The sequence below is a fragment of the Ostrinia nubilalis genome, chromosome 16, assembly GCF_963855985.1.
Source record: "Ostrinia nubilalis chromosome 16, ilOstNubi1.1, whole genome shotgun sequence".
Classification (NCBI taxonomy): domain Eukaryota; kingdom Metazoa; phylum Arthropoda; class Insecta; order Lepidoptera; family Crambidae; genus Ostrinia; species Ostrinia nubilalis.
Window position 1 is genome coordinate 11,949,785 of NC_087103.1, and position 72,089 is coordinate 12,021,873.

Consider the following 72,089-nt stretch of genomic DNA (forward strand, 5'->3'; position numbering starts at 1 on the left):
CTGATGAGTCATGTAGGCCACTTTTCAAAGAACTCCAACTTCTGCCACTTCCATCACTCTACATATACGAAGTTGCCGTTTTTGTCCACAAAAATACAGAACTTTTTAAAAAATCTGGTAATCTCCGATTAAGATGTCCTCAAAGACTAATACATAAAGACATACCGAGATCCACTAAATACGGAAATAGCTGTCTTTGCATGGGGATCCGTATTTATAACAAAATCCCTAAAGAAATAAAAGATCTTAATATAAATATGTTTAAAAATCGACTACACAGGTGGCTTATGAACCATAGTTTTTATGAAATAAAGGATTTCTTGACATTCAAATATGTATAAATGTAATTTTTGACATAGCTGACATAATTAATTTATTGGACATTTTATTATTGTAAAACTGTACTGTACTGTTGAAAATTGATATAATTATAATGACATTGTTTCTTTTTTATGTATTAATATTCAAACTTGCATGCTTCTTGATGTAGCAAAACATGTGGACTTATTTTATAGCTGTAACAACTGTATACCATGTTTTATGCAAATAAACAATTATTCTATTCTATTCTATTCTATTTTATTATTAAATACACATTTTTCACATACTGTGATCCATTGGGTCTCTATTTATCATCTCTATCAAGTTAGAATATGTAAAGTCTGGAAATCATTGGAGGAGGCCTATGTTCAGCAGGAGACGTCCAATGCCTAAAATGATGATGATGTTAATTAGCTAATGTTTTCAGTATGTTTAAGTATTGACGCAATTTTGTATACCCATTCTTATAAGATACATCATACAAGAATGCGTGGTAAATTCAGTGAACTGCTCCTGAATCAAATGTACCTACTACTGCTTTTTCTATTTATTTATATTAACCGGCAGACAGTGGTGACTGAGTTTGTTGCGGCGCTTCTTCTCAGCACTTGCCAAATTTTGGTCTCGAAGCGCTGGTAGGGTAAAAAGATTATGAGACATGTAGAGGCTCCTTAAGAGCAAAATGACGATTTGTAAGAACTATTTATTAGTCTAAACAAATAAAGAAATTTTGACTTGACTATTTCAGGACTTATTTACACAAGCTAAAGGCATAATTTACCCCCTTACTAATAAAAATTACACACTCGTTGAACAGTGTTTTAAAATGACGTTTAGTATGGAAATGTCAATTTAAAACAGTGTTCAACAAGCTTGCAACTTTTTATTAGTAAGGGGGTAAGCGTAAGAGAGAGAGAGAAACTATCTCTCTCTCTCTCTCTCTCTCTCTCTCTCTCTCTCTCAAAAACAATCAATAAATCGAAATGATTTTGTAGTCGACCCCTAATAGTGATTACTCGATTATAGGTCACGGCAGTTACCAAGTTTTTATCTACTGATAGATGGTGTACCATGATAATAACAGTTCATCATTTGCACCCTTTCGTGTAAGGTTGGTGAGACACGCAAGCCTAGTAATAAAGTCTATAGCATGTTGGATATTGATTCACTGGCCTTTCTTGATAACTACCTACCTTGCTTGTTAAAATAGAGTAAGATTTTATATAGACCTACTGATATAATAGGTGAATGATAGATGGCCTACTATAGAACTAGTTTTTTTTTTAATTTGTTGGACGCATGAATTGGACGTCAGTCTAAACGAAAATAAGTTTTTTTACGGAGAATCTCTTGGCTCGCATCTTATTTGATGGAAAATGCTGATCAGGCCGAAGGTGAATACAAGCTTCACCTGAAATCCCCAACCACGTCCCCAACATCGTTTACCTCCTGTCCCGTAAATAACATAACCCTCCTTCTGGTGCAGTCGGGTAAAAAACCACAGAGGAACTTGCTATCTAACCTTCAACTGCCGAAACACAACAATGATCAATATTGTTATTGATTGATTGAGGTTGAAAGCGATAGACTAGGGCTCTTCCACACGGAGACGACCCATTTTTTTGCAGGAACTCTTTTTTACAGGATTCCGTTTAGTAGTAGGTACCTACGTGTTCTACATCCCTTTTGCAATATCCCGCTAAAACCGATCCGTTCAAAACTTCAAATTTCAATTCAATAAACACTAATTGCTTGTTCACACGACAGTTTTACGGAATCCTGCATTACTGGGTCCCGCAAAACTGGACTGCCGTGGTTAAGGTCCTTTTTTTTTCGGTGGTAAAATGCATTGAGTCGCATACCCGCCACTGTGGTCAGGCGGCGGGTTATGTGGGACTCTCCCCTCCAGAAGGGAGGGGCCTACCCACTAAAAATCCATCATCTCCGTCTCGCTAAGCATAGGTGGGAGCCGGTGTAGCGAGGCCTTTCCCGACATGTTCCACCTATGCGCAGACCGTCTGCTATGCGTGCAGACTCCAACTTCGACCACGCCATCTTTTATTTTTACAGTGACAGTTTGTTGTACTGCAACTGACCACTCGGAGATATACAACTATATGTATACAAATGTACAAAGTGCTTTAAGGTAAGTTAATCAGTAAATAAACAAACGACTAAGTAAGTTATTATAACGAACAATAAAATGATTGAACATGATTAATGACTGTAAAATGGTACCGATTTGTATTCGTTATTGATGGATGCTACAATGGGTGCTACGGTCGAAAGGTGAAGGACTTATCTTAGGCTTTGACGTAGGTTTAGGTTCGATGACTTGTAATAGTACCTACCTACCTAAAGGTATGTAGGTGGTAATCAGTCTTGGTTTGCTCTAGACCAGTACCAATCGTACCTACCTACCGTACAGTTGATGTGATTCCTGAAAATACTTTTATTTGAATTTGTTTGACATGGAAAAACTCCAGTCAAAAGTCTGTTGCACATAACAACAAACACCATGTAATGATCTCTCTTAGAATATAAAACATTTTGTAATGAAGACATTTGAATCTGTAAAAAGATTCGTCATGCAATAAAATTTAGTGCGGTTTCGTATGAAATTTGGAATTCGAATGATTCAAAAATACGTATCCGAAATAGTTTAGGCCGCTATCTTATTATTATTGTTTAATATTTTATACAGGATATAGCTCTTATTTACGATCTAGTTACTATGCACATTAAGAATCTAAATATTATCTAAAGGTCAAGTATAGGCAATGTTATTCACCTAGGCCATGTGATAAGATAAAAGGTCATAACAAGATTATAATTATACCAGCTTAGGCTGATTTAGCTAATAATACGGTACTTCATGGTTCCTTGCAAATGTTTCCAAATTCCAATCACATCGATTGAATGGGGCCTAAATCTATGCAGAACGCGTACCTAGTAGGTAGATACCATTGGTAGAGTCTGTAAAAGTTGTAAATAATTACGCGCGAGCGATAAGGTTATGTAGCTTGGGGTCATTGGACAAAATTCTACGTGCTCGGCGACCAGACTATAGATAACCTACTTTATGACTAGGTACTGTCACTGCGACAACGTCAACAAAAGCTGCTTACCTAACCCAGGGAAAGACGAAAGGCTAAAATGAAGGCAGGTACAATAAAATTTTGTCTTAAACTATAGATTCGTTTTAAGTTAAATTAAAAAGTCCATTGAAGTACTTTAAAAGTAAAAAAACAATAATATTCCTAAAAAAGTTACATCTTAAATACCCAGCACCTTTTCAAAGTGTTTATATTCTTAAGCGACTTCTAAATAACATATTTGGGATTTCATAATGTTTATTTTCGAGCACGGTGCGCGTAAACAAAAAATATTGCTAGGGTTCGAGAGAAATTAAAAAGTTTTAATTGAATATTAGCCATCTGAGTGGGAAGCAACTTCGTCAAACTTGCGGGATTGAAGACTACCCGAAAACAGAGAAAAAATTATATTAAATTTTGATTCTTTAGAAGTTTCGGATACTTTGTTGCTTTACGCGCTGTTGTGTTTGAAATTACAAAAATATTTGAAGTTCATAAACAAAATTTTCTCTGAATTTTAATAAACAGTTTTTTTTTTTTTGGAAAAAAAAGTTAAATTGTTAATGTATCTACGTATTAACGGGACTTTTTAGAATGAATTTTTCTTTTGACGAAACTGATATTTAGACGCAGATTAGATACCTACCTAATTAACTAAAAATAAGTTACCTGCTGACTATGAAAGTAAGTAGGCCTGCTATAGTCTTAAAGGCCTAGTAGTTTCAGGACCAAATCAACTTATTTTTTTTGTGTGATCTCTAACGACGAATTTATGGATCGCTAGATTAGTGAATGTAGCTCTCAGGTCTCAGGTTCAATTTTACTTGTCAGATTAATTAACACATTGAACGCCGAGGCGTCTTTCCGTTCTATACATAGCCAGAACGCAAGGGTGTGCAACTAATCGAGTATAGTTTAGAAATGACTTTATTTACTAAGCTCCTCCAAACTAATTTCTTGGCCAATTATCTTACTCCAAAATATACATCGCCAGTACGCATACGGACTTATCATGTATGTATTGTAATAAGTGCGTGATTACAATTTATACGCGAGTAGTTGCATGCTAGTCATTTTGACTTATTGACCTCTCTTTCTATTACATATTAATTCATATCTGCGTGTCTACTTCAAACATTGAATCATCTTTCGACACGTGCCATTGTTTTGATAAAGGATTTTTTGGTGTTTCTTATTCTGCCATAGAAAAGATATTTGTTTTGGGGCTGATATTTCACCAATTGTCGTAGGTATGGAAATATGTCAAAATGATTTTATTCTTGAGATAAAAGTTAATAAATAAAATAAATAATAAATAAATAAATATCCTTAGACATTTTACACTGCGCTTCTAGTCCCAAACTAAGCAAAGCTTGTACTATGGGTACTAGACAACGGATATAAACATACTTAAATACTTTTTTTTGTAAATACATACATATTATACATAGAAAACACCCAGTCCAATACAAACAAATATGTTCATGCACACAAATGTTTGTACTGTGCGGGAATCGAACCCGCTACCTCCGGAATAGTAGTCCGTTTCGAACCACTACACCAAACGGCCGACAATACAAACCTAGCATTTAAAGTCTCGCATAATATTGTATTTAATGCACGTTGAACTTTCTTCTCTCACTCTCTCTCTCATTTTAATTAAATTGTTATTTAATTTGAAATCTACCTAATCAATTTAATTTCAAAAACCACTTACAATAGTGTTAAAAATCTAGATTTATTATAGATTCAGTAAAATAATAATATTTTATGTAAAATAATATCAAATAAATGTAATTTTAAATATAGTTCCATTTTTTACTGAATTTTACTAAATCAATATCAACTAAACACACTCTAGTCAAGTGTAAGTGGTGTAGTTGAAACTAATCGAGTATAGTTTGGAGATGACTTTTTTTACTAAGCTCCTCCAAACTATACACGATCAGTACGCAAAATTCGTGTATAGTTTGGAGTCACAGATTTACAAACAGGCACTACAAAATATACACGAGCAGTTTTCTATGGGTGCGTTCTGGCCATGTATAGAACGGAAAGACGCAACGCCGAGATGCTAGACACAATGGAAATTGTATTGTTCGCGGCTCACCGGTAAGCCGCGTGGCGTCCAACGTGTTAAGAATTGAATATATCTAAAACCTAAACAAACCTTTCCAAATGAATTCTAAATAGAAAATGCTACCGGAAATACCTACTTAATCAATTTTGGAGAATAATAAAATTTGCTATAGTCTATCCAATATAGCTTGATTAGAATGACAGCTGCCATCAAAAGTAACGACATAACTTTGTAGTAGCGATCAATGAGAGCTAAATATTGGCGGACAAGAAATAATTCACGTCTGACCTACAAACAATATTTTCGACGACAGTGCTTCCAATAAAAATGATAATTTCGTGTAAATGCAGCGTTAAATTACACCAATAAGTAGTAATTCGAAATTATAAAAATCAAGCTAGAGTATTAACGACGTCTCTACAAGGTTATCTCGAGTTACAAAAATGTTAGTGTTGGGACATATCGACAAATGTCATATTAAATTAAAACTATTTTTTTAACATATTTAACAAAAAATTTTTCTAACTAATTTTTTAACATATTTAAGTCAAGTTATACGTTTTTCTAAATGTTCACTATTAAAAACCAAAAAACATTTCATTCTTAAATAATCAAACATCGGAAATCAATCACCGGTAATTTTTTGGGTATTCATAGCACCGTTGCTCTAGAAGAGATGCCCACCGCCCTCTAGCGAGAGGAAAAAACCACTGAAGAACACTGATGATAATGACTACGACTTAGGTTGTACACCCTTGACATGAATTTTAAATTTTACTGACTTTAAATTTAAATCATAATTGTCATTTTTATGAATAAAGATATGAAGAAAAATTGGGTGCATTTTTTTATATCATTTTTTCGAAAACTTATCGATATATCTATGTGAACCGTACGAAACATACCCATCACTAGTCACATTCGTTTGACAGCCGTCATTCTAATCAAGCTATATTGGATAGACTATAGTAATCATTGTAACTAATTAGGTAGGTACCTAAGTGAAATATGTAGGTAACATTGTTTTGAATATAAATTGTTTTGATAACATTATGCTTAATTATTCTCACGCCAGACATTGTTTTCAACCTACAAATCTTATCATGGCTCTCCACATCGAAACCGCATCGCTCCAATTTACGTATCTGATAAAAAGCATTGATAAAATGCATATAAAAGTCATTTCCCTGACATCAAGGCAAGTGTGCACGGTGCCTCATACATAAAACATGTAAGTTTGATTATAATTACTAATGCTATTATATTATTGTGGTCATTATGTTATTTTAACGCGATCGCGGGGGGTAAGTAGAGTGCGATAGCAAAATGATAAGGTGATCTGCAATACTGTATAAAACTTAGAACACATTATTAAAAAGCACTTTTTTTAATAACTTACCTGTGACTTGAGTCACAATTTAAGCCGACTTCAAGTCAGCGTGGTAGGATAGTGCTGCAGTGTACTTTAGGTACCTACTGATTCTGCACTGAGATGACGAGATTCGAGAAGTCATCATCAGTCATTTAGGTACCTAATAGGTATCCAATTTATCAAAGGCAAACGAAGGACTTGACCTGCACTCCCCATGAAGCCTAGATGGGACGGTGGGCAGCATAGAGTATAATATTATATTGGTGGGCAGCCTTTTCCTTTTCCTTTTAATAGTCCAACTGTTTAAATATATATTTTAAAATTCGTGCGTTATCTAACATTGCCTGCCAAAAAAATCATGCCTATCTACATACTCTACTATAATTTTTAGCTTCTGGTTAATTCTAAATGATTGGAATTTACGTAATTATTTATTGTACTCACGCCTTAAAATGACGTCTTTGAAACAAGATGTTGTTATTGCATATCTCTACGCTAATTACTGTTGTGTCGAAACATTGACACTGGACATCGGGATAACCTCCGCGTCACAACCGCGCCCACTTACGCGCGCTCACGCAGAAGAGGCGTGATTTTACTACTCTAGTACGTGGTGGCGCACATTTTCCATCATATAATATTCTAGATTTTAATTCCTGATCTTCAACCGTAAAAACGAAGAATATGTAACTGTTTATTCTACCAGCATTCGTGTTGCAGAATTGATGCTTAGAGCAGCAGAATCAACCCTTTGTGGTTGACGTAATCACGTTATTGGAATAATTATTTCACGTAGAACTACGTATTAATTGTTTATTTGGAGTAAATTACGGAATCTCCGTCATTTTCACAAATTATTACGAGGAATTCCTACGAAAAACTATTTAAATTTTGCTAAGAAACAAAACGCAACACGCATGCGCTTCACGCACCACCTTTCTAACACCTGTCAAAACCCAAAACGTCAAAAAAGTTTACGTCGCGAGGTTAGAAGTTGTGAAATAGTTTAATATATTTATTTATTGTATAAAAATAATCGTAAAATTACATTAAAATTACTAAAACGTAAAGAGAAACTTATTATTTGTGATAATATTAAAAGTTACTCTTCAACAAACCAAAATACGTAAGTAATTTAAAGTAACCTTACACCTATGAGATTTTTGCTATTATAAAAAAATTGTTCGCAATAGGCTGACGAAAACTGTTTCTTAGTAACAGATATACAAATATTTAAATTTAAACACACGTACATGATAATACGTAGAACTTGATAACGATTAATTAAAAATAACTTAGGAATAAAACAAGTAGTCAACTACGTCAATTTAGGCTCAATATGACGAAATAATTACGAGAAAAACAATAAAATATTGCCGCGAAAACTTCTAGATGTTACTCTTTGTTGTTTGGTGCAAATAAGGATGTTTTTACTGTCGTTTGAAACACATTGGTCGATGATTTCCTGTGATTACCTATATCCTTCGAACAAAGACTGAGGCCTAGCACCTATACAATGCACATTCACTGTGTGAAAGTGCTCCGATACAGTTCATAGAGAGACATTTTTGTTTCGGTGCCAACTTTATCTTCTTTAGATTTTAACGCAGACTACGTTAGTAGTGTAATTTGACATTCTTTTTCTTTAAATTTTTACTGTCGAATACTTGTAAACAAAATCTAATTTCAGTATTATTAGGTTAAAATATTATTATAAAAAAGAAATTAAGAAGGTATGTATTTATATTCACTTATTTGAGCCAGACTAAAAATGTTATTGATCAATATTGGTAATGAGTAAAAACAAGTAAAGAACTTATTTACACATTCTTTTATTTCTTACACATTATGAGATATTTAAAACTGGAAATAACCAGTGAAAGACTCTTTTATCACGTTTTACACTGGTTAAAAGCAGATGGTACCTTCACCTATGTTGATATAGTTTGAACCTATAACCCTATTAAATATGTCATTTTAAGCCAATTAAAAGCAATATGAACCAGACATTTACTGCAAAAAATTACTCCATGCTGTTATCAAATGTTTAAAATGAGTTGTTTGTCTTGCGTGACCTAATGAACTATGTACGTCAACAGTAGGCGATGAGGCAAATCCTTTGCCAGTATGTATTCAGTTCGTTTCTGAAATCCACGATGAGAAGTCACACGTACATTGATTCCTTGGGCTCGGCCAGGTAAATTAATAAAAAGACGTGATTTGTACGCTTACCTATTGTGGCTGATTATTATTAGATGTGTGATTTATTTGTTTTTCTAATCGCACCTGTTGTATATTTTGACACTTTTTATTTTTAATGTGTTTCAATGTTGTGGTTTTGGCTACACCAAAGCTTTTGTTTGTGTAGTAACTGTGTTTTCTCAGTTGTAAATATTTTTGTAAACACCTAGCTTTATAAAATCAATTCAAATAGTTAATGCCTTAATTTTTGTTGTCAGGATAATGGCCCAGATCCTGGATGGGAAGGCCCTGGCCAAAGATGTGAAGGATGAGTTGAAAACAAAAATCGAAAACTGGGTGAATCTTGGCCACCGGGCACCAAGTCTGCGCTGCATAATAGTTGGAGACGACCCGGCCAGCCACACCTACGTCCGAAACAAAGTAGCAGCGGCAAAGTATGTTGGCATTGACGCTGCAACTATCAAGTATGAAGAAACTATGTCTGAAGCAGCGTTGATTGAAGCGATTCAAGCGCTAAACGCTGATGAAGCCATAGATGGTATATTGGTCCAACTACCTGTGCCTCAGTCTATGGATGAAAGGAAGGTTTGCAATACCGTGGCTCCGGAGAAGGATGTTGACGGCTTCCATATCATCAACGTTGGACAACTGAGCTTGGATATGCCGACTATTGTGCCCGCTACTGCCCTTGCTGTTATTGAGATGCTCAAAAGGTAATTTACTTTTTGTCTCACCTTATTGTTTATTCAATGTCATCCTTCGTTTAAAATTCATTAAACTAACATTTTTAAAATTGCATGCTTATCAGTAAGAAGTAATTAATGGACTCATTAAAAACGTATAAATTAATTATAAAAGGTTTTCGTTTCTAAATAAAATGTAAAGAAAACTTAGGTACAAAAATAAACCAAAGACTAAGTAGCTACAGTGGAAACAATAGTTTTTTACCTATTTTATTTACAGATTCAAAATTGAGACATTCGGCCGCAACGCTGTCGTCGTTGGTCGGTCAAAGAATGTTGGGATGCCGATTGCCATGATGCTGCATTCTGACAAGAAGCACGACAGTGGCCTGGGAATGGATGCTACCGTCACGATATGTCACCGCTACACACCGAAGGAAAAACTGGACTTCTATTGCCTTAATGCTGACATCATTGTCACAGCTACAGGTAAAGTATTAAACTACAGTACCTTCTAATATTTTTTAAATAATTGACACTAGGTACATATTTTTTTAGGAAAGGCAACTTTTTCTATTAATAACTTATTACTTTTCTGTATGTAAACATGACTCACCTGGCTGTAATTGTAGTTCTATAGTTGCCAGTGGTTCTCGGAGACAGCTATCCCAGCCGTAGTAGTGAGTTCGAATCCCGCTGACAGCTAATGTTCTTTCTTGATCTGTCCTAAAAAAGAGGTCTTTATTAATAAGTAATAGAATATTTATTTTAATTTTATGCACCTATGTTTATTTGTAGGCGAGTGAATTAATACAGTGTATTTATTTACTATTTAATCAACAGGTATTCCCAGTCTTATCAAAGCAGATATGGTGAAGCCAGGTGCCACGGTGATCGACGTTGGCATCACAAGAGTGACAGACGAGGTCGGAAACACCAAGCTTGTTGGTGATGTTGACTATGAAGGTAAGTTTTTTTAGTTAGACCTATAAGCTTTTCCAGTTTTTTTTAACCATGAAAATAGGTAGGTAACCTAATAAATATTATGAATAATTTTTTATTCTTATCAGAGAAGCTTTGTTTTAAAGTCTAGTTTGTACTAAGAAACTAATTACTGTGCAAAGCTGACCCGTTTTTTTGTCTACAGAAGTGAAAAAAGTCGCCGGTGCAGTCACACCAGTGCCCGGTGGTGTTGGCCCGATGACAGTTGCAATGCTCATGCAAAACACATTCCAAGCCGCCCAAAACCTTCGCAACAAAACTCTGCTGCAGTAAGTCAGTTTCTACCTACGTGCCATATCTGCAATTATCTGATCTATGGTCGTTTAGTATTGAATCTTATTTTAAGTGCAATAGAAACTATTATTAAATGTTAGTATGCATTTATATTTTGTTATTGGTGTACAGTCAAGTTCATGTCGTATGGTTTTTGTTTACTTTAATTGGTTAAAAGTCTGTAAAAAAATTTGACGATATTTTATACAATATTGATTTTGAATATGACTGTATGCCATTGTTGTTATTTGTGACTTGATTATTTATAATCTCCTACTGCTCGGTAAGAGTGTAGTGCTAAATTTAAGTTAGGGTGGATTCAACCAAACAAGATTAAATATTAATCTCAGAATAAATCGTCAAAGTCATTCGACATTTAGACATATTTCTCATACTGAAACTGGCAATGTGATAGTTATACCAGGAGTTATTCTCGGATAAAAGTTTGGTCGAATCGGGCCTTAATTGTTTATAGTCAAATCTTCCTTAATATTGAACTTGAAAAAAAGCAAGATCCATGAAAACACAGAACTCGATTAATGTGAATTGTTACGCGATTTCCTAGTGTACTTGGATACAAAAGGTTATCATTGTTACGCCACAATATAATTCCGCCGTACTTTGGCAATCCGGGTTACGTATTTACATATATTTTGACAACTATAATCTAATCTTGTAACGGAAATAGTTTTTAGAAAAACAAACATTGATTTAAATTCGCATTAAATGAGTTAGAATAGAAAAATCTTTCGTAATTGATGATTGATCTTAGTTAAACGTGACTATAACATCCTTAATAGTTGTCAGTTATTTTATATGGAGATCTGAAGCATTAGACTTGGCAATTCACACACAAAATTGCATATATTTGATACGATTTTTATACTCCAATCGTGTGCAAATTGAATTTCCAATGCTTAACCTCAGTCTAACGAAGTACCTACATCTGTACATACACGTGATAGTCCTTTATTACACATTATTTCACTTGATAATGCAGTTGTGTGTAATATTTTTTTTAATTCAAGTAAGATTATTATCAATTTGATCAGACCTTTCAAGAAATGACCATTATTTTATATGGAGATTTGAGTATCTTAATATTTAGGAGGTTATCACACTGCGCCGCGCTCTGCCGCGGAGCGCGGGGCGACAGATTTAATCATTGTATAGAAATCAAGTACCTCAGTTTGTATAGAAAACACGCGCGGCACTTCACACTGACAACTAGAGTTGCCGCGAATAGTGGTTATAGCGAATAGTCGAATACCGATTAATCGCCATTCACTTTGGCGAATAGTCGAATAACTCGACATTACTATTCGACATAAAAACATTAAAATTATTTCTAATTTCTTCTAAGGTTGTGAGAAAAGAAAACAATAAAGTTAAAGAAATCTGTTTCATGTTATACACCTACCTACATATATAAGGTGTTATTTTTTATACTGATCATACTTTACCAACGCATCTAATAAAACCCATAATATGAATGGTGGACTTTGAGTACTAATAACAATAGATTTCCTATATTAAGTAAGCTTGCTAAACGATACTAAATCACACCAGCAAGCTCTGTTTATTCAGAAAGACTATTTTCCGAGGCAGGTTTAATTTACAAGGATAAACGAAATCGACTTGCTCCCGAACGTGCAGAAAAAAATGTTTTTTTGCACCACAATCTGCCTCTGTTGGATTTTAAATATTCATTAAAAAGCCTAACTAATTTAATTTCATGAATATGATAGGCACAGGTACAAATTACAAATAATAATTGATATTGTGTATTTTTTTATTAGGGAAAATAATAAAAATATGATTATTTTTAACTTATTACTTTTTTGGTTCACTAAAAGTTTATTTTAAACGACTATTCGCCGAATGCCGAATAATACTAGCTATTATTCGCTATTCGACGAATATCAAAAAAATGTCGAGTAATGCCGAATACCGAATAATAGCGAGTATTCGCGGCAACTGTACTGACAACGCGTCCGCGCGCGTGATTTTTTATATGAAAATCACGCGCTCCGCGGCGGAGCGCGGCGCAGTGTGATAACCGCCTTATTCGCGCCACTTTTGTTAAACATCTTCATATAGGTTTAAGAATGAAGTATTATAATTTTATTATTTAGTTACGTAGGTATACGATAATGACATTAGTTAGTAAGTTGTTTTGTGCCTGTCTTTCTTTCTCTTCAATATTTAGTTTGCTTTGCTTTGTATTAAGTTAAGTAAAATCTACAACAAGAATATTGTGTAGGCATAAAACATTCCCTTAAAATTAAACAGCAGGCTGTGAACATTCTGTTCTTGTTTTATTCTATAGGTTGTTGTGTTTTGACCGAAAATGTTTACGTTGTTTTTCTAAATTCAAACATTGTATAATGTAAGTTGGCTTGTTTTGTATACCAATACTTTAAATGTCGATGTACAAGCACTAGCAATTTAAGTTAAAATATTGTCAAAAATATAATTTGAATTATTGTAATCTCTTCTAAAGTATAGTCTTTTTTTGGAGTCTATGGAGAAATATAGACAATATATTTTGGTCCTAGATAAGTAAATTAAATATATTTTAAATACTTATTCCTATTTGAAATAAATCAAACAATAATTACATTTATAAAATATGTGGTTTTTATTTATACTATTTTTTGTAAAATAGACGAAGGCTTTCCGGAAGAAGCGTACAAAGATCCAATCAACAAATTAATATTATACACGACAACATTTTAAACTAAATACTTATGTAATAAATATACAGTTTGACACCATACCCCAATAATTCGAAACCACAACTATTTTAAAAAGACTCTTCATTCTGGTCTTAAAAACCTAATTTATTTTAAATTACCTGTAAATTTCGATTTTTGTTCGAGTTGTAATTGAAAAAAGTAGTTTAATTGGGTTGACAAAATAGTGACGTCACTTGCTTGTAGTGCCATACAAAATCTATGGGAGAGTTTCGTTTTGACAGTTTTAAAAAGTAAGTCAATTGACTGTGGTGTCAACATGTCTATTGTATATTGCACCAAAAATGTATACTCTGTACATTTCCACTACAAAAAAAATCCAACAAGGAAAACGTAAAAGCGTAAGTAAATATAAAACGGTTCTCGCCAGCTCCTTATTTTTTAAGAAAATATTTAATTAAAACACGGTAATGCTGAGTTTATTAATTAACATACCTAATTTAGCACACTTGACTAGCATTAAGAGCATTAATTAATGGTGCCAGAGGTCGCTGCTTAATATAGGCCAGCGGTGCCCAAACTTTATGGAGCCATATAACACCATATTGGAACGCTTTTAAAACATTAATATTAAACCGAATGGTAATGTTACGAGCTCTAAATAAGTCGTAACATTTTCATGGCTTAATAATATTGAGGTAGAGTTGGCACTATTGGAAGGTTCTAGGTACGAATTCCAAAAGTTGGTACACACATTGGGACAGCTGTATACTGTGTTGGAGGATTGGGTAATAGTCAATTAGTTTTATTTAAAGATTAGCTACATTAATTATTCATGTCCAAAGTGAGTAATTATTTGTATCTTTCGCTTCATTTTCATGATGTAGGTAGGTACCTACCAACGATCCGATTATACTATGTTGAGTTCACTATTTAAGTCATAGATACCTACTGTACACTGCTACACATTTTACAACAACTTTTACTCACGCGCACATCCAGATATTATAATACTAGCTTTCCGCCCGCGGCTTCGCCCGCGTGGAATTTTGTCTGTCACTGAAAAACTTTATCGCGCACGTCCCTGTTTCAAAAACCGGGATGAAAACTATCCTATGTCCTTTCCCGGGACTCAAACTATCTCCATGCCAAATTTCATCAAAATCGGTTCAGTGGTTTAGGCGTGAAAGCAAGAGAGAGTTACTTTCGAATTTATAATATTAGTGTAGATTATTTTCTAGCATTATTTTTGACCTACATTAATATCAACGAAGAACATGCACCTTGTTTTAAAACTTGAGAATCTTTGACCGAGCCTCGTCAAATTATAAATTAATCGTTCTTTAGACATCAAAATAATGTTTCGGAAGTGTTACTCCTATGGAGGACAAAGAATGATTATAAGTTACATGCTCTCTTTGATGATTAAAATGGAAGGTACCTTGTGTGTGTGTTTTAAACATTTAATTTATTATCTTTCATAAAACGATGATAAAGTTACTTAACGTGAGCACAATTCTTCAGAAAGATACGTGTGATCCCAAAAGAAGAGCATCCATGTGTGGACCCGTACCTCTAGCATGAACAACTTTCGTCTTCGAATCGTTTGCGTATTCGATAAAATTCGATACTCAATCTTCGAATTAAACGATAACGTGACAATTTTGATTCTCAAAATAAGTTTCTTGCAACCACATCTCATACTAAGTTTACTTTACGACACGTTCACGAGGGCGCTGTTGTAGTTTTCTTACTAAATCTTTTGATGGCGATTCGAGTACGCAAACGATTTAAACTCGAAAGTTTTTTGTGCTAGCCGTACTGAAGTAGGTAAGTAAAACTTAATTTAAGATAGAAATGTTGGTTAAAATATCTAAATCTTTTGCCCCAAAGCTCAAAGTCATGGTAGCGGTAGGGCAAGGTATTTATTTTTGAGACATGTAAATATAACGCCCGTATGCACAAACATTACTATGATGTCTCACAGTGCGCGTGGACGCACAAGGTGAACACATGAACCAATCACAGAGCTCTCTATTCAATGCTGTGCTTTAGATTTGCTGCTTCACTTAAGCATGCATCGTTTGTAAATACGGGCGTGAGTGACCTGAAGAGAATTTGAATATCACAAAGAAATTATTATCAGCCATCAATTTGATCAATTTAGTTGTGAACATTAAACATTATCTTATTTTTAGAAGGAGTATAGGATAATCATTCACTCAACGTTCAAACGCACCTGCAAGTAACATTTTAACGCAACCTGATACATATTTCCCCATTATCTCCGTAATGTTCAAACAAAATTAAATTAAGTCCGGCCCCGAGCGTAAAGTTTTCGCAACAAACTTGATTTCGCATAAGCGTTAAACGCTAACGCTCCCGCATAACTCTAACATCAGTCATGATTACGGCGTAAGTCGCAGCACGCGTCAGCGAAGATAAAACGGCCAGGCCGCCTCTGTGGTCTAGTGGTAAGACCACCTGCTTCAGACGCAGAGGTCCCGGGTTCGATTCCCAGTGGGAGCAGATTTTTCTGTTCGGTTTGGTTGGTGGTAGGGCTTGTTCTAAGTCCGCCTGGCTAGCTACCACCATTTTACCTAAGTCTGTCGCCATAACAACAATGTTAACAACCTGTGTAGAGGATTCTAGGTGAAGTTCGCTTCTACCTTCGGCCTGATCATGACTTACCATCAGGTGAGATACAGGCCAAGAGGGCCTGAGGGAGGAGAGAAAAAAAAAGGCCAGTATTAAGTGCAACTAGGGTTGCCAGGCGTCCGGCTTTAGCCGGACATGTTTGGCTTTTTAGGGATTGTCCGGCCAAATATTGCCTTGTCCGGCTTTTGTTAGGCTTTTTATTTGATTGCCGCGCCAGGCGAAAGTCGAGCCACAGAATCATATGAAGCGCACACACCAGGATGTTGGTTAGCAACCGATGATGATAGTACTCACTCATGAGCTGACACTAATTGCACCCCCGTCACATTTCCGGCTTTTAGGGTAAAATGTCCGGCCAAATGAAGCACAAAGTCCGGCTTTTGTGATTTTGGACCTGGCAACCCTAAGTGCAACCCGATCGAGCTAACTGCGTATCCGCACTGGAATGCGACTCTCCCTCGCACTCACCCGCACACCTCCCCGCATTCGCCCCGTCCGTCCGTACCAGAGCGTCGTTGTGACGTCACGGCTGCTAGGTGCGCAGTTAACCTAATCGGGTTGTAGAATCACCCGTCCGTACCAGAGCGTCGTTGTGACGTCACGGCTGCTAGGTGCGCAGTTAACCTAATCGGGTTGTAGGTACAAGTTTATTTTCACAGGTAGGTAGGTATGTCTACGGCAGAAATTAAAGTTCTCGCAGCGCAGGACCAGTCGTTGTGGAAATCCTATCGGGGAGGCCTTTGTCCAGCAGTCTCGTTATTTTGAAAAAATATTTCAAAATAACGAGAATGTTGAGAATTTTAAAGCTTACAAAATTGACAGTTTCCCTTGGGGTGGATCATTACAAAGAGGTCACGTTTTCTACTGAAGTTATTGGTTCCAGTTCCAAACTAGACTGGACTGGCGGTTTTGTCCATGCTTTGTCGTGGCCCACGTCAACCATAGTAAAACACGAGCCAAATTGCGTGCATAATTACAGCAGTTAAGCTGAGGTATAACCGTTAATGAAACTGAAAACTGTTACAACTTTTAAATGCTGCCATGAATGCAAGCTGTTTCTCAATTTCGGTAATTTGCCGACATTTTTACGATGGGATGGGATGCTGTTCGTATCTTCGCTTAGGAGGTTTCGGAAGCCATTTTTGTTTTTGAAAATTCAAAATTACCCACACAGGGCTCGTAAGGGACTTGTAGACATTCACTTAATAAAAGGTTCTTACAATATCTTAAAAATTTACAAAAATTTGTGATAAACCTACCAAAGAGATGATGTAGTCAAATGTAAAACAATTGAACTCTCCCAAACCAGTTGTATTGTTTTAATTTTTCTAGAACTTTAAAGTTAGTGACGTTATTATGCAGCGTGGGACGTCCACCCACAAGGTGAACCGACGACATCATAAAGGTAGCAGAAAGGCGCTGGACGCAGGCCGCTACCAACCGGGCAACATGGAAAGCATTGGGGGAGGCCTATGTTCACCAGTGGACGTCCTTTGGCTGAGATGATGATGATGATGACGTTATTTTTATCATTGTAGTCGCTAATATGGAACCAATAAATCATACGCTACAATAAGCTACCAAAAACTATAGCCTCTTGATGGAGCTCTTGAATATTACTTACATGTATAGCCCGATGTTCAGTTGACTGTACCTTTAAATTATTGTTACTTAGCACAAAATTAAATGTTAATGACTGAGCCCATTATGCTAGAAGCAAAGTCAAGTCAAATACTCCCATAGCGCTAGACACGCAAAAAATTAATCAATTTTGTGGATTAGTCCTAAGTAAATAAAAGCTAGTAGCTGTACCTAAGTCTTAATAAAATATAAGATCGATAAAAACAATCAGGTATAAAGGTACTTTTTGCGGGCTACATTTCAATAAAAATAATTTAATTCGTATGAAGTTTTATTTTTATCACAAACTTTCGTCCTAAAGGTGCTCTCTCACCGGGTGCATTCGCGTGCATTGTAACGTTACAAATTCGAGCACTACATCAGTGAGGGAGAAAAACCAACCATTACAGCACCTTGTGATATGAAACGAGTATACATCAGTGAAGAAGGAGAACCGAGCATTACAATGCGCACCTTGTAATGATAATTAATTTTAATCAATTACTTAATAGGTACCTACCATCTTGGAACTAATCTGTAGGTACAGTCTGTGTGCGTGCTAGGGTCCGTACCTACCTACCTAACTCTACTACTGAGTACTTACTAGGCTACTAACTTTCAATTTCAGATGGCAAATATCTAGGAGTCCCTTTATCGTAAGTAATATCTTGCAATATCGGATTCTTCCGCAGTATATCAGCTATGCGAATTGGTATTTGCTGGGTTACTGCGATTTATGGCATATCCAGTCCTTAGAAACGTTGGTTATCTTGACTAAGTAACTATACTAGCGTCTGTCGGTCTGTATTTGTTATTACAGCGAATATTGGTTTATTTAAACTTTATAATGTTCCGAATGGCGTAGTTGATACCTTGACATAATCTATCAGAGTTTGCGGGCCGTATGTAAGCAAACATCATCTTAGGATCGTATCAAATTATATGGGAGTATTATAGGAAGCAGATGGTCTTGCTATGCTATCTTTCAGTGCCTTAATCACCTTTCTAGGAACTACCTAGTTCTAACAAGTGCAATTTAGCAGCAAAAATGCAAGCCAACCCAAAACCTAATTCAGAGAGAGAGCCCTAGGTAACCTCTTACTTAAATTACTACTGATTATAATTGAAATTGATAGCGCTCATGTAAAACAAAACAGCAAATCCGGATGCTAAAGCTAGTATTATTAGAGTCCAAGATAAGGCATAGAAAGTGGCAAGAGATGAGGCGCAATCCGCCTATTTCTATGCACTCGTCAAACCCAGCCCTGAGTCGAGGGCTATCAGCGACTGTAAGAGAAAAATCTATGGCAATAGGTCGATTTTCGATGAGTGGGCATGCTTTTTATATGCTCAAAGTACAAGTTCTTAGTAATTTAATAAGAAGTTTCTAAGAGCCGGATTGAGAATAGTCATAAAATTCTTATTACATCAAAATAAAAGCGTAGGTTTTTGTTCCTAAAAACTAGTGTTATCTATAAATTGAATGCTTCGTGCTTCTTTTACTTGTATGAACATTAAACTAAGTTACGATTTGAAGATTGTAACCAAAGTTAATTAAAATAAATCACATATTTTTATTTTTGAAAAGAGCTGGCTTAATTTCTAAAACATACCTTTTTTATTCAAATGGTCCTTCGAGCCTGATATTCTGAGTAACGTAAAATATACAATTTTATCGTTAACTTGAACGATGTAGACACTCATTTTATTATTCTAGACAGTCAGTCTAGCCAATTCTATTTTCGCATATTATTCTACTCTTTTATAACCTTAATGCCTACGTAAGGAACACCTACGCTAATGTATTAATAATTAACTTCTGTTAATTAATACAGAACAACAAGTAGTAACTCAGAAATAATTACAGCTTAATAGATATTAAGAAGAAAAACAATCACATACATAACATTATTATTTCACGGAATCGGATAACTCTTGCATAAATAACCCTAAATAAGGAAAGAGTCCGGGGGTCCACACTAGTGTTGTAATGCTGCAATAAACTATACCAATCGATACTAGCTTGATCTCAAAAATAGCAATAATAATAGTAATAAAATAATACTATTCTTCATAGTACCCAATGTGACGTTAAAAATACCTAGCAATAATCTAAATCTAAATTATAATAACTCAAAGGTGACTGACTGACTGACATAGTGATCTATCAACGCACAGCCCAAACCACTGGACGGAACGGGCTGAAATTTAGCATGCAGGTAGATTTATGACGTAGGCATCCGCTAAGAAAGGATTTTACGAAACTCCACCCCTAAGGGGTAAAACGGGATTCACGCGTACGAAGTCGCGGGCGGCCGCTAGTACTAATATAAGTTTCTACTAGTATTGGTCATTAGTTCTATTTTGGAACTATGTACCTACTTCTCTCCTCCAAACCACTAATGGACCCTGTCAGACACGCAACACAACAACTTGAAGAGAGAAAGCTCACTAAACTTTTAGACAAAATAATTCAATTTATATTTACGCTACGGTAGCCCGGTAGGTACAGACTAAAAAATAATTTGTTATTTCATATTATGATGTAATATCTACGAGTAGCTTTAATTATAAAGTTATTTGAATAAAAAGTTTCCAGGTTATCGACAAATCTATTGAAACAGATATAGAGTTAAGCCTGTGATTTAACAATATTATTATATTGAAATTCAGCAACACTCTAGGTTTCTATGCTCGAATCTGAATTAAATTTTCAGTACCTACTTCAGAAATCGAGCCTCAAAGTTATTTATCGATAGTAAACCAATTAAACCATCGATACCCAGTAACCACTCCAACCCTAAGCGTATCGCTGTCCTACTGAGAAATACGATTATTCGGCCCTGGTCATTATTTATGGGGCTCTAGACTTATGTTATGAGTTGCTTAGGGCAAGGATAGGCCTGGCGATAGGATAATTTCATCCCAAATTGGTCTAAACTTGGTATGTACAATTTTGGGAAACGCTGCGGTTGACCTAAAACTACGTTGGGAGATCCTAATTGTATGTAACTTGATATAGGTTACATGCTTTGCTTCGTGGTTCTCGTAACGGACTATAAAGTTATAGGTTAAAATCTCAATGGGTTCAAATAAGTATAAGTACGGATTATATCTATACTTATAATAAATCTGTAGAGAGGTCAATTCTGTACATTAAATATATTTCCAAAAAAACTATCAGGGGGTGATTAGTGATCGATACTGATGCCAAATATGCAATCAGTAAATTTTTTGTCTGTCTGTCTGTCTGTATGTTCCTTATAGAAACAAAAACTACTCGATGGATTTTAACGAAACTTGGTACAATTATTCTTCATACTCCTGGGCTGGGCAGGTTATAGTATACTTAGGAGCAGAGTAGTGAAGGGAATTTTTGGGAAAACGGGAGAAGTTACTCCATTTTTAAGCTTCCGACGCGTGTGCAGCCCCAATGGTTAAATTTGGTAGCTTAGGTACCGTAGAGGTGCACTAAGAAAGGAATTCCCGAAATTCCTACGGGAACGGGAATTAGCGGGAAAATCCTTTTGTATGAAAAATCTAAACCGCTTAAGTTATACGCTTGAAATTTGGCATGCAGGTACCTTAGTAAACTTAAAGCTTAGTTACAAGAGGATATTGCAAAATTCCCACGGGAACGGGAGTTAGCGGGAAAAAACATTTGTATGAAAAAATCTAAACCTAAATAGATGAAGGGGGTAAAACAAGATCCTCGCATACGAAGTCGCGGGCGGCCGCTAGTTGTATAATAAATAAACAACTTGAAAAAATGAAACTGCCTAAGGCGGGAATCGAACCCACGACCTTTCGCTTGCCGGCAGATGGAAGAGCAGTCGCCCGACGTCGTGGGTTCGATTCCCGCCTTAAGCAGTTCGATTTTTTAAGTTGTTTATTTATAATTTAGTTTGAGAAGCGACTCTTATCGCTAAGAAAATTTAATAATTATATTGTATAGTGACTGCTGAACTTCTTATTTTGCTACATTATGTCTTCTGGGTGTTTATAATTTATAATTATGTACTTAGATGGTTAACCCTTTGTCTTGTCACCATAGCACTTTTGTTTAGTTACAGACTTCGTAATTGCTGTAATTGCTAAAAAAAATAGATATTGTAAGAAAAATATTTTTATTTTATTTCGCGGCATAATCGAATCAAAAAGTATTTTACTCATTGGCAATTCGAACTACTCTCAAATCGCTGTTTTGAAGAAAGTCATAGTTATAGGTCATGACCAAGTCACGCAGTTGCCATTCAGCTAATTGATTAAAATATTTCTTTGAAAATTCATCGAACTAAAAACTATAGTCGATCTTAAGCAATTCTCGCTGGTAGCCTAATGAAACGGATTCTCTGAAGCATCGATTAATTTAATCAAAGGTTAAAATTAACTATTGTAATAATTCCACTTCGCTTAATGAATAGTCTGCCTTCAAAATTACAAGTGAATTATTATTACACTCGAATTGTTACAGAGCACTTAATAGCGACTGCTTACTTAATTAAACGTAATTATTGTTAACTTAATTTGGTATAAGGGCACTTGCACACTTGCAACTTAACTAACAAACAAGAATCGCAGCAACTACCTAAAAAATGCAAAATTCATCTTTGGCTAACACACACTTTTTCATACACTTTCTAGGTAAAAAATTTTTGATTGAAGTTTTTTGTAGTCGGTAACTTATTTATACCTATGACACATTAGATTGGTGCAAATTATTAAAAGAAGAATAAAATATTATGTAAATCATTTTATTTATTCATTTTTATGTTAATTTAATTTGTTTAAAATTTTTATTAATTTATTTTACAAGTGGTAAATAAAATTACAAAAAAATATAATAGTTACTTTAAATCTGATTTAAAAACTAACATTGATTTATCGCTTCAAAACGTTAGCTGACTCCTACTCCGAATGATTGGAGGCGCCGGGTATCGATCCCGGTACCTCTCGCATGCTAAGCGAGCGCTCTACCATCTGAGCTACGCCTCCGGTGAGAGAACTGACAAAATTACCGAACTAGTGCGGCGTTCAACTAACTTGGAACACGGGAAAAGCACCCTTTTCTCGAAGCCTTTCAGGACATTTTCCCGTGTGAAACTTTGCGAGTGTAAAACTGAAACATGGCCTCTGTTAAATAATTGTGATGGGATTAATTCAAAATAGAGGTAAAAAATATCAATCAACCTCTGCTAATAAAAAACGTAACTGTGATTTAACTTTTTGGTGCACTTTTTTGAGGCCGTTTTCGTTTTTTAGTTTCGTTCTAAGTATGTAAAAATAAAAAAAATATCTTCGAACTTGTGAGTCCGATTATTGTCTTCGTCTAAAAACAGCCTTAGTTCTGTCATTTGAATTTTGTGGTGCCATAAGTTTAAGTGCATGAATTATTACTTATTATTCAAATTTCAGCTTTTGTATCTTAATTTCAAATTTTAATATCACAAGTTTATTGCACTCCGTTGGGTGATCAATCTTAATTTAATTTTGTTAATGGGTGGGTGGATTAAAAATATCTCGTTGATTTTTGCAAATAGGCTTTTAAAAAGCACTTTTACACGTCCCAGTATTAACCCTACCACTGCTTCGGAACAATAAATTTAGAATCATAATTTACTTTTGCTAGCACGTTACCGTTACTTTATGTTTAACAAGGCACCTAGCTATTTACAACAACATGAAGCAATTTATAAAGACATTACCTTGAATCTATTCAAGGCTTCATTGGTCATTACCTACTTATGGTGAATAGGTCGTATGTAATGGTTATAGCTGAAACTACAGGAAGAATTTGAATGTTTTGGTAAAACTGTTATTAGATACGGGTGTTCTTGAGTGTTATCTGTAGAGATAAGTAGGTATGTATTTTGAAGAAAAAGTATTTTATAAAAATTTAATTTGGTAATTTTCAAGGACATTTTTTTCAGCCGCACTTTTTTCATTTGTTGTTATTACATTTGTTGCAACAAACTTACTTAATCACTTCTCCCTGCCGGTTTAAAAATAGAAAAAGTAGGGGTTGCAATATACAGAAGCAAGTTACTATAATCTAAATTGATACTTAAACTGTTCAGTAGGTCAGGTCAATAGGCGCCTAGGCGGTATCAAAGCCGGCGGATCCCGCGCGCCGGGCGTGCCACCCGCGTTCCGCGTTCCACCCACATTCCAGTAGGTGAACTAAAATTAGCGGACTTTGACAGCGATTTAACTTTTATCACGGTGACATTTTTAGAATCTCTCGCGAGGAAAGGGATCGGATAAAAAAGAGGGTTCTTTTTTATCTTGCTGTGTAGGAAAAAGATATTTTCTAATTAATCGGAAATATTATTCAGGAAACCACACTGCACTCATTATTATCATCATCATTACCTCCCCCAATGATTTCCACAAAGGCCGGTTGGTAGCGGCCGGCATGCAGCGCCTTTCTGCTACCTTTATGAGGTCGTCGGTCCACCTTGTGGGTGGACATCCTACGCTGCACTTTCTGGTACGTGGCCTCCACTCTATAACCTTGCTGCCCCATCAACCGTCGGTTCTGCGTACTATCAGCTTGCTAGTTCGTTCGTACTTTAATTCGTATACGAATCTCCTCGTTTCCGATTTGATCTCGTAAAAAACACCGATCATAATAAGCAGTAAGCATAAGCATAGTTACGGTTAAAGTTAAGTGGTGCAACTCAGCCTTAAAGGGAGATAATTTTTACTTCGAACTGAGTCTGGCGTTTGACCTTATTTTCTCCTAATAGTATTTGATGGTAAGGTCTGAGATGGAACACGTTTGCTCAGTAAATATCTATTTACCGTACATACGCAGTAAATATCTATGTACGTTCCGTACCGATACTGATAGTAACTAAATAGAAAATGTAAAGAGATTTACATAAACATTAATACTAATATTAACCTACAACGACAAAATCACGAAATTACTTCTTCCTCCTACAGTTCCTCCATCTTACAGATTTAATAAAAAAAGAAGACACCAAAAGAAATAATAATAATAAATAATAAATAGAATGTAATCCAACTCATCCCAAAAAAATAGCACACCGTCTTGCAACTGGAGTAATCTAATAGAACCTTTTGCAAGGCATAACAAAAAGATCATATTAAAAAAAACTTTACATAGTATAATAAATAAATAAATAAAAATATATAAATAAATAACTTTATTGTATCTTTAACAATGCTCATGGTATCTTCACGAAAAAATTACATTTAATAATAGGAGCTGTATTAAGATAGGGATCATTAACGTTTATACTAGTTACATTTAAACTGTGTTGATAGTGCCAAACACAATTTCAATTAAGTACTATAGCTTTGGTAAATAGGTACCTACTTGTGTGTATGTGTGTGAGTGTCGTGTGTGTGTGTGTGTGTGTGTGTGTGTGTGTGTGTGTGTGTGTGTGTGAGTGTGTATAAAACAAAGTCACTCACGTTGTCTGTACGCTTAGATCTTTAAACGCAACGAATTTTGATGCAGTTTTTTCAGATTAAGAAGAAGGTTATGTGTATAATTTGCGCCCGTGCGATACCGGGGCAGTTTGCTAGTATTTTATTTCTTTCAGAGTCAACCCACTGAACGCTAAAAAATGATATGTAGTTTTCCCTCCACTGGAAAACATAGTGAAAAACAATTCTATTTTTGGAAGGGGGACTATCTATGACTTAAAGTAGATATAGATCTTTTCATCCACGAAGACGCGCCCCACCATTCTTCCGCTAATGTTTGAGTGTTATCGGTACACGCTAAATATCCATGAGTAACACATGCACACTACAATAATGACGCTCGGATTGCTCGGATGAAACTCGCCGCACCCGCGCTTCCCTCGACCAAAAATTGGTGGGACGCGTCTTCGTGGATGTAATCGTTATCTGACTATTCACGTGAGCGTAGCCGCGTGTAAAGGCTAGTCATTTATGTATACTGACAACAAGAGACTTGGTTTAAATCCCTTCGCTAGTTGCACTTTACAGCTCGTTCGGGTTACGGCCCGTAGACAAGTAATGCAGACTTGACGACAGAGTAATTGTGGCAATATTATTTTTGCATAAAACCTTTACGGTTTGAGTGCAAAGGCTCTCCGAATGGTCGTTATACGAGTGTTGTGGTGAAAAGGAAAAGCTTAGAAGCAACTTTTTGAGAAAATATGTGTTAACTCTATTTAATTTTGCGTTTTTTATTCATAAAAAGACATGGGATAAGCTAAAGGGATGAGGGGGGAATTGAAGACAAAGTATTGTTAAAAAATATTATTATTTTCGCCTGAAGTCAAACTACAAGGAACCTTCTTCAAATATTTTTCATACCCTCTTTACGGTTCATAATTATAGAAATACTAGCTGTTACCCGCGGCTTCACCCACGTGAAATTCAGTGTGTCACGGATCGTCGTAAATTATAACCTATATGTTATTCTGGGTTATCTACATATACTTATAATAAATCTGTAGAGAGGTCAATTCTGTACATGAAATATATTTTCAAAATAACTATCAGGGGGTGATTAGTGATCGATACTGATGCCAAAAATGCAATCAGTAAATTTTTTGTCTGTCTGTCTGTCTGTCTGTCTGTCTGTCTGTCTGTATGTTCCTTATAGAAACAAAAACTACTCGACGGATTTTAACGAAACTTGGTACAATTATTCTTCATACTCCTGGGCAGGTTATAGGATACTTAGGAATTCCCACGGGAACGGGCATTAGCGGGAAAATCCTTTTGTATGAAAAATCTAAACCGCTTAAGTTAGACGCTTGAAATTTGGCAAGCAGGTACCTTAGTAAACTTAAAGCTTAGTTATAACAGGATATTGCAAAATTCCTACGGGAACGGGAATAAGCGAGAAAAAACATTTGTATGAAAAAATCTAAGCCACGTAAGATAGACGCTTGAAATTTGGCATGCAGGTACCTTAGTAAATTTAAAGCTTAGTTACAACAGGATATTGCAAAATTCTCACGGGAACGGGAGTTAGCGGGAAAAAACATTTGTATGAAAAAATCTAAACCGCGTAAGTTAGACGCTTAAAATTTGGCAAGCAGGTACCTTAGTAAACTTAAAGCTTAGTTACAACAGGATATTGCAAAATTCCCACGGGAACTGGAATTAGCGGGAAATTCCTTTTGTATGACTGACTCACTGACATACCCACGCACAGCCTAAACGGCTAAACGTAGGCACTTGAAATTTGGAAGTTAGCGGGAAAAAACATTTGTATAAAAAAATCTAAACCGCGTAAGATAGATGAAGGGGGTAAAACGGGATCCACGCGTACGAAGTCGCGGGCGGCCGCTAGTAAACAATAATACTGTAAAGTTTCACCAAAATCCGTTCAGTAGTTTTTGCGTGAAAGAGTAACAAACATCCAGACATCCAAACTTTCGCATTTATAATAATAGTAGGATAAAAATAATATGTTTAACTTAGGCATCCTTGGTATAATTATGTACCAAGGTTGCCCACGGCAGCTTAGGTTTCAAGTCACTAGAATTATTACTTACAGATCAGACGACATGACAGGCGAAAAAGCAAAATAAGATCCTTCTATGACTTTTCTTTCACTTTTATACGAGTGTGGACTATTTCAAGCAGTTTATGGGCGCATGAAGTTTTTACAGCGAGTGATGCTTCGGTTACAAATGAATGAGGGGAAGGCATTGCTGTCTCTCGTGTATGGTAAGTTTTGATGGGACTCTTCTATGGTTTAGTTCTGGTTTTATAATTCATCTAAAAATGCTGATATTTACTAACAATAGGAATTGCTTAAATGTGGTATTTTAGTAAGTAATTTTATTAGTTATTCAAATACACTCAGTGCCGGATTAATTCATAAGTAAACAACTTAAGCAATTGCTTAGAGGGCATATAAATACAATCTCTCTCTCTCTACGAATTCAAGACCCGTCAAAGTTGCAAGTTGCATTTCAATCCTTCCTTATTAATAATTATTATAAATGCGAAAGTAACTCTGTCTGTCTGTCTTGCTTTCACGCCTAAACCACTGAACCGATTTTGATTAAATTTGGCATAGAGATAGTTTGAGTCCCGGGAAAGGACATAGGATAGTTTATATCCCGGTTTTTGAAACAGGGACGCGCGCGATAAAGTTTTTTTAAGACAGACAAAATTCCACGCGGGCGAAGCCGCGGGCGGAAATCTATCATGCAATAAATACTTTATTTTTTGCTAAAGTCCGATCAAGTATCTTAATCCGGCACTGCATACACTTAATTTTAACTCGAGTCTCTACAAATAATAAATTGCGCATACAAAAACTTATTTTCTTCGACGCCTTAACAAATGTTGGCTCGCCTATACCTTGCAATTTTGGCAACACGCTTCTTTATACTCCTGGAAGTCCTGGAGGCAGGATTTGGAGTGATTTGTACTGAATCCCATCCGAATACAGTGGGAATTGACACAGGAACAATCCTGTCTGCAGGGAATTCCGGTACTAAATAACTTTGCTGCAAGAGCTGAATTTGGCCGGATGAAAACAAAGACTCTTGGGATATGATAATCTGGGAGAATGTAGGTACGATTAACTCAAGTGGCTTATAATATAATTTCATTTATAAAAAGTTGATATCGATATCGTTATCTCTCGGCCTCCACCTTCACCTTCCACTTTCAGCAATCCCATTTCAACTATAATAACCAACTTAGTAGTGTAATGTTTACGGATGGACTGAGTTTGCCTCCCTGATCCAGTGACAAGAGAGTTGACTCTTGCTGTTGGAGAATTTATTGGTTGGGTCTCCAATTTGATAAGAACATCACATAGGTATACGTACTTGAATCAACATAAGGAAAATGAGAATGTGTAGTGTAGAAGAATGATGAATGTTTAGCACTGCTTATAAAGATGAAGGAGTTACTAAGAATCTTTAAACAGTTAGGTACTAATAATGGGGCGTGTAAAAGAACTTCTTTAAAAGCACTGTGGTTAGGTGATTTTATTTTCTACGTCTCGTTTTCTGTATTGACTATATAACACAGATTGCACGCTGAAATTCCACAGAAGGTACAGCCAGCACAGATTATTAGTTATCCAATACAACACGATCCGAGCGTCACGACCGTGCGATATTAATACACCACTTGCCGATCGTGAGCCGTACGTGCTGGTATATTGACTCGGTGCCGCGTACGTGCGGTGTAAGACACGGTTAATACAATAGAAACTTGCACAGTGTACCAAAAGTATTGGGAATAACACCCGTATTCACAAACGATGCTTGCTCACAAACATTACTTTGAGGTCTCCGAGTACTCATGGACGCGCAGGGTCACACACGAACCAATCACAGAGCTCTAATCTATTCGATTAGCTGCTTCACTTAATCAAGCATCGTTTGTGAATACGAGCGTAAGTGTAGCAGCGTAATTTTACAAATGTAACACATATCAACCAAAAAACCTTTGGCCTTCGGCAAAGAGTTGTAGGGCACGCCCACTGTGTGTAAGGTCTGACAGGGCGCACAGAACTGCGGTTATGTCGCACAGTGGGTCCATTAACGGCAGCAGTGCAGGAAAAAGGTCGTCTTCTAATGGATTTACCGTGTTCCCGATGCTGTTCAATACACTGGTCCAGAAAGTTGAGAAATTGGAAACTTTGAGCTCGCGAATTTAACTCGTTTAAGTAGATACCATGTATGTACAGAATTATCTCGTTAAACAGATTAAATTCAATGTTCCCTTCAAACTAGCTCGGTTGTCCAGGTAAGTATCTGCCGTTTAAAGCAAATGGTTTTAGGACAAATCTGGGTCATTTCTCCTCTATCAACAGGATTCAGTCACAATTTAGCAACCTGTCACGTTCATCCGGGGCCAGCGTTGATATGTCATCTTCGCTACGTAAATTCAAAAAACAAATTTCTGAATTGTATACTCCGACGGTTAGCTAATAATTTATTGTTTTGCATTCTGTCACTTTGGCAACGTTATTGTTATCCAACATTCTGTGCATGTCGTGGCAACCTTTAATTAAGGCAACACCTTAGCTTAATTTATTTATAAGGAAACTGTGAATGTATGGTGTATGTTTTGTTGGTTGTCCTTAAGGCTTGGTATTTCTGCTAAAGTAGGTATTTCGCGCTGTCAAAATCTGCGCGCGCAATACTTCGCCGAAGACAGCGCGCCAAAGAGCTCTCGCGGCTACACAGTATAGAAATACCAGTTGGTTAGGTTAGGTTGACTTCCTTCCGTTCAAGCGTCACACTCACAGCACTTTCTAATACAAATCATATCCAAGTGATACAAATTAAAACAACTTTCAGAATTTTTGGGAATATATTTTAGAATCGAATAAATATAAAATATAACTGCCAAAGTAAACACGGTTCAAAGAGGCGTGGCGTCACCCGACCTTCCGGAATTTTCAAGATTACGTCACCCGACCTATCGTTAGGTCCTCGGGAGCTTGAGCGATTGGAAAAACATTTTATGATCAGTTACTCTTAGTAGCGATTATTTAGAGCTTGGATAATAAATTATAGTTGTTGCAATTCACGAAACTTTGCATGTGGTTAATTACATTAATCAGTACACGCATCAATTTTGTTCAGTCTTTTTGTTTATTAATAAATAAAAATATCATACTAAAATTGCATACATATTTTTTTGTATTGGTCTGGGTGTTTTCTTTCCATAATTTATGTATAACGTATGTACGGGGCTCTGTATTGAAAATCACTATGAGCATCACACGTGGTTACCTACCGCAGGCACCCGCTCTGAGCACTCATGGGAGTTTATGCAGAGGTCGCTAGAGTTTGACTTTGAGCTTTGTTTATAGTCATTACGAAGCAGATTTTGATGGGAAACTGCACTGTCTTGAATTCGAAAGGGTAATTTGACGGTGTTAGGGGAATTCTAGGAATAAATGCAGAGCCTCCTCATTGAAATTGAGACATTTCAATTTGAGATTTCACTTGACATTGATTGCAATCTGACATGGAGTTTGTAAAAATAAAAAGTAATTAAATCAAAAGCAGTAAGACTCCCAAAATAACTTTCTACCCCTTTTACACGTTTGTCATAAATTATAATATTAAGGAATTGTTAAGCAAAATTTCAAGTAGATTGAACCAAAGAATCACTGTCCCATACAAACTTTGCCCCCTTATTTCACCCCCTTCATTTCTTGACCCCATTTCGGAAAATCGGATGCCTACGTCATACAAAGAACACACCTTCCAACTTTCAGGTCTCTACGATATCCGTCAGTCATTTAGGACAAAGCATTTTTATTAGTTGTCCGATACTCTATCGTTCCAGGTATGTCATTGACAGGAGGGCGCTACTATCTTAATGGGTTATTTATTTAGTCCCAACTTTATGCCACTTGACATTTCAGAATCGTTTGACTTTAGATACCTAAGCGATTTGATATCGATGGCTCCTACGTATACTGGCGTAAGTGAAAAAAGTAAATTTTACAGGAGAGCCATTTTAGGGGCCAGAACCATATTTTTGGGTCATATCTTCTGACCTACTAAAACGAATTTAATGAAATTTCACATTTAGCCTTAACATGTAATGCTTTTGCTACTGCTGTTATCAATTTTTATATTTTTCTTATATATTTTGAGATTTTACGCATTGCCCTTTTACGTCGGCATATTTCTATAATTTCATGTATATTGTTCAACGTAAAGAGACTTAAATGACAACGTAAATATAATATTTTAAGCGATTACTCTCTTTATTTATGCATGAAATTATTTTAATTGTTATCATGTGCTATATCAATAATAAATCAGTTAGAAAAAGTCGTTTAATGTACCGTTTTACGTTTTAACGCAAATACGCCCATATACTGTGCTCGAGATTTAGTTAGGTCTTTTAACATAATGTGTCATATTTTTAAAAAATATAAATAACTTGAAAAAATCGAATTGCCTAAGGCGGGAATTGAACCCACGATGCCTTAGGCAGTTCGATTTTTTCAAGTTATTTATAATTTTCAAATTAGTTTGAGATGCGACTCTTAACGCTAAAAATTAAATAACTATATAATGTGTCATAATTTATGAATAAAACAATTTGCTAAATATTTTCATGGCTTTATTTAAGATTTGGATTATAAAAAATATATGTTTATGTAAGCAACTACTCGTATAGATTGACGAATCGTATGATTGGGCTTTATACGTGGCGTAGTTTTGCACATACGCCTATTTGCCTAAAATTTTATTTTGTATCTAATGGAAAAAAAAAATTTTTTTTCTTACTGATGTTATAGATTAGAGCAAAGTGAAATCAATGCTTAAATAATTGGAAAAAGGCGTAAGCGGCAGTTTCGCCCTTATACGTAGGAGCCATCGATATTCAGAGTCCCTTAATGAAATCAAGTTCTAAAATAACTTGAGGTGTTGTACCCGATCAAGCTTTTCATTGCAGGACAGTTAAATAGTTTTATTATTAGTTTCTTCTTTAAGTCTTGATTTGTCAGAGTAGGTAAAGGCTCCATGAGAGCAAAATTTAGCTTTATAATAGTTTCTAATTTTTTTCTTGACATATTTTATTTGACGCCTTGTAATCTCTCGTTAATATAGGTCCACACAAATAAAGAATGTTTGACTTCGACTTTAATAATTATGCTCTTACATAATTAGAATAATATAAGAATAAGAATTTTTCGGTTTTTATATAAGGTGTTATTTTTTTAACTGATCATATTTTACCAACACGTCCTATTACCCCCTATTGGGTTAGTAGTAGTTTCGCACGATTTTCCTTCGCACGAATATGCGAAACGTCCCCTTTCAATAATAATTTTTTTTAGTAGGCGTTTCGCCCGGATGTATTAGAAGTATTAAAATCGCGTGCGAATCGACTCTTTTTTGAACTAGTAGTATGCGATTACTAGTTCTCAAAGGGGTCGATTCGCACCCGTTCGATTGTGAAAACCAAACTAATATATTTACTGTAAGTAAATGCTAAATAGTAAATATTAGTTTGGATTGTGAATATCCTATCCTACTATAATATTATAAAGGCGAAAGTTCGGATGTCTGGATGTCATGATGTCTGGATGTTTGTTATTCTTTCACGCAAAAATTACTGTACGGATTTTGTTGAAACTTTATAGTATTATTGTTTATAACCCAGATTAACATATAGGCTTACTTATGACGATATGTGACAAACAAATTTCAATAAATAAATAAGACGTGTCTAAAAAGCGCCATCTACCTATCGTCATTGGTTAAAATCTACAGCGCTGGACAAACTACTGTATGACGTTCGTAAATATTCATTCAGGGGAAGCCGTGAAACGCCATCTATCAACATGATAATATCTAACGGGGGTAAAACAAGGTCCAACGAAGTCGCGGGCGGCCGCTAGTTTATAATAGGTAGCTTTCCCTCCGCAACCTTATTGGTATTCCATGTATGTGTCTTTTAACTGATTTCTGTTAAACATTTCATGTAAAATTTGTCCAGTTATAACTCCATTTACATCTGCATCTGTAAACAACGGTTCATGTTCTCCAGCCCAGATGCCGAGTAAACAGAATCGTCTTTCAGTGACGTGCAGCTGCCCCTATATTTGACCCACTGACCTAATTTTTTATTATTTATTTGTATCAGTGTGCTCTTCTAATAAGTGTAACAAGACGATTGTATGTAGGTACTATTAATATGTAATTTTAACTCATTGGTTTTATCTCATATTTTAGGAATTTACTATGTATCATGAGTAGTCTTCGTTTAAAAGGATGCGAACGATTTAAATTTCAATAGGTAGACAAAATTGATAATTCTTAATTATCAAATATTTTAGCTTTCTCCAGTAACACTGATATTATTATACTGTGACTCATCAAAGTCATCATTGTCAAAAATATTGACAAATCGCGAACTGTCACGTCCAAAAAACTGACACGCGTCCGTCCTCCGTAAGCGCCACCGCGCGACTGATTGAGATTGTCCAAGCCGTCATGGACGATTTTTTCCACATTTTTTAACATAGTAACTAAATAAGACGCAATATAAAAATTCCATCCGTTAAAAGCCCTCAAGTTATTTCTGAACTTTAGTTTAGTAAAAGATTTAGAATCTCAAATCGCTTATTTTAAAAATAAAACCATAATTAGAAAACGAATAGAGGTAACTTTGGGAATTTATTCTATCGAGTCAACTTCATCAAATCGTGTTTCCATCCGTTAATAGCCCTAGAAAATATCCTCAACTATGCCCAATAAAAATCTTAGCCTTTAATTTTACTATTTAGTACCTCAAAAATGAAAAATGAAAACCTCATTTTCGCCATTTTCTCTGCTACCCGGCCTTAAATAAATAAATAAATAAATAAATAAATTACATGGTACTAATGTGTGACGGGAAATCATATTTTCAGAGAATTTGGGAAATCCCCTTTCTTACTTATTTCGTAATGGTTTCTCTGAATTCACCATAATGTCACAACAAGCATCAGTAACATGAAATCAAAAGCGGCATTAGGGACATTTGCCTGCCAAGTGACTGATAAAATACTCAAATACCAAGCCATAAATAAAAATCACAAGTAATTTCTTTTGGAAGAAAACTTTTGAAGGATATACAGTTACAGTCAGAGACTAATAAAGACTATGCGAGTTGCACCATCTTACTTTGACTTTAACAAACGTCAATAATTATGTCAAACTCCATACAAAAAACACTGGTTATTGTTATAGTTAAAGTTCTTGCAACTCACGAAGGCGAGTGAGCTTTACTTGGGTGTGTACGTGTACATGCACATAACGACAGCGTAATGTCTATCAAAACTTTTGAAAAACGAACAATAGCGAGCCACCACACACGTAAAGCTCACTCGCCTTCGTGAATTGCAACAACTACTTTTATACTATAAGATTTTAAACTTTCGCGTTCAAACCCGCCCGAACGGACGACGCCGCGAGGCGCCAGTCTGCTTGTGACCACGGCTGCAGCATAGCAGCCGAAACGTCAAGCCGTGAGTACATAATGTAACTCATTAATAAACGTCACATTAAGACCTGTGTCTTACTATTTTAACCGACTTCAAAAAAGGAGGAGGTTATAACTACTTATACTGTTAAAGTAAGATGGTGCAATCCATCTTAAATAATTATCCTTTCTATTTGACCGCAACCGATAAACCAGCTACTAAAATCTGATCACAAAATTCGAAAAACATAGCTTAATCTAATTCTTTACGGTCACAAACGTATTATTTCGTCGGTATAACCAACATTAATAATACCACAAGGCAGTTATTCCAAGACGCTCCAGCGTAGTCCAGTCAACACGAGTTATTGCGCCTCCTGCTGTGAGGGCTTGGAGTCCAGGATCGGAAATTACAAACCGTGACGTATGAAACAGCAGGCATCCATGGACAATGGATACAAATAAACATCGTTTGCCATGGAATCCGGTGGGTATATGGTCTCGTAAATAGGAAATGTTTATGTAACTACATGGCATGTACTCGTAGTGTAACGTAGGTTAAGTTGCGTTAATGTACCTCACATAATTTGATCCAACAATCTAACGAATCTACCTAACGATAAACGGTGTATTTTGTATGGAGTTTGACAGATTTTTGAAGTTTGTCTAAGTTAAAGTAAGATGGTGCAACCCAGCCTTGATTTTGAAATGATGAAAGGTTTGTTTTTCAAAAAATATTTAGTGATCGATGTTTAGGAAAGTCCAATTATTAGCTATTTGAATAAAATAAATAATGTTTCAAATTCAAATTCAAATTCAAATTCAAAATTATTTATTGTGAAACATAGGTGTTTACAGATAAAAATATTACATTGTGATAGTCTCACTATGTTTCGCCTGGTTGGCATACAATAATATAAGATTAATAAATCAATGAATAAATTAATAATTCACATGCATTAATGACACAAAACACTTGATTGCTTATTAAGTAGTCAAAACTATAAGTCACTAGTCGTCGTAATATTACAATGTCAATTCAATATTAAAAATTTAAAAATAGTTATTAAAATGTCATAAAAAATTACACATTATTTTAGTTTGTGTCAATATTATAATTTCAAATGTTATTTGTTTATTTGACATGTAGTCCAGTAGAATTAGCTTTTAAATCGGAAATAATTCCTACAAAAGATTTTATTGTTTTAATGGCTTCATTGGTTGCCCATTAAGACTCTCCTAAGTTTTCGACTTACCCTATCAAAAAGTGGTCTTCATGACGGTTGAAGGGCACTTAATCCTGCATTGAATAAGACCAAATTCATATGTTTTGGACAAACCGTTCTCGCGCTAATGTTCGGCAAAGTAGAAAATATACGTATAATTAATGACCCTCTCTACGTCCAATGGTTTGTTACCCACAGGCTTCCAAGTCTTGAAAAGGGCCACCTCAACCAGTGTAACCCTATCAAGGCTTACGAGCTTGATGCGCCTATCCTTGTTCGTCCCAGCCGTTCCTTAACTGCGGTTGCTGGACCTCTTCCTGGCACTCACCTGAACGACTCTGTGTTACCTACTGTGGCTGCCCCTCTTCCTTGTATCCTCCTGCATGACTACGTTGCCTAGCCGTATGCCTGGTCTAAGGTTCGACGCCAAAAATCAACAACAACAAGTTCATATTAAAACGCTGAAGAGTTTTTTGTTTGTTTGTTTGAACGCGCTAATCTTCAGAATTACTAGTTTGATTGAAATCATTATTTTTGTGTTGAATAGCTCATACATTGAGGAAGGCTATAGGATATATACAATCACTCTACGACTAATAGAGGCGAAGCAGTAAAGAAAAATGTTGCAAGCACGGAAAATAGTATTTAAAGTAATTTTCACGCGTACAAAGTTGATTTTGTGGCGTCGAACCTTGGACCAGGCATATAGCTAAGCAATGCAATCGTACAGGAGGGTACAAGGAAGAGAGGCAGCCACATTAAGTAACACAGTCGTTCAGGAGAGTGTCAGGAAGAGGTGCAGCAATCGCAGTTAAGGAACGTCTGGGACGAACAAGGATAAGCGAATCAAACTCGTGAGCCTTGTTAAGGTTACACTGATTAAGGCGACCCTTTACAAGGCTTGGAAGCATGTGGGTAACAAGCCATTGGACGTGGAGAGGGTCATTAATTATACGTATATTTTCTACTTTGCCGAACTTTAGCGCGAGAACGGTTTGTCCAAAACATATGAATTTGGTCTTATTCAATGCAGGATTAAGTGCCCTTTAACCGTCATGAAGACCACTTTTCGATAGGGTAAGTCCTTTACGCGGTATAACCGGAAAACCGAAAAAACGCCGCTTTCGGGGGCCCCCACCACTTAAGCACAACTCCGTCGAAGTCGAAAACTTAGGAGAGTCTTAATGGGCAACCAATGAAGCCATTAAAGCAAAAAAATCTTTTGTAGGAATTATTTCCGATTTAATCAATTTTTGTGTTTAATTCTACTGGCCTAATGGCATTAATCTAAAATACTATACTATACTCGAATGGCGACTACGAACCGAAAGAGAGTAGTGTAGATAGACCTAACACTCGATGGACCGACTATCTGATGAATAGTGTAGGGTAGGTCGTTGTGGAAATTTTGGAGGGAGGCCTTTGTCCAGCAGCGGACCTCTTTTCATTGATATGAACGAACTACACTTTATTTACAATATCGCTGTAATGAACCAAATCAACGGCGGCAAATTCTAGTACAAAATAAAGACACAAAATTTAAATAAGCTAATACATGTAACTGCTTAGAAGTAATGTGATACTCGTACACTTTATGCAGCATATTGCATGCGCTCCGTTGGTTATTGCGTCCGTAATGCTTGTTGGCTATCTGTTCTACAGCCAGTGTTCATGTGGTACTGGATTCAAGTTATAAGAAAAACATTATGTAATTTATTTTACAACGTCAAGTGGTTAGACTATGGACTCTCTTGATTCTGTAGGTAGTTATGAGTTATATTCCCAGATGAAGAATTTATAATTTGAAAAAATAGTGCTTCTAATTTGGCCATGATACGTATATGCAAGCATAAAGCAACCTTAAAAACTTATTACATACTTCGACATAAGAGTTTATGAGAAATAAAAAGCATTTGATGCAAACCTACAATGTAAATAAAATATGGAAAATGACGTACTTTTCAAAACTGTCAAAAAAAGGTCTAACTTTACAAGAAACGGAAAATTCGTTGTCGGAAAATCGAAACAGTGTAATCCGCACTTATAGCCGACAGTTTATTACAAAAACTGAAACGCTTGTTGAACACCTATTTGTATGTAAATGTTATTTTAAACGAGTGTTACAACTTTTTTGTAATAAGGCCCTTTTTTATAAACCTTCCCCGCTTGCACTCGTGTCTTAGCCCCGGATAATATATCGCCGCGTACAGTGCAATAGCTGCCTGCATCGGTGCGTTATTTAATTTTATCGACTTTTCTTAGGTGTGCGAGTTTCATCAGAGTTTTCCTCGCTGGAATTTATGGGAAGACGAACTTTGTAATTTCCATTCTAGGATAAGCTCGGGTTTTGGAGCTGAGCCAATTGAGCGGGCAAATTGTGTGTGCGATTTTAATTGTTGTAATGTTGAGTTTTAATGTTAATAGTACTTAAGTTTAGATAATCCGTTGTTAATGAGTCATACAAATAGTTTTTATGTACCTACTACTAGCCACCCGCCCCTGCTACGAATGGGTGGTTTACATTATGAATCACTCTATTTGACTCTATCTATTGTTAAAAACTGTACCTATTATCCGTTGTGTAGTTTAAAAGATCTAACCGCACAAACAGCGGGGGCGAATTTTTCTAATGTAAAAATTAGATAAGTAAACGTTTTTAACCGACTTTTCAAAGTTATCTCTAATTTTCATGTAAAAGTAAAATTTAATAAGTTTCAGATCCGAACAATTTCGTAAAACTTGCCAAGTAAAAAGGTTGAAATTATTCAATTATCTGAGAAACAAAGAATAAAATAGAAAACTTAGAATAGAAAAGAAAAACTAAATTCAAACAGACCAAAATCCGAAATACCAGTTCGCAAACTAGATATACCGAACTCATCCGTCAGTCAGAGTCCATCAGTTTCAGAGATATCCGTTGAAACGCTGAGAGCAACATAGTACGGCCGACAGCACTATTATAGTACATACATTTTTGTAGCAATGTCAACCGTATTACAAAGACATAGATTCCTGTGTTTAGCTTGTGCTGTCGACATAGAACGTGAATCGGACGTTACAAACAGTTCTGATCCGTCCAATCGAGCACGGACGCTTCCATAGAGGCTTCAATAGCTATGTTCAATATGTTTTTGAAACGCAGCTCGCATTGTATGAAATAGGCATGACAATTTACGTAGTGTGGAGGATAGTTTTTAGGGTTCGTTTTTGTGCGTTTTATGGTACTGACCGAATACAAGGCTTGTTTTTGTTTTATGCGCTTTGTAGGGATAATAGTACAGTCAACGCCATATAGTTCGTGACACCCAATGTGGCCAAAAAGTTGATGACACAAAACCTTATTCCAAATTTTCACAAAGACGTGTTGCGAACTTTTGGCTACTTTGGCTACTATGGCAATTTTTGTCTTTTCTAAGGTTGAGTTGCACCACCTAATTTTGACCGTACCTATACCTAACGATAACCGGTGTTTTTTGTATGGAGTTTGACAGATTTTTGACGTTTGCCAAAGTTAAAATATAAAATGGTGCCACCCAGCCTAAAACAATCAATAGTGGTTGAGGTTCATTATACTTATTAATACGAAGTTTTAATTATAGGCACCGGATCAACTACGTTACTTCTGAGAATGACCTACTCGTAATAATCTCATCAGCTCGAGTAGCTTTTAGATTGTATTGCCCCTGAAATAGATATTTACAATTACATTATTTATATTAATAAACTTTCTTTATTAATTACCTATAACCAGTAGGTACATACCTGTATTTATGTATGAAACAGCCACTGTACTTACTTTACTACATTTAGGCTGGGTTGCATCTTACATTCATCATCATCATCATCATCTCAGCCATAGGACGTCCACAGCTGAACATAGACCTCCCCCAATGCTTTCCATGTTACCCGGTTGGTAGCGGCCTGCGTCCAGCGCTTTATTTTGCATTTTACTTTAGCTTTGACAAACGTCAAAAATCTGTCAAACTAACTCCATACAAAAAGCACCGGTTATCATTATACTTAGTTACGGTTACGGTCAAAGTTAGGAGGTGCAACTCAGCCCAAACTCATAATATGACATAGGTAACCAATCAATGCAACCAAACGGACCTATTCGCGTCGTTTCTAAACACGAAATAAATAACAAAAAAGTTCCAATACTTTTTGAAATGTAGCCCCAAGGCTTAACCCTAATCTACTATGGTATAAATTATTATCCAACCGTGCGATGTAGAAGTCATTGGGGGAGGCCTATGTTCAGCAGTGGACGTCCTGTGGCTGAAATGATGATAAATTATCATATATTTTTAAACCCATCCTAAGGGGACCATCGTCGAAACCACAATATTTGCATGGATCCTTGTACGTTTACGCGTAGTTGGTTGCTAATGACCATAGGACCACTGGGGTGTTAATGCGAAGGCACTTAGGGTGCATACGGAATGAGAAAAATTGCAAGTTAATAGTGTTGTGGAAAGAGACCGAAAATTGAGGTTAGGGTTAATAAAGATGTAAAAGAGTCACAGTATGTTTTGTTTTTTAATTAATTGGTAGGTTTAAGTAATTTAAAGTGAGTTACTAGGAAGTGGACAAGGGCTTTTTAAAAGACCAATTGTAAAAAATAAATAACTATTTATGATTTCCTATCCTACAAGTCCTACTAATATTATAAATGCGAAAGTTTGGAAGTCTAGTGGTCTGGATGTCTGGATGGATGTTTGTTACTCTTTCACGTAGAAACTACTGAACGGATTTTGATGAAACTTTACAGTATTATTGTTTATAACCCAGAATAACATATAGGCTATAATTTATGACGATATGTGACAAACTAAATTTCACTCGGGTGAAGCCGCGGGCAAAAGCTAGTTAAAAATCTAAGGCTTTCAAACCTTTGATAGCTTAACTAACGTACCCTCCGAAACACTAGATGTTATTTCTTTTTGATGATGATTTAATGAAACCTCCAATGACCTAACAGAATTACATAAGAAGGAACTAGAAATAGAACCCAGAACATTTCGAATCTAGAGTCTCGCTCTCAAGCCACTGGACCACTGAGGTTTTTATAATTCACTGAATCGTTAAATACCTGCCTAGATTCACTGAGTTTCGTACTTACCCATCAGTACCAAACACTAAGCACCTTACGTAAAGTATCAGTCAATAGTTACCCATCACATTATACTTTACAAATCCGCTTTTACAAGTTGCTGGCACTAAGTTCGCTGTTTGCTGGTTCGATAACTTCGCCCCGAACGTGTTGCGAACTATAAACATGATTATACCATACCATACACGATAAACATCGAAGTAAACATAAATGTAAAGTTCAACAGAACTGTGAAAGATACACGGGAATAAGTTACTCGTATTCTAACGAACAACAAGGATTTATCGTTGAAAGCTGGTAAATACGTAGGCTGGGCTGCACCATCTTACTTTATCTTTAACAAACGTCAAAAATCTGTCAAACTCCATACAAAAACAACGGTTATCGTCAAACTTACGGTTAAAGTTAGGTGCAACTTAGCTTTGCAATCTCCACTAATATTATAGAGTTGAAGAATTTGTTCGTTTGGTAACGCGCTGATCTCAGGAACTATTAGTTCGATTTGGAAAAATCTTTTTGTGTTGAATCCAGGAAGGCTATGGCTATAACATCACGACTACGACCATTAGTGGAGCATCAATGAAACATGTTGCAAAAACGGAAAAAATATTCAAATCATTTTCACGTATACGTAACGAAGTGACGGGTACAGCTAGTAATGTTATACTCGTTAAGGAACGATGTAGCTTACATGTTATAATCTAAATATATAAAAGGAGAAATCTAAATATATAAAAGGAAAAACTGACTGACTGACTGACATATTAACGCACAGCCTAAACGGCTAAACGTAGGCACTTGAAATTTGGAAGAGACGTAGCTTAGGTACCGTAGAGGTGCACTAAGAAAGGAATTCCCGAAATTTCCACGGGAACGGGAATTAGCGGGAAAATCCTTTTGTATGAAAAATCTAAACCGCTTAAGTTAGACGCTTGAAATTGCAGATTTTTCCAAAATAATTACTCTTCATTTATAAGTAAAACTTAAAATTTTAAACGGAATTCTTTTGTAGTTGCATAATATAAATTGCCATCAAAGTTCTCACTAACCCCTTTGCTTCACACCAAGAGAAGGTGTCTACAGTCGTTTATTCGCGTAATTAAATATTAACATTCCTCTGGGTTTTACAGGCTGCTGCTACGAGTTTTATACGCTGCTCCATTCTACAATAGACGTGGGAAAAGAAGACTCAAAATGCATTTACTAGTTGTTAGAGATTTACACCAACAGTCATCATAATTAATCATCTGATAATCATCATGATCATCGCTATATCTATCTCAGACACAGACTGAACGCGTTAGTTTGGCCGAAGCTATAGTCATTTAGTCTCCACTGCAGGAACATGACTCTCTAATTTACCAGAGGTAAATGGAGTATGGTGCACACCCACAAGGTGGACCGACGACATCATAAAGGTAGCAGGAAGGCGCTGGACCGCAGGCCGCTACCAACCGGGCATCATGGAAAGCATTGGGGGAGGCCTATGTTCAGCAGTTGATGAGATAATGATGATGATGATGATGATGAAATGGAGGATTTCATCTACACTCCTCACGCTGGCCAGATGGACCTCACGTCGGTCCTCCGAGTAGAAGGCCTGCCTACAATATCTTTCTCGATCCGTTTTTCCATTAGTTGCCTCTAAAAATGCATAGCATGATAAAGTAAATCTGCTGTGCCTCCCTCCATTATAGCTCCAACCGATAATAATTTGTGCACGCCATCAATACTTGAGTTACTCTGGGTCTCGCTAACAATAAACATTCAACATTGTTACCTTTTTGTGTTAACAAAGTGTTGTTTCAGGACTCTGAAATTTTAAGCGCCTTAAATGCAAATTGGAATACAAATAGTTTATTTGCGTGGTGAAAAGGTTAGATCCAGAGGTCACGGGTTCGATTCCCGCATAATACAACATGTGAGTGAATGAATGTATAATAATCATAAGTAGTTACTTATCTGTTAAAAGGCCTATAGATACCTGCTGGTCAGGTATACTACGCTTATATTGATAATAGCGGCCGCCCGTTCCCGTTCATCTATCTTACGCGGTTTAGATTTTTTCATACAAATGTTTTTTCCCGCTAACTCCTGTTCCCGTGGGAATTTTGCAATATCCTGTTGAAACTAAGCTTTAAGTTTACTAAGGTACCTGCATGCCAAATTTCAAGCGTCTAACTTAAGCGGTTTAGATTTTTCATACAAAAGGATTTTCCCGCTAATTCCCGTTCCCGTGGGAATTTCGGGAATTCCTTTCTTAGTGCATCTCTACGGTACCTAAGCTACGTCCCTTCCAAATTTCAAGTGCTTTTTTATATTTAGATTTGCTATATTTCAGCAACGGAATTTAAGCCTAAGTAAGTCCATAATGCTACTCCTGAGTCTTCATAATCCAATACCGTTTACTTTAAAATAAAATGAACCAACATGCTTTAACCGAGATAGTTTCAACTTCCAAAGAATGATGCGGTTTTATTAAAAGAATAGCCATTACAAGTCTGTCTGAGGATAGAAGCATTAGGGGCCAGATGGAATTTTAAAAGACCGTACTTTAGTACCTACTTACAATGAATCTTGAGGAGCAATAGAATCACGAGCTAAAGGAATGGAGTAGAATAGGTAGTTCATTGTAAATGTCGAGTTAAGGTATTATAACTTCATTTTACGTCTGTCTGTCTATCTTTCACACTTAACTCACTCCGATTTAGATGAAACTTGGTATAGACTAACTTGGTATGTTAAGACCCAAGGAAAAAATATAGGATAGTTTTTATTCATTTTTGATATTTTTACCTTCATTTATATTTAAGTCTTTATGTAACAGTAGGCCTGTTCATCTCCGCGAGTTTACATCGAAAACAAAACAAGCACGATGGCACCCTACAGGATTACTATTCGACAAGGCCTCACATATGAGCGAGCATTGACTCACGCACGCGTATTCTTGTGTATGATGGAAAAAATAAAGAAAATGGTGTACTAAATACTGTACAGTATTTAACTGCCTAAATAATAATAAAAACACAGAATGTACTTCTTTAAGTTGCCTGCAGACACTGAGAGGTAAGTAGGTAAGTGGTTAATATTATTCATGATAATTCATGCTTAATCAATCATGTATTTCCTCCGCCATTTTCTGCAGTTTGGCACCTCACGTCACAACACATCATTTATTTACCCTATGGCTTCGGCGCAGTACCGATCACTGACGTTTGTCAACAAAATGGTGCTCGACTCTTGAGACAAGCTAAATTACACCATATTGTTAACGATATTGAGCATACATTTTTTAAAATACATTCGCGAAGAAAATCTTCTGTACGAAGTACTTATTATTATTCTGTGGTAACAGACCGAGATTCAAGCACAACAACTCAAACCACTAAACGTTTAGCATAAATAGTTATTATGAGGTAGGTATCGGCTAGGATAGGATTTTCCAAAACTCACCGTCTAAGGGGATGAAACGGGGTACTCCAGATGAACGCAAGCAAAAACGCTAGTTTTATATAACCATCCTCATCGTAATCTACCAAATAATTCATCTTTATCACTTCACGAAAATTTTAGACCTGTTGTAAGACCACGAATCACTTTTGTAACTGCTATTTTTCAAATAGCCTTCGCTCCAGCCCTTAAATGTTAAAATGGAGTTTCTGTACCGTATTATTTTCTCTGTCAGAACAAAGAAACTTGAGTTTGTTTCACATTTGATAAGCGCACCGTAACCGAATCGCGAAGTTAGATGATCAATCACCACTTACTTTCAAATTGTTTTATTTAAAGATAGTCCCGTGACTGAATACTCTTCGGCGAGTAGGGTGACGATGTGTATGAACGTGAAATGTGGAAATGATTTAAAGCCCGGTCTGTGAGCACGTAGAATTTTGTCCAATGACCCCTAGCTACCCATCCTTATCGTTCGCGCGTAATTATATTGCTGTCGCGACTGTGCGACTGGCACCCGCAGTGAGTGCGCGAGCGCGATAGCAACATAATTACGCGCGAGCGATAAGGATGGGTATTGGGTAGCTTGGGGTCATTGGACAAAATTCTACGTGCTCACAGACCAGACTATAGTACCTTTTTTCATATTGACTTTAACAACAATGAAGTTGCTAATTTGTTGAATATTGGAATCACCTTGTTTGTCATATCGAATGTGATATTGTAAATTTAGTTTAACTTAGGATTACATAAACACCTACCTCTCAAATTATGTTGTCCTGACTGCGTAGTAACCCGAGTATTTTGTGCAGGAGAACGACGTATTAATTCTTTCCTTTCTGAAACAAAATTACTTAATTTTACTCAATGTTTTTTTGCAGAAAAATGCAGGTGTTTCACTGCAATCACACCTGATGTTGAATGAGATGCAGTCTAGTATGGTCTATTATCTGTTTTTTTTTAAATTATTATTATCCTTAACATTTTATGAATCAATTCAAGGTTTTCTTTCTTTCTATCATAGCTGTCTGTAAAAATTGGTGACCAACAAAGTTTATGTACAAATCATCATCATCATCTCAGCCATAGGACGTCCACTGCTGAACATAGGCCTCCCCCAATGCTTTCCATGTTACCCGGTTGGTAGCGGCCTGCGTCCAGCGCTTTCCTGCTACCTTTATGATGTCGTCGGTCCAGCTTGTCGTGCGCGTCCCACGCTGCGTTTACCGGTACGCGGCCTCCACTCCAGAACTTTGCTGCCCCATCAGCCGTCAGTTTAAATATTGAATCCGATTTCCTCTGTATTTAAAATATTATCCTGTTTTTTAGAAAATAATGGCTTAAGCCATGGTCGCCCCACAAACGACGAAGTTTCGATGAGATTGTATTGGCCACTCCCCAAGTTTGAGACCAAACTCTCGTCCAAACCGGATTGAAATCATTTACTTCCAAATTACTTTATCGATGTATGGCTTTATGTATTAAGATAACTTTCCGTTTGATTCGGTATTCGTTTAGTGCCACTTGGTTTGGTAAAGGAAACTTATATAGCATTGAAATAGAGTTTGGTGTACTTATCTATGAAGCTTAGTGTGCTTTATATTTTAAAATCATATTTTTTCTAAATGGCTTAAGAAGGAAGTAAATGGGTATTAGCGTGGTCCTCTTCGTTGCCAAGTGATTATAGAGTTCAACCCTTAAGAGGACCTTTCATCTTCAGGTGGAATATAGTAGTTGTTATAGCCCGGATTATAACTTCAGTCTCATATTACAACCCTCGCGAAAAAAAATAATTAAAAAATCCTTTCCATAAAAAATATAAAATTTACTCTAAATAGACATTACCTACTCGTTGTAGTTACCTAATTTGTTCCAATGTTTTTGAAAACGAAACCTTTTTAATAAACTTATTTTTGCAACTGAAAATTTCAATATTACCTTGTGCGTACCTTTGTGAATAAATTATTTATACAGTGAATCATATTTTTAACCACAAAGTCCATTGAGTCCGTAGAAATGACCGAAAATTACGTATTTCTGAGCAAAATAAAAAATTCAGAACGTTTCAGTATTATCCCTCGTCCGTCACAGCACGCGGATGTAATTAAATTAAGCTTTTGAGTGTCAGATGTCAGAATCAGAAATCGACATTATTTTGGATTTTGCCAAATATTATGGAACTGAATATTGAGATTTAAATACATTATTATGGATTGAGTTAATTGCGCAGACAGGAAAGTAAATTCAAAAATACTATTCTGACTTAAATTCAAAATTACAAATCAAAATCAAAATCAAAATCATTTATTTACATACAGACACGGTACATTTGCTGGTAAAAAATAAAATAGATCCACATGTCTCGCCATGGTATGGCATGTAAAAATAATAAGTAATGTAATTATATAATATTATTATAACGTTATGAAATTTAATAACTCAATTTTATCATAGTCATATTATAATGTCATAACACATTTATTAAAGTAGTCAATTATTATGGTCATATTAAACATTGCTATCATTATTTTATTACAGTCATATTTTAAATTTATTATTATTTTATAGTAATATTATTAAGGTAAATCGAATCATTTCATTAGTTCCTTAACATCGTAAAAATTATTATCTAAAAGCCATTCGTACAATTTATTTTTAAATAATATTGGTCCTAATGTTTTTATATTTTCTGGTATTTTATTGTAAATTTTTATGCACATATTTAAACAACTTTTCATGTAAAGTGCAGTCCTAGGAGAAAAATGCAACACAAGTCGATCGGGATTTTTCTTGTTTCCATGATAGACATCACGAGCTTTATAAAAAAGACCAATATTATTTTTTACAAATTTGCAAATTTCGAATATGTAAAGGCCTGGCAATGTTAATATCTTGAGTTCTTTGAAGAGCGGTTTGCATGTTTGGTAGGGTGGTATACCAAATATTGCACGAACACATTTCTTTTGTGCAACAAATGCCCTATGTATATCTACACTATTTCCCCATAGAATCAACCCGTAGCGCAATATAGAAGTGACATATGCATGATAGGCGGTAAGTATCGTACTACGATCTGTTATGTGGCGTAGTCTTTTTAGAACGTACACGAATCGATGAACCCTGTCACATACTGATTCAACTTGTAATTTCCAATTCATACTCTCATCTACATTTATCCCCAGGAATTTAACTGTGTTAGCTTGATTTATGCATGTGTCTTTATATGAAATATTTAAATTACATTGTCTTAAATTATTAAATTGAATAAAATTGGTCTTGGTTAAATTAATTTTAAGATTATTATTGTCAAGCCATTCAATAATGTTAGCTAGTGTATTATTAATTTCAGTTTCGTGCTTCGTCAAACCATCTTTGGAGTCATTTGTCACAATAATAGAAATATCATCTGCGAATAATATAGACCTATGTCGTGTAACGTTTATTATGTCATTTATATAAATAATAAATAAAAGAGGCCCAAGCACACTTCCTTGTGGCACTCCGAATCTGTTTACTATATATCTTGAGTTATATGATCTCATTAAATTGTCTTTATCGGTTTTTGTTATAATAACAGACTGATATCTATTTTTAAGGTATGACTCAAACCATTGGAGAGGTAGTCCTCTAACACCTATACCCTCTAATTTCCGAAGCAGGATGCTATGATTAACCGAATCAAATGCCTTTGACATATCCAAAAACAAAACTGTTGTAAGCATTTTTAAGTCCACCCTAGTTACAACTTCTTGAAATAATGCGAACATGGCTAGTGTAGTTGATTTTTGTTTTTGGAATCCGTATTGGTTTTTATTGATTAGGTTGAGATCTGTACAATAACTCATCAATCTGTCAAACATACACTTTTCAAAGATCTTGGAAAAAATTGGTATCAGAGTTATAGGTCTGTAATTGGCTATGTCATTCCTGGAACCTTTTTTATGTATTGGCTTTACAATAGAGTATTTTAGTCGTTGAGGATATTCACCTCTTTCAAAAGATAAGTTTACCAGGTAAGTCAAGATAGGAGTTAGTTCGTCAATACATGTTTTTATTACCTCTGTACAAATTTCATCAGGTCCTTCAGATTTTGTATTATTTAAAGTGAGTATTTGTCTCCTTAGTTCATCATTAGTCACAGGTCTTAGATACATAGAACCACCCAAGACACTAAAACTAGTTTCCTGATAAACATTTGATTTATTTGTTTGTAAATTCGATGTGTCAATGAAATGCCTATTAAATTCTTCAGCTATACACATCGGTTCGTAAATTTTTTCATTGTTAATAGAAATGTTGTCAATATCTTTGTTACAGTCATGGCTATCTCTATTTTTTATAACTTGCCAGGCGGCTTTAGTTTTATTTTTACTGCTATTTATAAAATTACCATTCTTATTTTTTTGGGCTTGACTAATGCATTTTTTAAGTAATCTAGAGTACTTCATGTAATCATGTTTATGTTTACTATCCCTTGATTTGTAGTACCTAATTCTAAGCGTTCGCTTAGTTTTACAACTAAGTCTTAGTCCTGATGTTATCCATTTGTTTCTATTTTTATTATTTTGAATTTTTACTTTAATTTTAGGAAAGCAAAGCTTGTAAAAAAGAAGTATCATGTCGTGAAAAGCATCAAATGCCTTATTGAAATCGTTTTCCAGTAATACTTCACTAAATGATAGCTTCTTTAGGCAAGTCTTAAATATTTTTAAATTATCTGAACTGTAATCTCTTTTTAGTATATAAGTAACTTTTGGATTATGCTTTTTACTTTCTACTGGAAAATGAAGCACCTGTGCAGTTTCATGATCCGATAATCCTAAATGTAATACATATGCTGAAGTGTCATCAATATTGCTCAGAATATGATCTATACAAGAGGATCTTCGTGTAGGTTCGTTTATGTGTATAGTGAGGTTGTAATTTTTTGTAAGATCCTGCAGAGATTTAGTTACTTTGTCAGCTTTTAATGTATTAATGTTGAAATCACCCAAAACAACAATTTTCTTTTTTCTATTACGATTTAAATCATGTAACAACGAGTCTAGATTATTCAAAAAAACGTTTACGTCAGATGCCGGAGTTCTATAAAGACAAACAATTATCAAATTATTGTGAGGAATTTCTACAGCACAACATTCAAAAACCTTTGATTTGGCATGTTTCGCAATATTAACGTTTTTTTTTGTAAATTAAACCTTTTTTAACGAGTATACAAACTCCCCCCCTTCTATTTGGCCTGCTATAAAAGGAAACTAGTTCATAATTTGAAAGTCTGAAACAGTTTTCATGCCCAGCTTTTAAAAATGTTTCGCTAAGACATAAAACATCGGGAGTATTATTTGAAAGTTTAAGATCAGCCAGTGTCAATTCAATAATGTCCATCTTAGATAAAGCACTTGCTATATTTTGGTGCATTATTATAAAAAAATTATTGTTTACAGATTCGAAAAAACATCTGTGTATTGTTATAGAGACTAAAAGACTTAAAAGTTCAGGATACTCAATATGTTTTTACAGTTAATACACCAATGCTGCTACTTCGAAACGTGCTACAACGAATCGTAGCACGCTACGCCGAATCGTAGCATTCTACACCGAATCGTAGCATCCTACGCCGAATCGTAGCACCCTACGCCAAATCGTGTCTGGAGCGAAGTTTTCAAGAATATCTTGGTAATGAAGGACATTCACTCGTTGCTTCCATCCTTACTGGTTTCAGATAGATTAATCAAGCCTTAGAGGCCCGCCCTTCTGTCGGGGAAAGTCCTACATATAAAACCCAATGCATTTCCTGTAGGCTTAGGATTCGCAACGCGATAAGCGGTTATCACGCCATTTTATCGATTTTGCCCATACATTTTGACGTCGATAAGAGTAATCCTAGCCCGGCTTATGTAAAAAGGCAGAATAACGAAGATTTTAATATAATCAACATTTCTGTCAAAGCAAGGTTGCTCACGACTAGCTCTAGCCGTATTATGTCAGTCGAGCAACAGGCGCGGTGTCAGTCTATAAAATAATTTGCATCGGAAGCCTGGGAGGATCCCTACCAAGTCAGAGGCAATCCTCATAGTAACGAAGTCGGAAATTTATTCATAGCCTCCACCGCCGCTGTAAATGCGCGCCGGGCTATACAATCGGAATTTCGTTTTGATTTCAGCTCATCTTAGATTCAGAAACAATAATTATGGGGACATTATTTTCTATGCAAATTCGTTTGACACCGCTCGGGCGGGTTGTTTGTTCACTTTACATTTTATGTAATATTTATAGAGGTTTCCATCTACTACATTTTCTAGGAACTATTCATAAATAAGTAGGTACCTATAGACTCCAGTAGAAGCTTACAGTGACTTAAATATTTCCTTTCTTTTGCTTCCTTAACTTTCTTTCATATTCAATCGAAATTATTAGACGATCAGTGCTTCATGGCTTTTGAATTTGATTCCCACTGATAGCAAGTAAACAATAAAGTATAGTATTCATTTTTAGAGTTTCACTTCACTTAGGTAGATTATCCTAGTGCAAAACGCTATATTAAGGTCAACTATGTGTCACCTTAAACAGATGACCGGTACGATTTTGCAACTGTAAGCAAATTAAATAAAAACATCCATTCTCTTTTACATAGTGTACTCAAACGGCTGTAAAAATAATTAGTCCATTACGAGAGCTCTGTATTTACTCAAGTAACCAATTAGCAAGCTCAATTTAAGTAACAAATGAAACACAATAAAACTGAAGGTACTTTTTCACCTAAACCGCTGGGTTTAGTATAATTTTTAATGCAAAATGAGACGTCAGTAATTATTCAGCAAGACGAATGCTGTTAAAGATATCTCACGTTCCCTTTTTATCTTTTTGACAAATTGGAGGTTCCGGACGGAAATAATTCAGGTATGGGGTGTGCGGACTTTTTCTAAGCTCAAAGTTGCGTTTGGTTAGAAAATGACGCCTCTGAAAAACTTTTGTTCGAGGTGAGTTGTTTAATAATGTAACAAACAGGGCTTCAATGTAAGTACTTTTCTGTTTCTGTTTGTAAAATATATTTTTATACAAATACTTTAGTTTTTTATCTGTATTTATAACATTGAACAATTCTTCGTAAACGTTTAACCTATTCTTTGATCCCAATTCTCTAATAAACAGAAAACAAATTTACAAAATTCAAACAAAAACTTCGTACATCGAGAAATAGTAGGTAGTATTGAAATTAACTAAATCCCAAAACGGTCTAGGAGTAATTCTACGAACCAGTTATTCTCTTACCTACCTCTGTTAAAAATATTTTAATAAGAACATTAAAACATTTAAAATGCAGTTGGAATGAAACAATAGGGGCAGCAGCATACGATAAGCAGCTTTAAAAGACTGAGACAACTTACATAATAGAGTTTAATTTAGTAGTCTCACTTAACTTTTTAACTAGAGACTTACGCCCATATTCACAAGCATTACTATGAGGTCTCACAGTGCGCTTGGACACAGGATGAAACACGAACCAATCACAGAGCTCTATTCAACGCTGTGCATTCGATTTGCTACTTCACTTAAGCAAGCATCCTTTGTGAATACGGGCGTGAGTGTTGAATGACGTGGTTCGCATTCGAACTTAACCTCAATCGAACTATAAGGCCTAAAGATAGATATCGCATGAAAATGTATGACGTCCCAAGAGATGCAACGACAAAATCCTATCAATTCAAGCAACTTCCACGCTTAGTTGTGATTTACAGCAAAAATCACTGTGATACACAGCTGATCATTGTAGTTAGCCATTATTATTTTTGTGTGCCGTACTATGAAAAATATTTCTCTACATTATAATATGCCAATTTACTTTGAAAGTAAAAAGTTTTATTTTTTCGATGCGTTCTCCGACTTATCAGTCATTTTCAAAGATGTTCGCATCAAAACGTAACTAGGTCAACTCTCTGTAGAGGACCTGACAACCTAAATATTTATAACTTAAAAGTGTCGGACTGACTGACATGTGATCTATCAACGCACAGCCCAAACCACGCGACGGATCGGGCTGAAATTTGGCATGCAGGTATATGTTATGACGTAGGCATCCGCTAAGAAAGGATTTTACGAAACGAAAGGGGGTAAAACGGGATCCACGCGTACAAAGTCGCGGGCGGCCGCTAGTCTCGATATAAATCATCTCAGACATGGTGACCAGATCCTACTGTACGTGTCTCAATTATAATCTGCTACTTATTTGAAGCCTCTGTGAATGCGTGCTGGAACTCCCAGTTTATTTTGAAATAATTTCAGAATTGAATAAACGATATGAACTTTTGTGTTAAAGTTTTTATTGTGCTTCGTAATAAAGTATGGTTAAGTAGGTATTGTTGTGAAATTCAGTAAATAAGCTATATAAACATAAAAGTCTAAAATACAGTTTCAATAACAATATTTTTTGTGTGGGTATGCTTTGTCAGTACTGTAATAAATGTAGGTATGGGTAATGAACAGTCATTTTATATCGTAGCCAATCCTAACATTTCTCTAGGTATTTTTCGAAATCGTTTGTAGATTCAACTGCCATCAAAATGCATCCAAAAAACCGTGCAAAATCAATTTCCGAGCAAAACTGCGGGCGAAGGCAAACATTATAACTTTATTACTGGCTACTCTTACGTTTCAAGGCACGGAGTCTGGAAATGCGGTTGCAAAGAATATGTGAGCTTTTATTCAGGAGCTTTTGATATTAAAATGTTGAGGCTTATAAATATTTAATGCAATTTCATTGTAAAGAGCGAGTGCGATGTAATTCATTGCTGGACTCGTAAAACATAAATTGCTAAATATTACAATAGATGAATACTAAAGGCCGGGTTTATTTTCCGTACGCCTTCTCACAGGTTAGCTGCCTGTCTATATTATACAAGTACAAGATGAATATGAAATCGTGTTTCTTATTCCTTGGAACTTTCCCTGTGTTCTTTCTAAATACAGGCTTTTAGGTGATATCATAATTTTTCTGATACTAAAATAATTGTTTTGTGTGAAATTTTTAACAATTTAAATGATGATAACCTTACTTCACTATACTATTATGCATAATATGTTAATATAGGCTAGTATCGACGTGATATACTATTTACCTAACACCCTGTATAAATAAATCTACACTTACTTATAAACGCGAAAGTATGTGGGTGGTCGGAAGGATTGCTTTCATGGAAAATTTATAAATGGAATTTTGACTTTGAAATTTGAAGTTGGACACAGATTGACTGACTTTGAATTTATCTAAATTTAGTATTAGTGACGATCATCTGGAATTTAATCATTGTATTCTGTTTTATTATAATTTATTTTGAATGCTGACATTTATTATGAAAGAAACAATAATTAAAATGTAATTTAATTGCTATTCTCAATATTTGCATGCTATGACTTATGGCTGAACAGGCACTGACACTTCGAAACATGAAAATGTAAAAGACCTACCTGTAACCCTGTTTTATGCAAATAAATATATTTGATTTGATTTGATGAATCTTTACAATATCAAAGCTTTATTTAGATAATTTACTTTTTATCAAATCCTGAAGTGATGAATGGGGTAACAAAGTGATTTTGCAACTTGATCAAATATCTTAAAATTATCGTGATGAATCTGATATGGTATGGGACTACTCCCAGCTCTCTTTTCCATACTTCAACTCCTATGTCACCAGGATCTACAACTTTAACAAAAAAATAGTTGTCTTAGGGAAAAATTACCCTGTCGCTGAACTTGCAATCAAATGACGAAAATAGGAAGAGTTTGAAGTTAAGGATCGACGCTCTTAAGTCATCATCATCATCATCATCATTTCAGAAATAGTACCTACGTCCACTGCTGAACATAGGCCTCACCCAATGACTTCCATATCGCACGGTTGGTAGCGGCCTGCATCAAGCGCCTTCCTGCTACCTTTATCAGGTCGTCGGTCAACCGTCGCTCTTAAGTGCCTAGTCTAAATCATCATTTAACAGCAATGATAAATAGGCCTAATAGGAAATGAACCATGTAGCTTTCTCAACAAAAGACAGCTTTGGGGAAACGGGGACTATTCCCACCTCTTTTTCCCACCGCCGCGCTGCAACTCCTGTGTACCCAGGCTCTACAACTTGACCGTCAATAAAAACCCAACCAGTGAAAGTCAAATGTATCCTGGGAAAGGTAAACTGTCATTGGACCCGCAACGAAATTAATCAAAGAAAAATTGGAGGAGGAGCTTTGTGGAAGCTTTATTTTTTGTTTCTCGATAAAGTTTCCATTTGCAATAACATCATAACTAAATCTCTTTACAAATACGTATTATTCGCTTCAATTCCTTAGACCAGACACGCTGTGGCAGGGAATCGAAGTGAGATATCCCGGATTCCCTGTATTTATTCTGGCCCGTGTGAGTGCAGCGATTGGCCCCGTGCGCGGACTGCTAATGCGCGGATACCGAGGACGCTGTCTTTGTGATAGTGTTCCAGCCACTAATATACTTTTGTGTCTATTTCTTCAAGATCAAGAAAATTTTAGGCGAGATAGCCCATTTTTAGGCGATGGTAGCCCTTTTTAGGTGACAATAGCCCATTTTTAGGTGACGAGAGCCCATTTTTAGGCGACAATCGTCGGAAGGTGCTGAATGTAGGCCGCTACCAAGTACCAACCGATCATTATGGAAATCATTGGGGGACGCCTATTTTCAGCAGTTGCTGAAATTATGAATAGCTGGTTAATTCATCCAAATGAATAGCTGAACGGTGAAGGTGTCGGACTGAACAACTCGTGATTTGAGGCGCTCGCTGATTCCTTTTCCAAAAAATGACTTCTCTGCTGGCACGTGTTCGCGCGCGCTAAATAACCAAAGGGCATCATAGATTGCATCAGAATTTTCGGCTGATTCAAATTCAAATATTTTATTCAGTACATAGGCCCTATCCAAGGCACTTATACACGTCCCAAATATACATAGCTTGCCCTACCACCTTTTCGGGACAACTTAAGGGCTGATGTTGAGAAGAAGTGGCGGAAGAAACTCAGTCACCTTTGTCAGCCTCTTTTTCAATAAAATACAAATTGTAAAAGATACATAAGTAAGTAATATTAAAAAAAGTCTGCGATATTAAACTACACCAGTGGATGCAAACTTCGAAGAACACAAGCCGCTGTCCGTGAAATAACTTGTATACGAAGTCTTTGATGCAGTGCAGCCGCGGGACCGCTGCCAAAACCCAGCTCGCTATTGTAATGAATACTGTAGCTTTGTCTGAGTTCGAGTTTCACAGTACTGAACTTATTCTATGGTTTCACTGACTTGGTTTATGCATACGGGAAAATATGCGTTTTCGTAGGTAAACGCTCAATAGTATTTATAGGGCTGCTGTCATAGAAGCGTACTTCATAAAAGCGAGTTCGTACGTTTGATGTTTGCCTGATAAAGTCCGGTCGCGTAATTATATTGCACGTACACTCACTGCGGCCGCTCGTCGCACAGTCGCGACAGTAATATAATAACGCGCGAGCGATAAAGATGGGTAGCTTGGGGTCATTGGACGAAATTCTACGTGCTCGGCGACCGGACTTTAGCAGCTTAAATATTTTATGGAGCTTAATGTAAACGCGACGTCACTGCTCTTGTAGACAATAGGCCTAAGGCTTATTTTCAAGTAACGTTCTTTCTAAAGTAAATGCAATGGACGCAAATGGACTAATCAATTACTTTATGTCATTGTAATAAGAATAGGTATACTACTTATTTTTCAAACTGTATTTTCTCGTAATAAACAAAATCGACTGTTTTTGCCATCACTTTACTTAAGTGCTGGTAGGACAAACCATGCATTTAAAATGTGAACAAAGTGCCCTAGAAAGAGGAATTGCATATTTTATTATTAAAGAGTTTAATTTCAAGTGTCAACTCATCCATGAAGTTTGCTTGTCAAGAAAACTTATCTAATTTGTTCATCCTTTCCAATTAAATGGAATACATGCGACAAATTAGATATATCGTTTTTCAAATACTGTAAACCCTTAAAAAGGAGGCTGACAATAGTGACTTAGTTTCTTGCGTTGCTTCTTCTCAGCACTGGCCCATTTATTGTCCCGAAGCAGTGGTAGGGTTAAAACTGGGACGTAGAAAAGTGCTGTTTAGAAGCCTATTTGCAAAAACAAATGAGTTTTAAGAGTATTTTTTTACAAAGACGTAGAGTTAACATTTGGAAAACAGTGCACAACAAGTAAAATAACCGTCGACATCAAACGAACGGTTGGCCGGTGATAAACCGTTTATGTTAACCGTACACGAGAGGAAAGCCGTGACAGAGAGAGACATAAACACTGCACGCTATGTGCGCGAAAGGGACAGCAGCCTATATTTTATTTAGAATAATTGCACGGCCAGCATTGTAAGTCGCCGGGCGCTTTAAACTTTAAACAGCAGTAGAATTACGTATTTTTGGGGATATTACGCTACTGGAATTACGTGCGTTTGTAGAAGCAAGATCTTTTTTCGGTCCCGTGGTTAAAATTTACATGTGTATTGCTTGTTTTCTTTATTTTTAATGTAAGCAACATTTACCTCCAGTACTATTAACATCATGTTTTAATTTTGAAAATTCTGTTGGTTTCTATAAATAAATAAATTGCTCGTAACTTAGGTACATACCACTTTCATACAAACTAAACCCACGCACACTTTATTAATAAAATTTAATTCTGTCTTAAGATGTTCTAATTCATTAGGTCTGCTAGATGGAATTACACTTTAATAAACTCCATGTACCCAATTAAAATAAAATATTTAGGAAGTATAGTTTCAGCGAGCTTGGATCCACAATATTCTCAATATTTTTCTTTTTGTTTAACCAGGTTTGATACACAATTTATATTGTTTAGAGCCCGGGTAAATAAATACGTAATAACAAATCTCGCAGAGTAAATAAAAAATAAAGTGAAACGGGTAGTTATTTATTGATTTATGGATTGAACTTGGCTATAAACCACTCAGGCTGTAAAAGTCAAATTCATAAGAAATCCATCATAGTCATTACAGTTCACAATCCATATAATAAAAGGGAAAATAAAACCTTAGGTTCAAAATAAAAAAGCTTATCCTAATAAACAATGGCTCGGTCACGAAAATCGTAATTTTAGGCAATATGAAAGGGCATTATTTACGTCGGCAAATAAAAACGCCAGCAAACAAAAGGCATAGTTACAAAGGCGCAGAAATACAACTACTTATCAACTGTGTCCAGAGGGCAGGCGACGTGGCCTCTGGGGCGTAGCTAGAGAACAACAGCCAGTACAATCAAAATAAAAGATTTTTTATGTCATAATTTGACTTTTTATTTTAATCGTTTTGCGGTAACGGATCAAACTCATACATGACTCAAACTCTCTAGTTAACAGATGGCGCCACATTACAAAATTTTTCAGGTGGCTTCTATTTACTAGGTGGATATAAGAGCACTCGAGACTGCCGTCAGGTCAGGATTTTTTTATAATAAGTCTCTAATAGAAACACCTGTAGGCCTAAGATGCGCGCCGTGATAACTTTTGTCGACGTCAAAATGTATGGGCTAAATCGATAAAATGGCGTGATAACCGCTTATCGCGGCGCGCATCTTAAACCTACAGGTTTAGCTTATGACCACAAAATTGTGCCTTTATCATGTACTAGCTTTCCGCCCGCGGCTTCGCCCGCGTGGAATTTTGTCTGTCACAGAAAAACTTTATCGCGCGCGTCCCTGTTTCAAAAACCGGGATAAAAACTATCCTATGTTCTTTCCCGGGACTCAAACTATCTCTATGCCAAATTTCATCAAAATCGGTTGCGAGGTTTAAGCGGGAAAGCGTAACAGACAGACAGACAGACAGAGTTACTTTCGCATTTATAATATTAAGTTGGGATTGTGTATTGTGCCAAATAAATAATATTCTATTCTATTCTATTCTATTCTATTCTATTCTAAAATGAGTTAACGAATTCTAGTTACGCCTTATTGCCAGGAAAAATCGCAAATGTTAATTTATCAGTACTTCGGTGCGTTACTATTCATCAATTTGTTGCAGAAGTTTAACAAATAAGAGATGTCTGTTCTCCCCCATCTGTTGCCACATCCCCACGACATGTGGTGGGGTACCTATGTGTGAAATAAATCTCTTCCCGCCGGGACTCATCCCCGGGGTGACAGAATCGTTCGCGCGCACTCCCCGACTTCATAATTTAAAAATAGCTCAGGATTCTTCGTAAAGTCTTGGTTCCGATACGTGCAGGCGGCTTGGAGTTTGATTGGAAAATGACTGGGGCTTTGGAGAATTTTGCTCTTATAGGTCATATTTTCGTATATTTAGAAATGTTTTCACTCTTGATGTAACAGTTTCATCTTTAAACTTTATTTACACGTACCTACACGTGCTTAATCGACATTGATTCCGCGTATCAAACATAAGTGAGTACTTTTGCTAAATAATATTAAGTAGTAGGAATGGACAAAACATAGGATTACCTAGACACACAATAACATGAAAATTTAAAGTAATTTTATGTATAGGTAAGTTATAGGTAGGTATTAAGTTTATTTCAGTAAATTATTTGGGAATTAAATTAAACGTTTAGTAAATTAAAAATAAAACACTGAAATGTTAAATATTATAATTAATAAACCGTCTCCTTACCTATCTACTGAAATATAAAATTTTCAGTGGATTATACAGGTAATTAAGCTATATTACCTACAAAATAACAAACAATCATCTAAATTAGGCCCCTTACTCACCAAGCGGCCATAATCCTCGAGTTCATTATTAAAAGTGTATTTAAGAAAAATAACCAACACCGAAAGTAATTGTACATAAAAATTCCCACTTGAAAGCGAAAGAAGTGTTCCTAAATGAGCTTTCAGGCAATTATCGTTAGCATCCACCGTAGAGCTTTTTTAATTCTTTCAATTCTTAATCTGTTTGCATATTTTTGCATTTCACTTAAGTTTTTGTAGCGTCCACAGAAAACTCGTTAGGCCTGTTCAAAAGTTTGTGAATGTATTTTCTAATTTACAGTTTAAACCCAATAACTTTTACCTAATAAATTAAATCGATAAATATTACTAATAGTAAAACCAATAACTTGGCCCCAAATTACACATAGCTTACTTAAGTGACTCACACATGAAAAATGTAAATGAAAATGAAAATAAAAATGAAAATGAAAATGTTTTATTTTATAAATTAAGTTGATTAACAAGATATTTTGGTAACCATCCTTTTAAGTTTATGAATACCTGTAGTAGGAGGTTACCGCTCTTCCAAAAGTATTAACATACATTCTTAGTTAGTGTGTTTGTGGTGTATTGAGTGAATTTGTGTGTAGTGTTATGAGTGGTGTATTGAGTGAATTAGTGTGTTGTGTTGTGAGTGGAGTGTTGTGCGTATTATATGTGTAGCAATTTATTTAATTTAATTTATGCCATCCCATACATTAATAGACATAAAATGTAGCTTAAATACTAACCTACTCCTTATACAACTATTCATTTACATCACACTAACATTATCTTCAAATCTAAACGAGCATCGCTAGCTTTAGATTCAATTTATCATAGAAAAACTATCAAACAGTCTTCAGCAACTGCAAATATTCTAGTAATCAGAAAGCTTGACACTCGGAAATAGCAAAACTTTCCATTAGCGATTGAATTTGCAGAAACAACTCACCAAAGAGAACTCTATCGGTCTGTATAGTTGCTGCCAAAAACATTGCTATCAGATTTTCCAGTTGAATTCCGCAAAACGGAACGACGCATTAAAAAACTTATCCGCAAACCGATCAAATTAAATCACATTTGTAAAGCCCAGTCGCCATAATAATGATAAATTCCTTAATAAATAAATTGGTGGAACAACACACATCTGCGTCGGAACAATGCCTCGGCGACCATTGTTTTTGAAAGCGGCCATATTAAACTGGTCTGAATGAAATATCTGACACGTTTCCGTTTCCGGTCGTTATTATCGTCCGAAATTACAATCAGGAGGCTTTGTTCGGGATCCAGTCAGCAAGAGTTGGTAATCAGGGGTAGTAATACCAACTTTCAGGGAAATTATTGTGATTCAGTATTGGATCGATTATGGTACGTATATGAAGGTAACTTGTCTTGTGAAATTTTGAATGTCAATCTAATTAAGTAACATAAAATTATTTGTTCATTTTATGATCGTTCATGTGCTGATAAATCATATCATAAGATTACTACATAAAGCATAGTAAGAGTACGGTTAATAAAAGTCATTAAGATGGAAAAATGGAGTATAATATGATGAGGCTCCGCACGAATTTTTTCGTAGCATTTTTTTCGTAAATTTAAAAATGAATCCCTTTCTTTGGCTTGCAAGTGTAGTACATTATATTATTCATAGCGACCGAGCGATCTCTATACGAGTTGCTAATACACCTCCGATCACAAAGTTGGTACCACATCTGTAGCAACTAACGCGCGTGGACAATCAAGCCCCGATGGCAGTGTTGTCACTATCCAACTCCATACGTTCGAGCTAGATGGATAAACTAAAGTTAGCATCCAACTCTGTACGGTTGATATTTACAGTTGACAATTGCAATGTTTTAGGCAAACAAGAGTTTACAAATATTTTTTCCAATTTCACGTTTCGTGTACCATATAAGTTTCGTTTTTGATAGACTTTATTCAATGGAATTCATAAATCACGCCTAAACAATTAAACAGCCATTGAAACAAGTTTGTTAGAGAGATAAATCAACCTTGAAGAAGGACATAGATACTTTGTCGCGAAAATAAAACTTGGAGCTAGTTGCGGATAAAAGTTTGTTTTAGTAATCATTTCTCAAATAGGGAATGTGAAACTTAATACAAATTTAGTAAAATTTACTTATTTGTTTGACAATAAAATTGAGAGATCAAAATAGAGAAATTATGAGCATTTTTAAATACTTTCTGTAAACTGCCTTATTCCTGTAATATGCATACGGGCTGCCCGCATTTCATTATCATGTTTTTTCTAATAAGCAGGCTGCACGCACACAACCAGGAAAAAGTAGGTACTCACAGACTATAAAGGGCATCGCTCAGGTAAAGTCACGGTAAGAAGCTTCAACATGCACATTATAATTTTCTTTAATCACAACCAATTGCGGCAATTTAACGCATATTCACACGATATTACCAATTTGCCCGAAAAACGTGTGGAACTCAAAATTACGGAAACAGCATCAATTTATCAGAAAGACGCCAATAGCGCTTTGCATGAGAGAGTAAGCACAATACCCATAGAGACAGTAGGCCTACTACTTAATATGTTCTAAAACTATGTTTAAGATCAAAATTGACTGAAAGCAATGCTCTAAAATTACTAGTTAATAAGTATCTGAAATGAGGAGATCGTAAACTAACTGTAAATCCCTAAAAAGTCGGGCAGGGCACATAGTACGCAGAACTGACGGCCGATGGGGCAGCGGCTCTGGAGTGGAGGCCACGTTCCGGAAAATGCAGCGTGAGACGTTCACCGACAAGGTGGACCGACGACCTCATTAAGGTAGCAGGAAGGCGCTGGAAGAAGGCCGCTACCAACGGGTCATTATGGAAATCATTGGGAGAGGCCTATGTTCAGCAGTGGACGTCCTATGACTGAAATGATGATGATCAACACCCAACCGACAGTTTTATAATATCTAAAGACGGTTACAATATTTTATTATTTAAACTAGTGATAACAGTTTTAGTTCGCTATACCGTATTTTTTTATTTAAACAAGAAGTTGATTGTTTTTTATACGAACGAAAACTCTGTCCCAATCTCCTTTGTGAGGAGGTGTTGAATGAAGTAAATATATAACGGACCTTAATTGGAAATTTTCGGATTCCGCACATGCACCTTAATGAACTGCAGTTAAGGTTTCATTTAATTTGCACATCCCTGTGATGCAAAGAGCACGCGTTAAAACAAACAAATGAAAGTGCATGTTAAAGTAATGAATGGATTTAAACATTAATTGCGTACAATGTTTAATTTTTAAATTATGGTCAGTAATAGGGAATATGCTAGGTTTTTTTATTTCTAACATTTCAGTAGCCTTGTCATTATCAAATCAATCAGTGCTTTTCTCAAAAAATTCTAAAGATACAGACCTTAGAGATCTCATGACGTCATTGGTCATGATAGAACGACAGGCAGAGTCTCATACAAATTGCTATGGGCGGGTGACATTTGACGTCACGTTCAGCTATTTCCATACAAAGTTTAAACACTTGTAGCTTTTTTGTTTCCAGTCCGATTTCAATACTCGTACTAGCTTATCAGAAATTATATGATTAACTTTTAAATCGATGCATTTTTCCTATTGGAGCTCACACTTGGACTCGGTGATATCAGTAGTTGCGTGGCAAGTAAAGATTGTGGGTTTAATTTCCAACTGAAGCAATCGATTTTTTTAAATTTACAAAATTCGTTTAACCAGGCTTAATGACGCTAATTTTGAGCTTACACAATAAGATTTAAAGCCAATTCAGTCTTATGTTCTTATTAAGACAACTAACTTGACAACGCCTTCATTTGTCTCTTTCAATTATCCATGTATTATGATATGAGTGAAAGAGACATTTATAGAGTCAATATCAATTACCAAGTAGATGCTCACTGATTACTTACGTGTCTAGAACACGCAAGTGGAATTGAAATTAGGAAACTTACATATCTCATTACAAAGGATGAATATTTTCCTGTTCGACACAGTTAGTATAAAGTTACATTATAATACACAGCAAGTATAAAGTTACATCATATTCTGAACTATTATTTCTGAAATAATAGGGACTAATAAATTAGTAACATTATCACAAGACACGTTAGAGGTTATTTTATAAAGTGTTTATCTTCTTTTGCTATAATAATGCTAAGCACTTAATCTAATTGCCATAAAAAGCCATGATAAATTTATTGATACTAGAACAATGTACATAAAAGTTCGGATAATGTTATTTAAACCTCGTGCTTCATTGAGAAAACGTCTGGCCATCAAACTCAGGGGACGTTAACAGCCATAAAAATACCCATGAAACGTTCGATGCTCAATTCAGCATCTCCTCATCTCCCCACCTCCCCACTTCCCCAGCTCCCCAGTTTTACGAGACATAGTGGTAATTTTTGTGGCGTTCGTCGCTATCCATCAATACGCACTCACATCAAAATTCAGGGCAATCGCGGCAAACAGTAAAAATTCGCTGTTTTCCTTTACATTCAAGTAGGTATTTATCTTAAGCTTGTTACTCACTGTAGATTTAAACTAGATAATATTATGGAAAGAAATCATTTATAATATTATTTTCTGTTTTTCATGACTAAAACTGTTGATTATAGTTACTTAGAACTCTAGTAGACTCTAAAAGTGTAAAGTATAGAGATGTGGAAACACATCATCACACTAATTATGTGTGCTATATTCACGGAGAAGAACATTGTTGACATTTGAAAGAAAGAAAGAAAAATATTAGAAAAATATATTACGTTTTATTTGAACCTATATGTATTAAAGACGTAAGACGCAGGGTTTAAAACGACTTTTGGCTGACTCCACGAATTCAAATACGTAGACAGGTTTAAAAACTCATTTCTCATGCAAATCCAAACGGCTTTACATTGCCACAGTATGCACCAATCTTAACGTCACCAATAACCAATCGAGTCACGTCGCGTCGATTTTCGTGCGCGGTGTCTCCGCGAGTTCTTGCGAGTATTTCACAGTGACAACGTATGCTTTTTCACCATTTTCTCGCATGAAAATCCCTTACTCGCAGTGAAATTATTTACTTGTCTAATATAGTTCGGTTCTCACGCAAGTCACGATTCCCTCTCCGATAGGACGACGTTTCCGATTTTGGGGAAACGCCGATGCTATTTGGGTTAAAAGTTGAGGGCCTTGGCAATCTTGTTTGCTAATCCTGCCCTATCTGCGGCTGGATGAATTTGTAAAACGGCCTGAATGTAATTCGGAATATATCTTTTAGAGATAATCAATGAGATTTTTTTCTCGGTAATGCTCTATTACCTACCTACAGTTGCGCATGTGACTTTTATACAGAGCTCTATTCAACGCTGTGCGTTCGATTTGCTGCTTCACTTAAGCAAGTATCGTTTGTGAATACGGGCGTTAATGTTAATAACATTGTAACGTAACTAAGGTAACTATTATAAGTATTTAAATCAGAAATTACTCATTCATCTTAGTTTTATCTCTTTGACTTAATTTGTATAGTGTTAAACATAAATTCTCTTATCAACATCAAGTTAATGGTGGTAAAGAGCCATTAAACTTCATTAAACTGAAATTGTTTAACAACAAAACTTAACGTAGTGTACTCCAGTATAAAATAAAAAGTTTTGTCTCTTCATGTACCCTAAATTAAACGGTCATCTAATGATGATGGATCAAAACCTTCAAAGCTTACAATATTTAGAGAAGAACAATGACACAACTCTGATATTAAAGCAAAGTAAGTATAAGGAAAAGACCACATAAAAAGTTCCTGCTAAAATATCTCAACCTCAACTTACACAGGGCTGTGTCATATATACCCGCGTGAGATTTATATAGATAAAAAGAACGAAATAATCTTGTTCAAGTATCTCGTGCAATTTAATTATATCGCAAAGTTGGAGCGTGGCGTGAGCTCAAGTTGAGTTATTAAGGTGCTTCTCAATAACTTGCGTACAGTGATTTATCGAGGCGAACATTTAAGGCGAATGCTGTGGCGATAGTGTGGTCATGATCATATTTTTTATATTTATTTATTTAGGTACAGCAACAGAATACAAATTAGTTTTAACAAATAATTTAGATAACAAAAAGGTACATCAAATAAATTTGCACTCCAGTTATAGCTATACACGACATTTGCTTAGTACATGATACGACTGTTTAGTTTAATCTTATACAAAAAATAGTTCTAAAACAAAAACAAAAATAGTTCCAAAACAAAAACTTCGCATATAAATGGCTCTTTTATAACTTACATTTGCCTATCTTTAAGTAAGATGAATAAGACTGCGAAAATAGGTCCACTTCCTTACTCACGCTATTGTAGGCTCTGCACATTCGATAGACGGGGTCGTTATACGTTACATTATTAATGACAGACGCGATATGTAACGATCTACTAGACTATGGATTTTAAATTTTGCTGCATGAAGCCATTGCATCCTGCATGCAATAAAAAAATCTCGATTAAATGAACCGGAAATCAATTCGGATCACCTATACTGTGATGCTTTTCAAAACGATTTTCTTCATTTCAGATAATTATTATTATTAATTAAAAAACTTTATGGCACACAAAAAAAATGCAGTATAATAGGCGAACTCAATCAAAAGGTGACCACCAGATGGTGTGTCAAATATTTTGAAGGTAAAAGGTAATTTAATACGACACAAAATATCAACAACTTCTTTTCTGTAAATAGTTTACTTACCGATGAGCTTTGTCCAGCAGTGGACGTCTTACGGCTGAAACGAACGAACGAAATAGGTTACCAGTAATATAAACGAATTTTCCTCATTTTCGCATCAGTACTCGCCTTAAGCGCATAATTTAGCAGATAGCAAGTACATCTACTGTGACAGTTCATTAACATCATGGATCGGGGAATGTGGCCTATGACTCTATCATGACCGCGAATAATGACGTATTGTTGTAGTTTCGTTCGGTCGTTCGTTTCAACCGAAAGACGTCCACTGCTGGACAAAGGTGCTCACGTGAAGTTAAATATTTTTCAAATATTTTAATTATTGGTATTTTTTATTATGGCATGTCTGTGGATATCGAAGCGAGCTACTCTATGGCGTTATGCACCTGCGAATAAGGAATATTCGCAACAACAACAAAGTAACCATGAGAATTTAGCAAATTGCTACGTCTATAAACTTTTCAGACACCTGTGTATCACTTCAATCATACACGAGCTTCACACATTATTCTGTTATACGAGAAGTTAAACAAAAAGCAACCATACTATAATAGCATAATATTATAATCTGCCTACGTATATCAAAATCATAAGTGCATGTCAGTAACTACGAAACTTCGAACACAACACAAAGTTTCGTAGCACCTGTAACGTTCGTAGCTAAGGCTGAGTTGCACCACCTAACTTTGACCGTAACTTTAACGATAACCGGTGCTTTTTGTATGGAGTTTGACAGATTTTTGACGTTTCATCATCATCATCATCATTTCAGCCACAGGACGTCCACTGCTGAACATAGGCCTCCCCCAATGACTTCCACATCGCACGGTTGGTAGCGGCCTGCATCCAGCGCCTTCCTGCTACCTTTATCAGGTCGTCGGTCCACCTTGTGGGTGGACGTCCCACGCTGCGTTTTCCGGTATGCGGCCTCCATTCCAGAACCTTGCTGCCCCATCGGCCGTCAGTTCTGCGTACTATGTGCCCTGCCCACGTTTGACGTTTGTCAAAGTTAAATTAAGATGGTGCAACTCAGCCTAGAGTGCTACGAACTGCTACGTAACCGCGTTCGGCGGATTATACTCGTAGCTACGGCGCGGTGGATGTCGGTAATCGGGGGGCCAAGTTCTGCTTTTACTCGACAAAACTGAATTCCGATATTGATAAAGAATTCGTTTATCTGGAAGTGACAAATTAGAAAAAATATCGTTCATTTATTTCAGCCAAATGACGTCCACTGCTGGACAAAGGCCTCCTCCAAGGTATCATTTAGGAGGGTTTTGCCCTTTTGCGATTACGCCACGCTTGGCAGGCGGGTTGGCGATCGCAGTTTTTTGTTTGATTTCGCACGCAGACGCTGCTGCCCGTCCGGTGCTACAGGAGTTTGTCGCCTCTTACGACACGCCTCCTGTCGGCGGTGGGGAAAAGTATTCTTTTACGGCCGTCCCCACACGGGAAATTAACGAACACGAAAAAAATATACAATTCTGAATTTAACCGTACTATCGCTCTATTTACTTCAAAGAACGAATTCTTACTTAGGTATCTGGCTTGCAATATGTCCAAAATGTCATGTCTTTGTTAATTTTTGTAGGCGAAATAATAAAATATTTTATATAATTACTATCAATTAACAAAACACGTTAATAAAATTGTGAAAATCGTTTGCTTAAGTTAATAACGATGCTAAAAATAATTTTCTCTTTGAAAGAATCAAAACCGCAACCACAGACTGTCCTAAACCGTGAACGATAAAAAAGGGGAAAGCAAAAATGAAACCTAGTAATGTATTCACATAAAGAAAATATGATATTTCGTGTTTACACGAACATTTTACTCTATAGTAGGATGAACAAGGATGACAATGTTTTCCCAACACAATTTACTTATTCGTCTACTACATTTTTCTTTACAAGTTTAACGGGGCGATAAAAAGATAATGTTAGTTCTGCATTAAAGAAGTGTTTACTATACAATAAGCATGAAATAGCCACTTAGTCTTAGTAATTGTTTAATAAAATTAATCGCATTCTTAATATTTACCCCAAGTTACTGTTTGAGTGTAAGAAATGTCTCACTGATTGGCTTTTTACACTCGATTACGTTGAGGTGGAAAATATTTTCGTAAGAATTAGTTGAAGTTGAAATTGACACACAACATAACATACACATCACACCCACATATCTATATTTGCCTCATATCTACATACATATTTTATACTCTCATCACACCCATGCACACTTACCTCACTTGTACATTTACATACATATACTCACATTACACCCATGCATATTTACCTCACATTTACATACATATACTCACATTACACCCATGCACACTTACCTCACATTTACATACATAAAATACATATACTCACATCACACCCATGCACACATACCTCACATTTACATACATACACACCACACCCATGTACACTTACCTCACATTTACATACATACACATCACACCCATGCACACTTACCTTAATTATAACCTTGTGTACTTAACAATGTTATTACTACTAGCAAATCTATCACGTAAATCTAATTTGTAACTAAGGTGGAAGAGCGAGGTACTCCCAACACAAGTATCTTACGATTACTTTCTGGGAGACCCCGGTAACTTTATTGTAAATGATTTACAGAAATAAACAATTTTTAATTTTAATTTAATTTAATTGTTTGCTTAAAAATTAAATCAAGTAAAGAATAAGAAAGAACTTTTTTGAATTTTACTGAGGCTACAATGAAGACAACAGATTCGAACTTGGACACTTTTTACATAATATTATTGTGCCTACATAGAACACACATAGGTATTTGTAGTGTGCAAGGATCATATCCGCGACCATTGAAAATAATTTTAATGCACACAATAATAACAACTATTATTAATAATGTCTATTCCATAAAATATACAATCGTGTAACTACATCCTCCCAATTTCCGCAGAAGTATTAAAGTTGGCTCATACTTATTTCATTAGTTGATTAAGATGCCGCGTACTTTATTATTAAGTTTAGCTTAATATTCCAGGCAGAAACTAAGTCATGGGATGTTTGACAAAATACCAAGGCTCAGTTGCGCCACCTAACTTTGACCGTAAATATAACGATAACCGGTGCTTTTTGTATGGAGTTTGACAGATTTTTGACGTTTGTCAAAGTTAAAGTAAGATGGTGCAACCCAGCCTAAGTAAGTTATGCAATTTTACTTAGTCCTTTGCGTAACTTTTTGAGTGTAGGATTGCTAGGATTTAATTAGGTTTGTAAACTTGCTACCTGCAAGTTAACTAATGTTAGAAGTTAAATTTGTTTCCTGATTACACTTTACTACCTATTTACTTATTATTAAACAAAAGGTGGAGTCATAATGGACCTTTTGACACCTATCTATCTATCTATAAAAGCCTTTGATTTTTGTTCGTCTTCGAAGATAGGCCTCCTCTTGAACCGTCCATCGACTTCTGTCCCAGACCACTTGCATCCAGTTTGTTTCAGCTTGTTGCCGGATGTCATCCTTTTGAAATATAAAAAGTCCGATAAGATGGGTCCAGCTGTAGCAACACAGATTATTTTTTGTATTTAGTAATCCTGACATTATTATTAGTATAGTATTAAATTGTTAACGGTTGCAGGTAAAGAATGTTAAGAGCAGATGTTAGTGATGAATGCAAGCATTTAGACTATCCAAATCCAAATTAATGGCAAATGTAGGTATTTGTATACCTATTCATGGAAATGTATTCCAGTATGTTAATCATATCTAGAGACCATAGTTCAAACACAGCTTAGTTTGTGGCTGTAGTATTTGAAATATAGTTGATGTAATTTAATCAACCAGCATTTTCTTGCGACTTCTTCTGTGAACTTTTCAGTGAAAAAGCTGTCTAATTATTATTGTATTCTGATGAGTGAGGTATAAAGTTGTAAAGTTACATCAAAATTCAGTTCATAAGCCGTATCACGCTGAACTAAATACTGAGGCACTTTTTGTATTTTTTGTGCTATTTTAAAAAAAAAAAGCATAGTCATTAAGCATTACTATGCTATGTTAGAATTAAACTTATTTATATCGACAATCGAAAATTTCATTTTAAGAAAATCTAATTTTAAGTGAACTGTTGTATAAATTATAAGTTCTTATGAGAAATTAAAGTCTTTAAACCCAACATAGACCTTCACACTGACTCGCAGCGATATCAGCTATCATCTAATTACTTTCAAATCATTCACTGCGTCAATGACCTAATTTGTAAAGCCTCATCTGCACGTGTTTGCACTGTAATCTAAACAGCCGAATTGCTGTTCCAATATCGTCTGGAGTGCACCCTTTCAATGTGTACACGAGCGGATCTTGAGGCAAAGCTGGGTACACACTGATACCTGTGTTACAAATGTTGCAATCCAGGTTTCCACGAAAACAGTTTTCGAGCTTCGAATCATGTAATGGCTTATGGACCTGTGTACTAGTGTGTACGTTCGAACAGGTGTTTGGGATTGGTAAACATGGTAACGACTGAATTTATGCTGACTAAGTATATGATATGAGTTTCAAGATATCTTAAACCTCACAAAAGCTATCCCAATAAGTATCTAATCATATAAGTTGACCTATGATTTTTTAACTAAGCAATATTTTTCAATTAAGGGCTGATTTTTCAATTGTCAGATATATTTTAAATAAAGAATAACCTTGTCATTTTGACATATTTCCCATACTAAAACTGTCAATGTGCCAAACTTATTCTTCAGTTATCCGGCGGTTGAAAAAATATCAGCCCTGCCTACTAAGTTAATTACGAGGAAAATTACAAAATGCCGTAATTACTTACATTTGTACTTTATGTTTGCTTACATCTTTCATAATAAAGACAAGAATATTAAGATGAAACACATTTACTCATTTATTTACGACAGCGATACGATAATAAGTTCGTAGAAATCTTTGCGGCAGGTTATCAAATTACGAGTATTTAAGTAGGAACCTAACAAAATACATTTATAAAGGGAAAATAGTCTTTCCCAAACTTTACATCATAAACGTAAGGTACTTTTTATCAAAATAATCTGTGGCAGTGATGGTGCTGAAAAAAAATTTTTTTTTTTTAATTTAGTTTTTGGTAAGCGTCACATAAAACGAATTTACACACCTATGTTTCACAATAAATAATTTTGAATTTGCTTAAGTGAAGCAGCAAATCGAACCACAGCGTTGTATAGAGCTCTGTGATTGGTTCGTGTGTCGCCCTGTACATCCACGCGTACTGTGAGACCTCATAGTAATGTTTGTGAATACGGGAGTTTGTATGACAGTTGTATCATTATCCTATTTTACTACCAATGTGATCCCAGCCTATTGAGTCTCAACGAATCCTAGTTTGGGGACATGGGCTTGTTTAATTCAATGACAAGCGTTCGACCAGCCGAGTCGAAAGACGTTCGGAACCTCGACTCAGCTTACAGCTTCTTGGAGCTGATTTGTGTTTGTGTTTGAGTCGGTGACTTAGAATTAGAGAGATTAGAACTCCGTTTGATGAACTGGAATTGATACGAGTTTCATTAAAGTCCAAGTTCATGAAGTGGCATGATATATAAAGATATTTAGTCCGTTTCCTGGGTTGGTTTAATTTATTGTTTGCGCTACAAATCAATATTTACGATATCTTTATAAATAAATTAAATAATCTTCTTCTTAGTCTTGATAATGTAGACAGTAAATTATGAACATGTAGGTAAGTAATATTAAAATCTATCAACTTGCTTTTGCAAAATGTTATATCAATATGAATAAATTATCTAAATAAATAAAGCATTAGAGGAGGCCTATGTTCAGCAGTGGACGTCCTGTGGCTGAAATGATGATTATGAAATAAATTAT

General features: G+C 35.7%; 1 protein-coding gene and 1 non-coding gene across 3 annotated transcripts; one reads left to right on the forward strand and one right to left on the reverse strand.

The window, feature by feature from the left end:
* Positions 1–6,631: 6,631 nt before the first annotated feature.
* On the forward strand, positions 6,632–12,254 carry LOC135079405 (bifunctional methylenetetrahydrofolate dehydrogenase/cyclohydrolase 2, mitochondrial). Of its 2 annotated transcripts, XM_063974061.1 has the most exons (6): positions 6,706–6,727; positions 8,968–9,065; positions 9,328–9,783; positions 10,034–10,242; positions 10,597–10,719; positions 10,901–12,254. In XM_063974061.1, exons 2-6 carry the CDS (start codon positions 8,974–8,976, stop codon positions 11,026–11,028), a joined length of 1,008 nt encoding a protein of 335 aa, XP_063830131.1. In that variant the 5' UTR covers positions 6,706–6,727; positions 8,968–8,973; the 3' UTR covers positions 11,029–12,254. The 2 variants fall into 2 exon arrangements, with proteins under 2 accessions (XP_063830132.1, XP_063830131.1); XM_063974062.1 differs by lacking the exon at positions 8,968–9,065 and having other exon boundaries at positions 6,632–6,727.
* Positions 12,255–22,924: 10,670 nt separating this feature from the next.
* On the reverse strand, positions 22,925–22,997 carry Trnaa-agc (transfer RNA alanine (anticodon AGC)). The gene has a single exon. It is a non-coding gene; the product is annotated as a tRNA-Ala (tRNA).
* Between the last annotated feature and the right edge of the window lie 49,092 nt (positions 22,998–72,089).

Excerpts from the sequence above, each read along its gene's own strand:
- LOC135079405 (XM_063974061.1), top strand. The coding sequence starts at position 8,974 with ATGAGGCAAATCCTTTGCCAGTATGTATTCAGTTCGTTTCTGAAATCC. Across the intron at positions 9,066-9,327 it reads GATTCCTTGGGCTCGGCCAG|GATAATGGCCCAGATCCTGG; the intron begins GTAAATTAATAA and ends TTTTGTTGTCAG. Across the intron at positions 10,720-10,900 it reads TGGTGATGTTGACTATGAAG|AAGTGAAAAAAGTCGCCGGT; the intron begins GTAAGTTTTTTT and ends TTTTGTCTACAG.